The sequence below is a fragment of the Typha angustifolia genome, chromosome 6 (assembly GCF_048772165.1).
Source record: "Typha angustifolia cultivar Huaian chromosome 6, ASM4877216v1, whole genome shotgun sequence".
NCBI lineage: Eukaryota > Viridiplantae > Streptophyta > Magnoliopsida > Poales > Typhaceae > Typha > Typha angustifolia.
In genome coordinates this window covers 5790027-5860585 of record NC_133244.1, presented here as the reverse complement: position 1 = coordinate 5860585, position 70559 = coordinate 5790027, and the positions used below count along the sequence as shown (strand labels likewise).

Below are 70559 nucleotides of genomic sequence, written 5' to 3'. Positions count from 1 at the left end.
GTTGGGTCATTAAATAGACTATTAGGTTAGGTGGTCAATTTGGGCTAAGTGTATGAGCTGCCTACTTCTTTGATGTTTAACCCAGGATGGAACAATACCGACTAAAACTTGATGAAACCCAAGACCGAAACTCATTTATCAAAGCTAAAACTTGAAGATTCTTTGACAGTTGACCAATGAGTGGACCACTATCAGCTTACATAACTTTCCAAATTTTTTGTTTTCCATAGGGGCAGAATCATGGATTGAAGTTTCCGCCGACCTAAATCTACACCTAAAACCAGTAATTTTACTGATTTCGTGTTGGACCACTGGTATCAAACTGAATAGGGGTGGTTTTTGACCTGACCCGACGATGATGAGCAACCTCCCTCCTTTAGTTGGAGTTGTTTTCCCTTTATTCCTTCTCTTTCTCTCTCCCTCCCTTACTTTGCAACAACCTTATTGCCTCATCTTTGCTGCTAAAGTAGCAGAGAGAGGGAGAGAATAGAGCAGGATTGGTATTTTCTTCTTACCCTGCATTTTTTCTGAATTTTTAGGACTTTTTCTGCATTTTATAACCATTTTTATAATTTTAAAACAGTCCAATATTTACGATCAATACGTATTCATTATTTCGGGTAGCCGATTATGATCCCAAAAATCATACTTAGAACCTTGGTCAGAACTGAAATTAATAGAGGCTGAAGCTTCAAACCACACAAGTAAAGCTATTAGTGGGTTGCTTAAAGCCTTTTGGCTTTCCCAAGGAACACTTTGGCTACTTCTAACCCTTGTCCTTCCCATAAAATCATTGGACTTCCAAAGAAGCTCTTAACTCTCCTAAACCCTTGGTCTACTCCCTTTATAAGTTGTTATGCAACTCCTAGAGAAGTAATCTTTGAAGCTGTCAAGTATCCTCCCCTACATAAATCTCTTTTTACTCTCCTTAATCTCTCCCTCCTTCCCTATATAAATCTCTTTTTATTCTCCTCCTACATCTCTCCATTCCTCTCTTCTGTTTACTATTTTCTCCCACAGATCTGGTGGGCTTCCATCCATTATCTTCTCCTAACATATCTGTTGTAACCCTTGTAGTTTCTTATCCCTCTATTCAATCTCTCCCATCCATTTTCAAACATTTGTCATTGACCTGAGGAATTCCTGCAATGACGAGAACTTTTGGTGCCAGAGTTAAGGAGGAATGCAACAAATAAGGCTAAGAACAATCTCCACATCGGGTGAGACATGTTTCATATATCCCCACTACCCACTATTTTCTTTTCCATTTGAGATTTTTCCTCTCCCATCAGAAGTTTCTGCAACCATCTATACATTCTTGAAGCCTAGACCTATCTTTGACTTGACTTCTTTATATTCCCAAATTCAACTTGACTTCTTTATATTAAAAGAGACTGAAACTGAAGCTGCCGAAACCAGAGCTGAAACAGCCAAGACCAACTGAAAACTCCCTAACATTCATTTCTGGGGGGAGCGAAACTGAAACCGGAACTTTGAACTTAGCAGATTCTAAGTGAAAGAAAGACTTTTACACACTAAAGAAATTATAACCAGTACATTATTGCATCAAAAGCAATTTTCCCTTATGGGACCATATCCAGATTATTCCAACAAATGATTCCAGGAAACATTCACTTTCCAGACCATAATATAAGCAATATATCTGTCCTAAGGTAATTCAAGAGGCCCAGAATAGATGCTTACAAATTACCAACATAGAAGAACAAAAGCATCATGATACAATGTAAAATTGCAGTTATATTTATAATACTAGTTGCAGAAACAAATTAAGAGTCACATTCATTCAAAAGATTGTAGCAGGTAAAACCTTGCAAAAGGAGAGGCGGGAACAAATTTTAACAGCAATTGCAGCAGCAAGAGGATTCAGAATTCATTTAATTAATACCATAAGCACTACCATAAAAATTATGAACAAGCAAGAAATGTGACAAAGATGACCGTAACGCAACCAACGATGGCCGTGCCAACTGCCGGCCGGCACGGCACGTGCCGCAGGACTTGCCGGCCATGCCGTAAGAAAAGAAGAAAAAAATGTACCACCTTGGCCGTCGCCGTCGCCGCTCGCCCGAGCTTGCGTTGACAACGAGCTCGACGATGAGGTCGATGGCGAAGCTATTAGGAGGGGTGCCGTGCGGCACCCCTCGTGCCACGTGCCGGTACGCCGCCGGCATGGCAAGTGCCGACCGGCATGTCCCGTGCCGGTACGCCGCCGGCACGGCCATCCATGAATGCAACAAATAACAAAACCACAAAAGAACAGTTCTGCAGAATGAATGCACTTCAGCTAAAAAAAAAACCATGTATACACTACAGGACATGTAACAAAATACACATAATTGTCAACCATACCTACAGAAAAGCAAAAAAAGATAACCAGAAGAAGCTATGGATGCTTCAAATTTAAATAAGAGCAACAAAAACAACAACCAAAAAATCATTGAAGACAAATAAAGAACTTACTCAAATATTGATGGAACTGGTTCTACTCTACCAAAGGGACACCAGTGAACACCAAGTGGCTACATTAACAGATCAAATATATCAGACAATTGAATACAGGATGCTGTCAAAGAGAAGAAAAAGTGTACATAAGTATTTAATTACAATAATATATCACAAGAAACAGAATGCAGCAAACTTTAGTTCAAGACATGTCATAAATAGTTGTCCAACAAAAGCATGGTTAGCTACACTTGTCTGATGGAACTCAATCAATAAAAATGATTACAAGTAACAGCATAATGAGGAATCAAGCAAACTTTTCCTTCAATTTCACATAACCTTCAATATCACATAATACTGATCTTAGGGATTGAAAAATAATAACATGAGATCATGAGATCAAGACTCACACTTAGCAGAAGATGCATATAGAGTTGAAGATATGTGATCTATATACGGTATAGAAACCGGAGGGTCAGGTATCTTTTCATGATTGAGCTAAACCATTAGTAAGCCACTAAAGGTCATGGGACGATTTTCTTCCTGTTTTCTATTCTTTTGGCTTTAAGTAACAAGCAATGTAGATGTCCCCAATGATTATATACTTACCTTCAAATAGTGTCCCCCTTTAATGCGTTATGCCTCCATCAATAGCATAGAAGTTCTTCAGGACTATCCTTTCTGGCACAACTCTGAAGTGGTTTAACAACTTTAACTTACATCCTGAGAGAAGCCTGTTATGTTTATTCTATCTAGATACGTCTTAGTACTTATTTCCTCACCTTGTGATTTTTCTCCTTGTTTCTTTCAGCTGAAAGGCATAGAGAGCCCTATATTACTTAGATCAATTTGTCCTAGTCTACTTAGATGGCATCGTAGTCAAGTAAATAGTAAAACCCTTTAAGAACATCTTGGTCATATAAGGAAAGTATTTTTATTACACCTCAAACCCTTCCCTGGCCCAGTTGCCCCCAATGGACATCTGCAACTAGATTAATTTTTTCTGCCTGGATGACTGACCATCAAAGTTGGCCAGCCAAATCTTCTATAATAGCATATCAAGTCATTACTGGCCCAGTTGCCCAGTGGACTTTCTTTCTATGAATCTATTAAACAACATGAAGGATCTGTTTCTTCGCCAAGTTTTAAACTATGTTTTCAGAAAACAGCCTCTAGTTTTAATTGTTGTAAAACAAGATTAGAACTTTGTTTCTATGAAGAAATCTTTTTTAGTTAGTCGTTCATAGCATATCTAATCATTGTTTTCCTTCAAGGAACTTTGACACAAACAAGTATTATCTGTTTTTCTAGCTTCAAGGAAACCAATTCAGTGTGTTTCAGTTTTCTTATCCAAGGAGGTACTTTAATAAAGCTAGTCTAAATCCATTTAATGAAAAATTGAAAACATGATATCATAAATTTGAAAACCAAAGAGCACAAATACCTTCCTTTTCTGCAGTATTCTTTCGGGACAACAAAACTGAAATACAACTTATTTTTGCTCTTTGAATTCAATAAAAATTTTGTATGCAAAATGATCCCCAGGTATGTATTATTCCACATCTTACTGATTTCTTGATTTCTAGAAACAGCAAGCCAATAATCAACAATAACTTCTGAGAATTTAGTCCACAAAAAAGGTGCAATTATGTTTTCCAAATTTGATATTGCATGATAGCTATAATTTCTTAGTGTACCCTACATGGTTTGGTTATTTAAATCCTAGACAAGGCAAATCAGTGAGACCTAGCATTCCCACTTTTGACCCACTCGCATGCACACAAACCAAGACCTCACCCAAGTGGACAGATATCTATCCTTATTCTCTCAAGAAGAAAATGCTTGGAGTACCACACCAGCTACCAAAATAATGCCTAGACAGGACTAGCCAACAAACATCGTTAACAACTAGGTAACAGTCAAAAGTATACATTTGGTTCATCCACAGAAAGAATAAAGCAGGAAGTGACACAAATAAATTAGCAGCAAATAGAATGTAAGGTATTAGATTTTCTCAATCAACAAAGTTTATGAATGCAATAATTATTTATAACTTAAAAGATAATACAGATTAAATTAATCATCATACCAACTCTGGGTAGATATGGTCATATAGGTCTTCATCATGTACCCATTCATCCATGTTGAGCTCTGGCTGAGAACGAGAACCATTTGCATATAGCCAATTACCTTTCTCAATTTTTCGACAATTAGGGCATTGCATCACTCCTTTTGCATTAAATGCCGAACCAATGCAATCTGAGGAAATGGATGATAGCAACAATAATGAATAACCAATAAAGGACAGAGATGGGGAAACCGTTCTGAAAAATTAAGAGTTTGTGATATCAAATTTGCTTATAAGTAGTGGAGGAATGGCAGCAAGGGAATAAGCATAACAATGACCTACCAAAATAGAGGATCTAACCAAGATATAGAACCACAAGACTTAAATATGACTGTATGGTAAGAAGATAGAAGGTTCAAATCAGCTGAAATAATGCCAAAAGATTATAGCAGTCCATTTTGCAACCAAAACAAATCAATGAAAATAGATGAGGAACATGCTTCATATGGGCACTATAAAGTTACCTAACAAAGACGAAAAATTCACTGTCAAACATTTTTTCTGAAGTGAAAGCTAACCATGCAATGGAAGAGAAGAGGACTAGCACATTCGCCGAAAGCTTATATTGACTTTCTTTTTCTTTTTAAGCAAACTTAAAGCCCATCTCCTTTTTCTTTCTAAGCAAACTTAGAGTCCATCTCTTCATTTTTCCCACCATACCAAAATGATTCAATGAACAAAAAGAAAATTATTTGCTGAACCAAACATAATCTAGCAAGCCCACTGAATGGTAAAATCCAGCACATGAGTTGAAATTGGGTGACCAGTGATTATGGACATTATAATGACCATGGTTCACCGTATCAGCCGATCTAGATTGGGATCGGTCAAACCCGATCCTGATCTAAGTCCGATTCGAACTTTTTTTCTCTTTTTTCACTCACTCTCTCTCTTACTTTTTTTTCTTTATTTTACTCTTTATTTCTTTTTTTTCTCCTTAAATATGATCATTGTTTCTCTTACGGAGAGATCTAGCTCCGACGAACTCCGGCAAACTCCAGGATATAATTTTTAATTAATTTTTTTATTTCTCTCATTTTTTTATTTCTTCCACTCTCCCTTTTTCTTCTCTTTTCTTCTTCTCCTTCTTCTTCACTGCATCATGTTTTTTTTATTATTTCTTCCACTCACGCTCTTTCTAATCTCTTCTTCTTTTCAATTTTTAATGCACCATAATTTTTTTTCTTTTCTTATTCTTTCTAAATTTTTACTGCATTTTTAATTAATATTTAGAATTTTATGTAATTAAAAAGTCCGATCCGATCCAGACAATCTATACGACCGATCCGGCCGATACGTATCGTTTTTTCGGAAGGCCAATCCTGATCCTGATTTTTCAAACCTTGATACTGACGTTCTTTTCACTTGAGTTGTTTAAGATATTAATAATTGATAAGATTATCATACATTCTTCTAGCCCTATAAGCACCGAAATTTTCCCATGTAGATATTTCAATAGTTACTAAAAAATATTTAATGCTCCAATAAGCTGGTTTAATCTATATTGACTCAAATTGAATAATAATCTAGGGAACTAGCTCTATTCCAGATATCAATTCAAGATTCACCTTAACTCATATAGAGATTATCATTAAAAAAGATATGCAATGTAAAGCAAGGTCGCAAAACTAGGTAGTGGGAGAGTGGAAGAACTGAAAGAAAAAGAGAAAAAAAACAACATTTTTCTGTTTCCATGATATAAGACATGTTTGGTTTGTGTTATGCACTTATAGTTTTATCGACAAAAAAATTAGATTACCTATAGTAGTACGATATTTTCAACTTCAAGTATGTTAGCAATTTCCTTCATTGCATCCATCATTCCCATTTTCTGACCTTAGGTGTCCACACAAAGCTAGTACAGAATTTTTATATCTAAAAAATGGAATAAAATTATCAGTATTATAAAACCATCACAAATGCATTTCACTGAGCTTTGTCCACTTTATCCTAAAGCTCCAAAAAGCACCATATTGTTTCTTTCTGTTCAATGTCATGGAAGTGTTCCACATATCAATATAATCCATAATTTATGTTACACATTCTATTATAGACTAGCTAAAGCAAACTATTATCTAAATCCTTAAAAGAAGCTCCAAAAAAATATCCAAAATAAGTATAACTGACAAAAGATCGCAAACTCAATATCAAACGGTCATGGAGATTACTACTCTGTACTAGGGCTATCAAAAAAGCACATGGGCTCTACTTGAGCTGAGCTGATTTTTTTAGCTCTAAATATATATATATATATATATATATATATATATATATATATATATATATATGTATATATGTTTTTTTCTCTAATCCATATTTTAAAAAATAGTATAAAAAATGCATAGTGGTTCATTGAATGCAACACTTTTTTTTTTGGATAGCCTGTGACCCACCATCACATGAAGACAAAAAGTTCATGTCAGCTTCCTAAAAACCGATGCTCTTAGCTAGGTGAGGTTTCCTCTATCGTTATTCCTCACTCTACTGCCATGAGCAAAGAGAAGAATACTTCCTCTCCTCTTTCACGCCTAATGGAGATTGCGTCGCCGCTTTGTCTCCAGATGGAATCAATAAGGTGTGGGATACTCACTCTAGCTCAATAGTAACAGATTGGAGACCCTTATGTGGAGTCCATGATTTCTTGCATTTTATGTTATTATTTAGGAAAAAAGAACTGATGCTCTTCCATTATAACTTCTCTCCCAATGTTTCTCATTTGCCTCTTTTGTGCTCTGTTGCTATATTCTTTTACTCCATGTTCATGGAGAATGGCTATGAATCAGCAGCTGTATGGAGAAACCGATGGCTCTTCTAACGACCGGTGAACACTCCTAGTTCTTGTTAAGTTTCTACTGCTTGGAAAATTTTAGTAATCGAGTTGACCCAAGTTGTGCCTTGCTCACTCAAGTTCGGTTCTTTTACACCCTACTATGTACTACATTTGAACGTAGAGAAAAGAAAGTGCTTATACTATTAATTTGATGACTTAGAAAAAAGAAAACTCAATGTAAGAAGCTCCTGCAGACATGAGAGTTTGGATAGGCAAGATGGGAATTGTCTTATCCAGTTCTCTTGAAATATTTTGACATTTTCTGTTCAAGTTGTTACCGTACCATTTGTTAAACAACAATTACAATAGAAGAATCTTGGTGCAAGTAGGAACAACATTCAAGAGGTAATAAATGCTTTATCTATCCTGTAGTACATCTAAAGTTCCAAAATTACTGCAGGAGCTCTCTAGCCCTCAATCCAGATTGACAACGGTTCTCAATATGTCAGAACTTCAAGTTAAAACTGTAAAACAATATAAGAAACTTTATGAGCTCTTCTCAGCAAGAAGGCAGCTCCATTTTCAATTTTATATTTTGCCCCGCAGATTAGAAGAAGAAAGAATTTGGTCACGGACTAAGCAAGAAAAGGACAATAAAACCGACTCCATATATTTTCCAGCTCAACTGTAAGCTACCGAGTAACCTAGAATCCAATCTGCGAGATACCCAACAACCCTGCCAACTTAAGATTCTGAACATGCTCTCATCCCCCATTTTGTCGTAGCATTTCATAACTCTGGATAAATCGTAGCTATTAAACACCATCACCATCTATAAGATCTTCAAGACTTCTCCAAATTTCACTAAATTAATTCTTAACAAAAGAATCAAAACAGTAAATTATCAACAATAATCAGATCACAATTAAAATGCTACCTTCTACGTTCCGACAACATCTACAGCTATTTTACTTCTAAATTGCAGTAAACAACATTCTACAACACAAGAAAGAACAAAGTTTCAAGCTTTATTCTAAGAACGTTCCGGATCAAAAACTAAATCAACGCTTAGAAACCAAGCAATCCAAAAAAATTTAAACGGAAATGCTTTGAATCCCTCAATCTAAACTGACCTAAATGAAATTCATGCCCACATTGCAGCTTCGCGGTGGATCGATCCCCTCCAAACGCAATGGTTTCTAGGCAGATCGAGCAAGACTCTGACTTCTCCGCAGCTTCTCCATCTCCAGACCCCTTCTCCGCTTCTTCCTCAAAGCCCATGCTTTCATGCCCTAGCCCCACGGAAATCCCCAAAATCCGACGGACAAGGATCAAATTCCTCCACCCGATTTGCTCCAAATCGATCGATTTCACCGCCCTAGATCCTCGAACCCAAATATTCTCCCCCTCTATCTCCTCTCTCGATCTCCTCCAATCGCGAAGGAGAAATCGCTGTCTCTTCCTCTCCTCAAAACTGCGGCCTTTATTATTTTATTGCGTGGTCCGGAAACGATAGGAGAGAAGCAAGTTAATATAATCCGAGGAGTCCGCATAGTTAGTTTCGTGCTCACGCAATATTAGCCGTCGATCTGGCCAAGATGGCACAGATACGGGTTCGCATAGGATTATGGCGCATGGGGATGTAGGATGCGGTGGATAGACGTGCGATCGTGGGGGCGATCGGACGGTGGAGGACGTCGGTGGTGGTAAGCGGTTTCGTTGCCTTGGATAGCGTTGGTATAGAATAGAGCCCACCTACTTTGACTTGCAGTCAGTACCAAGGGGTATTATATAGCTGGCATAATACGAATAAACTCTTTAGTTGGTTACCTATAAAATAAAAGGTCCTTGGCGTTGATGATTGGGTATATATTATAAGTATATATGACTATAAAATTAGAGTATATTTTGGTTTATTTATCTGTAGCCCATTTGATATATAGTATATATACTATATACTATATATATATAGTATATGATTGGTTTATTTATCTGTAACATATATCCCATTTGATATATGTTATTTATATATTTAATATATATTTAAAAATTATAATCTTAATCCAACAGCTATAATAGTCGGTTTTTATACCCAGTACCTGTTTCCAGTACCGGTTCTAAAATCATATTACCTAAGAAAAAAAGTATATTAATTAAGAAGATTTAATTATACCTTTGAAGATCTTAACCATTAGATTTTCATCAAACCGATTGATAAACAAATAACTTTACGGTACGAAAGAAGCTTTTTTTTTTGCTTCCATTGAGATTTTTCTCTTAAATATAATTATGCTTTAATTATAGGAGATATCATTTAATATTAAATAATTTAAATTTAATTATTTTGAGATAAACTTCAATTTAAATATAATTCTCTATCTCTATCTATTAAAATTTAATTTAAGTCAATCTTAAACTAATGGGAGATATATGTAAATAATAAAAATAATCAAAAAGATAAAATGTAATTAAATTTTCATCAAGTTAATTATAAAAGACATCAATATCCTTATTTTGATATATATACATTACTCTCAATTAATGATATATATGTCTTTTACTTAATAAAATATTAAGATAATATAATTGTTAAAAAATAATGTGCAAGATTATATATCTAAAAAAAGTTACCTGCTGAACCGGTAATATCTTTCATTCCTATTATATCATTAAAGATCTTAACCGTTAGATCTTCATCAAATTGATTGATAAAGAATTAATTCTATTGCACGGAAGAAACCATCAATCATTAGATCTTCATCAAAGTGATTGATAAACAATTAACTTTACGGTACGGAAGAAGCGCTCTACAAGTTTTTTTTCTTCCGTTAAGATTTCTCTCTTAAATATAATTATACCTTAATTATAGGAGATATCATTTAATATTAAATAATTTAAATTTGATTATTTGGAGATAAACTTTAATTTAAATATAATTCTTTATCTCTATCTATTAAAATTTAATTTAAATCAATCTTAAACCATTGGGAGATATATGCAAATAATAAAAAATAATTAAAAAGATAAAATGTAATTAAATTTTCATCAAGTTAATTATAAAAGATATTAATACCCTTATTTTGATATATATACATTACTCTCAGTTAATGATATATATGTCTTTTACTTAATAAAATATTAAGATAATATAATTGTTAAAAAATAATGTGCAAGATTATATATCTAAAAAAATTACTACTGAACCAATAATATCTTTTATTCCTATTATACACTTAAAGATCTTAACTGTTAGATCTTCATCAAATTGATTGATAAAGAATTAATTCTATTGCACGGAAGAAACCCTAAAAAAAGTATATTAGTTAAGAAGATTTAATTATACCCTTGAAGATCTTAACCATTAGATTTTCATCAAACTGATTGATAAACAATTAACTCTACGGTATGAAAGAAGTTCTTTACACGTTTTTTTGCTTCCGTTGAGATTTTTCTCTTAAATATAATTATATCTTAATTATAGGAGATATCATTTAATATTAAATAATTTAAATTTGATTATTTAGAGATAAACTTCAATTTAATTATAATTCTCTATCTCTATCTATTAAAATTTAACTTAAATCAATCTTAAACTAATGGGAGATAAATATAAATAATCAAAAATAATCAAAAAAATAAAATCTAATTAAATTGTCATCAAGTTAATTATAAAAGACATCAATACCCTTATTTTAATATATATATATATACACATTACTCTCAGTTAATAATATATATGTCTTTTACTTGATAAAATATTAAGATAATATAATTGTTAAAAAATAATGTATAAAATTATATATCTAAAAAAAAATTATCTACTGAACCGGTAATATCTTTCATTCCTATTATATCCTTAAAGATCTCAACTGTTAGATTTTCATCAAACTGATTGATAAAAAATTAACTCTATGTCACGAATGAAATGCTCTTCATTTAATAATAAATTTGAGCTACGGTCTATTTTGATAAAAAAAAAATATAAAATAGTTGTAGTTTGGTCAAAAACTCTTCTCTTTACTGCTGCAATTCTTTAGGTACTTATGTCAATTCAAACTTGGCTATGATTAGTTAGCAACCTCCAAAATTAGGTTGTACTAGGTGCTGGCAAATTGCAAATGAAACAGCATTCATGGGTATCTACACTTACCAAAGCATATCGGTTTTAAGGCCACTGATAATAACTTACACTTTGAGAGTTTTTTTGGAGTATTTAACAAAGATCCATGTAATTGAAGAGCATAAATGGGGCTCTACAAACAGGTATGAAACAGAGAGAACCTAAAATCTCAAAGGATAGGCCCCTCTGCCTCACTGAGGCTAATCAGATACAACCCAAAATCAAATATACACCAGTTCGGGAGCAGTGTTGTTTTTTCTGCACAGGAAGTGAGAAATCGCCTTTGAATGATTAAAAACATAGAAGCGTAAAAGAAGAGAAAAGAAAAAAGAAAAAAAGAATCACGGAAAGGCTTCACTGCAAATGAATAAGTGCTTCTTGCCCTTCCAATATACGTGCAGAACGGCGAACAAAATGTCGGGGAGACAACTAGAATAGTTCTTCAGAATTGAACTTGTTCCAAGCTTCCTGTTCATATCAAAGAAATATCTAAGAAAACATAAATTTGATGACAAATATTATGATGCTATAAAGACCTACAGAAAAGATTTTATACAACTATTTTTATTATGTTTAGTTCGTTCATGGCAGTTAATAACAGTCAAAAAGATTGGTTGATGTAATACTGGTAGCGCTGCAAGTAATTATTCCCAGTTGTAGACTTACAGAAATATGTAGGTGCTGCTGCTGCTGCCACTATCCAGGAACAGTTTTGTAAGTGTCAATATAGGAGCATATTGAGTCTGAATGTTTTATGTTCTTTTGTAAGTAGACTTTAGATTCTCTAGAACCTTTTTGCTTTGATGAAGACTAAAACCCCGAAAAGATTGGAAGTAAGAATATATAAAGCCCACACATACTGATGAAAGAGGGAAATTGACCAATGTTGAGTAAATCTGACTGCCTGATACAACTGACAAAATGCTTTTATATATATATATAAAACATAATCTTAATCAGCCTAGACTTGGATCAGAAACTTCAGAGAAATAAGTTGCTGATAAGGTGGCTCATCTAGGTCATTTATGCAAGGTTCTCTTTTGTTTTAGCTTCAACCAGAGTTCTTGATTTCTGAATGATATTACACCACTTTGCTTTACCAAGGTAATATGTATTTGCAGCACAAGTAACATCTTAATAGCTACCATTACACAGCTGGAAGGCCAAAACTAAACTCCAGATCTATGTATAGCCTTGGGCAAGCATCTTTAAGGCTTTAACAAGCACATTGCTACCTCCCACATCACTTACCAGCAATGCACCAAACCGTTTGCCTATAGTTTCCACTTCTACTTGGCAGCCCAAATAAAGTACCCGTTTAATGCACAGGTATGCTCATGCTACTATGCTAGTACAAAAGCAAGTAAAGAACCTGATCTTCAATCATAATTGAAACCATAACAAAAAAAATAAAAGCAGAATAGTAGGCTCAAATCATAGTTTAAATAATTCACTCAAGAGAACCAAAAAAATTAATCGTGTTGTGCCTTGACTCAGGCATGAAAGTTTTGATGCATAATGGGAAGTATCATAATTTTGTGACTAGAGGCAATAAAGTTTGTATTAATGATTGAGAATTACTTTATTAAGTGGAAGAATTTAGAAATAACCAATGACTTACATCTTTCACAGCTCTCAGCCTCTCACAATAATACAATGCTGATCACAACTCTACTGTTGAAACCTAATTTCTACATTCAGCCTTTCAACGACTGCACACTTGCAATATCTTCTAGTGAAATCATGTACATTATTTGCTCTTGCCTCGGAAAGAAAGGAGAATTTGTGCATTGATAAATGAAGACCCACAGAGCATTTAGCGCAGGCCTACTTGGGTAAAAGCATATGCAGATTGAAACAATAAATTGGAGGTCTCATACAAATACTATGGATTAACAGCACAGGAGGCACACTATGAAGACATTTACTGACTTACTGTAACACTATGTTTTGTCGCTATAAGAGAACACAGCTATGGTGTCTCATACTTGGAGAAAGGTGTCATCTGTCACGTGACTAACAATCATTTTCAGGGCAGAAAAGGCAATCCTTGAGATAAAACAAGAAAAGCAAAGCTACACTTTCATCCCTAATCCAACCAGGTTCTGGTACTTGACATTCCAGCCTGAAACCAGTCAGTTTCAGATATAATTTGAGATTTAAACCCTGAGTTTTGGCTTGCAATATGGGCTTGATAAAAACAAATTAATTTGGTTGCTGTCGGCATAAGGTGTTTTCTGATTGTCCATAAGCATGACTTAACCAAACTGATCTTGGGCTTAGTCTAATACTAGATATTGCATATCAATTGTTGTCAGAGAAAATAATCTGTCTGAAACACTAAGTCTCGTATTATTCGACGGTAGCCAACTGCACCATCTACGTTACGAGACAAAGGTTGGAGTTCAATTTGTGACTTCTTATCCTAAATGAATATTCTTACAAAAGATATCACATTCTATATTGGTATCTATGCCCTGTTCTTGCTGAACCAGAACCTAGATCTGCAAAGGTTGGACCTAAATGATATCTTGAACTTGTCAATCAGTAGATAAAAATGATTTGTTGTCATAGACCCTCAAGTACTCAATTGTTTCTAATAGGAAGATATAACCAAAGAACGTCTTGCCTTAGATGTCTTAACATGACCTAGATAACACAGCTAAATAGATAAAGTGTAAATTTTTTGGCACTCAAAAGGTGAAAACTGATTAAAGAAGGGGAAAGAAATCCATGAGATAAACATACCTTAAGAAGATCAAACACTTTCTCAGCAATATATTTCTGTTGTAAATTTGCACCCTTTTGCTGCACCTTATCTGGATGGATGCACAATGTTGCTTTCCTATAGACTTTTTTCACCGCAGCAGCTGTAATCAAATCAGTCAATGACACAGGCTGCCAGCCACATTCAGGCCAAAGTATCTGTCGCAATAAACAGACTAGATGAGTTAGCAGAAGATGAAAAGAAGCTATCTCTAAGCAGACAAGAAAACTGAACTCTATTATCCAGAATTTGTATAAGCACTCAGACACAGCAGGAATCAGTAATCACTACAAACAATAGAAGTATGAACTCAAATTCATAAATTATTCATATTTTCAGTGACAGAAAAAGTAATTCTCAAAGTGGACTGCTCATCTATTTGTAAGTTGGAAATATACTTTTTCAATGAGAAATTTATGCATGTATGGGACTTAGCTTTATTTGACTTTGGCTAACGTTTTAGAGAGAAAATAAATACTTAAGTTATCATCTTTCTCTCCTGTTTTGGTAAATCCATCTCCTGGTAACTATTTTCAGTTCATCACCAAAACTACAACCCAAAAAGTAGATTATTCTATACAACAACTGGCCTTGTAACTTTCATCAAAAGTAGCTCTTTTGTATAATTTTACTACTATGGCCAGCGAGGAATTGACAGCATTCTTCAAAGGGTTGATGCCAAGTTGCAAAGTTGACATCTGGTGGCATATATTTGTGTTCTCTCCTTTCTGAAGCTTTCTCATCTCTGAGTTGAGCAATATCCAAGCCATATTTTCGGAGAAACATTGAATAACGAGGATATATATAGACACTTCACAAATATAGTAGAATTTGGGCGTCTAGATTTATGCACAAGCTGAGACATGTTTCATTTATTTATTTCAAAGTTTTCTCTATGACACATATTCATTCTCCCATATACGAAGATAGATCTCCCAATTTTCTGCATGCCTGGATGTATAAACATCAGATTTCCACATGCACATTTCACAATAAAGTAATTGTACTGAAAATGCAAAGTTTATATAGCCGTGTCCATTAGAATCACAATTAAGAATCCAAAAGACGTGTTATATTCTGGAATTCACAAATTCAACAAAATTATTAGTAGTTATGCTTGAGCTGTTGAGCATATAGCTGGGAGCTGTCACAGTTCTATTTAACTACAAACTTGTTGTCTAAGAGTTAACAGGCGAAAAAGGAATAAGAAATGCCTGAAGAGTATTCAACCATTCAAGATTTCAATGTATCTAACATCTTCCTCTAACATCTCAAATATTTAAAATAAAATAAAAACAACTTTGGCCCATCTCCTCCACTATTCCCAAACCATTTACTTACCTTGACATATTAAAATTGCCCTTTGATAAATCATATGAGCATTAATCCTTGTTTGCTTCAATGATTAAAGAAGCCAAGATCTACACAAAAGTAAATTTAGGAGTAATATTTCCATAACACTCAGATGTCTCCCTCTTTTACAAATGTCTGAACTTCAATATTTGGAAGCTATGGTTTAATGACCACACCATGACAAGGGAGGAGACAGCAAGAAATGGAAAAGTATAGGGAGAAGAAGGTGAAGTAGGGCAAGAGAAGGTCCTTCAGGGTCTCTTCAGTCCCCCACTTCTCCTTCAAAGTCCGCAAACTCGTGGTTTCCTCCTCAACATAGATTTCATCCAGTTCTGGATTTTTTTACTGCTGATTGAAAAATTCCAGGAATATAAAATGGATAAAAAGATGAGGGGAGATCAAAAGAACCCAGTATAAAACTTAAGATCTTTTAGGCATGAGACATTCAATTTTCTTAATAGGCTGTATACAAACATAGAAGCCTCCGGATCTCAAACCATTTCAGATGACTTCCAGGTACCCAGAGGTAACAACCTGTCTTGGTATGTATACATTATACTTACAAGAATATCCAGGGAAAAATGAAAAAATTCGCACTATAATAGCAATAGGTACTTACTGAAGCCCAGGACTTCACCAAAAAAAATACCAATAAACAGTTTGCTTCCTACTAATTAGTGCAGTTAGAATGGAAAATCAAGATTGGCGTTGTTATACACAAGACAGAAGAGAGCATTAAAAAAAATTAGGAAAGCATCAGACATGCATACCACAAAAGAGAGATACTAGAGCAAAAGGTAACACGAGAAGTATGGAGCATCAAATATATAAAAGAGTTACTGACTGACATATTGCAATGTTGATAGCAGTGCACGCAGGTTGCCTTCCTTCCCAGCAGCCCATCGTTTTACCTCAAAGTCCAGTGTTTCACCAATCCTCTGAAATCAGCAGATGAGCAGAGAGTATCATTAGGGGAAATTACAACTGATCTAAAAGAGAAAGAGTCCTTAGAGAAAGGAATAATCTCTGGTGTACTTTAAAAATTTAGGTGAGATCCTGGTGAATATGCTAGTTTCATGCATTAACACTGTAAAAAACAGAAGGCTTACATGTCTTTCTGCTTGCTCTTTCTGAGTTTGCATATCACGCTCATTTTTCTCTGCCAGAGCTTTTGCCTGGACATCGGAAATAAATATACTGATGGAATAAGGATACTTACAGCTAAAATAACATTTCTAGAATCAGATAGATTCAAAATCAATGAGTTCATGCCTCAAAATTGCTTAGTAGTAATAATATAGAGAGAGAACATCATACCGCACGTTCAAGTGTCCTCTGGTGACGTTCAAGCCTAGCTCTTCTTCTTTCTTCACTCTCTCCCTCCATTTCTTGAAATTGTCCAGATGATGGAGCGGCTATATAAAGTAAAATCATTCAGCTGAATGGTCATTGTCATGTAAAAAATGAACCTGCAGAATTGCAAAGTTAACAAGTAAGTTGTGCAATATTACCTCCAAATATGGAAGACAGGTCATCCACAATATTTGTTGTAGATGTCTTTCTAACTGTAGCTGCTGAACTTGAAGCCGTCCTCCTACCATCAGAACCTCCCCTACCTTGAGCTTGAGCATCAAAACCAGTTTCCTGAAAATTTTAATTATTAAATGATAACACGTTGAAATCACAACTAGTATTGCTGTCAATATTTGGGCAAAAAATACTCACCGAAGGTGCAGCCCTTTGCTTTGGTGCACTGTTCGCTCGAGAACCCATACCAAAGAATGACTCAAGATCATTATCAGCTTTCTGCTGTTTTTCTCTTGCAGCGGCTGCGTGCCTTTCTCGAGCTTCAGCAGCAGCTCTTTCCACAGCTGCTCTTTCAGCTCTCTGCCGTGCTTCTGCTGCAGCTCTCTGAACAGCAGCCCTCTCAGCTTTAGCCCTAGCTTCTGCAGCAGCTTTTTCCCTTGTTTCAGCTGCTGCTCTTTCCCTAGCTTCTGCGGCAGCTCTGTCCCTTGCGTCTGCAGCAGCTCTCTCCTTGGCTTCAGAAGCAGCCCTCTCCCTCACTTCGGCAGCTGCTCTTTCCCTAGCTTCAGCAACAGCCTTTGCAGCTCTTTCTCTTGCCTCTGCTGCTGCTCTGTCACGTGCTTCAGCCGCTGCCCTTTGTACTGCAGCTCGCTCAGAACGCTGGCGTGCTTCCCTCTCGGCTAATAGGCGTGCTTCAGCAGCTGCTCTTTCACGCGCTTCCCTCACAGCCCTCTCCACAGCTTGCCTGGCCTTCTCCCTTTCCTTCTCAATTTCAAGTTCTCTCTCCTTTTCAAGTCTCTTTTGCTCCTCTTTCTGTTCTTGTTCTAATCTTTCATCTCTCTCTTTATCTTCTACATTCTGAACATATGATTTTACTTTCTCATCTCCTTCTCGCTGTGCTGGATCTCTACTTCTACCAAGCTTTGTATCGCGTTTCCTCTCTCTTACCTCCTTAGCATGTTTAAACTTCGCCTCAGCTCTATCCATGGCCTCCTTCATTGCAGCTGCAGATGCTGCAGCAGCTGAATTTTTGTCAAGCTCTTCTTCAACAGTAAAAGTTTCTGCATGATTATTAGTAAATGCTGGCTTTCCCATGGCAAAATCCTCTAGTTCATCTATTGGAGATACTCCAGATTTCTCCGTTGAATCTTTTGAGTAACCATAGGCATCACTAGGTTGTGGAAAATATTCAGCATCCCTTCTTTTGGCATTGGCTCCAAACTGTGCTTGTTTGCTGACAAGTGGAGGAGGTGGCCGTGAAGGCGGTGGGGCAGTTGTAGGCTGGGTTAACAAGGGAATTTCAGTAACTGTAAGCCATGCATCATCAGCTCTTTCTACATATACATCAGCCTTTGGTGATTGACCATCTGTAGAATTTCTAGAATATGTCTCTGAATTATGGAAGCCAGTGTTATCTACTGATTTATCAAACTCAGAAGATTTAGCAGGCTGCACCTGAGGCATAATATCTTCAAATCCATCAAAAGAAGATTGTTGACCTGCTTCCTTTCGAGTGAAGTGATGTAAATTATTTGTGTCTCCGATGTCATTTAGAGAGCTAGTGTCGCTCTGCTTCCCATTGGCCTCAGCTGTAAACAGGGGAACTGATTTTGAGAGTCTATCAAAAGGATCAGAATCCTCAAACACCCTGCCAGTAGCAGAAGAGCTATCGACCTTTGTGCTTTCAGAATTCATAGGTCGACTAAGATTCTCAAAAGGGTCCAAGAACAAACTGGGGGATGAATATGCTGAGGTAGAAGATGTTTCTAAAACAACAAAGGGATCCGACAAGCTGGCGGCTGGCTTAGCTGATGGAATGGCTGGTTTCTGTGGGTTAGTTGTAGGAGCCTCCCTGCAGAGAATATAAAACAAAAAGAAATCACATGAAAGGTTTCTCTATGCCAGAAAGGCAAAGATGAAGGACTAATTTGCATAAAGACCCCATGAAATTATCAGCAATTGTGACGGAACAGTAAGTTAAATAGAATAGTCTTCCCCGCTTTTTCCCCTTCTTTTTGTTCCCCTTGCCTATGTGTTTTTCCTTTCAGAGGAGAAGGGGAAAGAGAGCAGAGGGGATGAAGGGACAAAATGGCACACAGAGAATTGATACTGTAGCCAAACATTAATGAGTTGATGCAGATATAGCAGGAAAATTGTTGCATACTTGCATATGAAAAAAGTATGTTATACATGCTGCTAGAGTGCTAAGCTCCTACCTAGACCCTTTATAAAGAACAAATACATCAGCCTACTTCAATTGCACAACAAAGTATCAAAAGCGGTCAGAGAATATGGAAACTATATTGCACTGTATTTTTGTATATGCACCAGTCTAAAAGGATAACAGTCAGAAAGTTCATAATGGTCCCTGACCAATACCATATCGACATGGATCTCTAAGTATGATAGCTACAAACAAGGAAAATTAACTAGGTCTGCAGTTTAAAGAGATAGTAAAAGTTTGAGATTCACATAGAAAAGTGATTCTAGATGGAGGGTCATGTGGTCGACAATCACCATCCAGTTTATCCACCAAGCATTTTCAGATGAAATTACATCAGCTATGGAGAAGAACCATATGCCAAGAGGTGTCCAACAGAAGACCAAGATCTCACAAGAAAAGGTCAAAGACTAATCTAAAAATTTATACAATTTCAGTGCCAAGTTTATATTAGAGAACATATCAACATACCATGGAAGGCTGGTTGATAGGTACAATACCTCACCATGGGGGTTGTAGCTTAAGTGCTAGAGAAGGGAAGCAACTCCTAGAAGTTCCACTAGAGTTGGAAACTCTAGACAGAGAAAACATATAATAATCTTCAATAGTAGGAGATGATTTTAATTTTTAACTAAGAAAATCATTTACAAGCACAAGAGAATTTCAAAGAAGATAGGGAATATGCCTAAGGATAGAAAGTATCAAGCACTGATAATCTTTGGAAAAACTCTTCTAATCATATTCAGATAATATAGTATCTTCCAAATAACAGCCATTGTACAGGATGAAATGCTGAGAGAAGAAAAGCATATGAACGCCACAAAGAAAAGCCAGAAGTTTTAAGAAGATAAAAAGAATATATCCCCAACATCTCATTTAGATAGCTTGTAACCATTTTAATATCAGCAACCTTAAAAAAATAGCAGCTTAATATGAGCAACTACTACACTACGGATGCATATTTAGTTATTTAAAAAAATATTGAAGGCAAAGTATGTAATGCAAGCTTCTGTTACATGTTCTGGCTAGATATATAAAACAGAGACACCAAGCCTCCAACTACTGAACCACCAAAATTCATTGCATCTGAAAAGGCATCCATTTTTTATTTTCCAGCAGCATCATATTGACATTTCTGTTGCTTCTGGAAATAACATTCAGGATATATATATATATATATATATATAAAGGCATTAAGTGATATCTGCAAAATCATTTCATTCTAAATGATTTTTGTAAGTTACTTTATTTACATCTCTTTTAAATAAGAAATCAATATTGGTGACAGGAAGAAGATAAAAGATGACTAAACAGCTTCAAGTTAAATTAAATATTGCTGTCAAAGAGAACCAATGTAAGAAAACAATTACAATTTTCATATATCTATAGAATATGTGATATTGGATTCTCATGCTAACATTGTTTTAAAAATTTTGGTCTGAATGCCTCGGTCCTACCTGAGATAAAATATAACTAGGCTTCACTTAGGTTCTACCTTGGTGACCATCTTAGTATTCTGTATCATATTTTAGTACGTAGATTGACTCTGAAATTCAAAATTATTGTACATGTTGATAAATTATTGGATCCTAATAGCTTACTAAGTTAATATAGTTCTTAAGAAGAATGCATTAGTATATTCTTTAGATTGTAGGTACTCATTTTAACTTCTTCTCGACTTTTATTTATTTATTTATTTTCTAACCATCTTGTATTCTAGGCACTCGCCTATCACCTAGGTGTTATATGATCTCTTGTCCGCCCATCTACCGTCTAAAGTATTTTAAAACCTTACATGCTAGTGAAAATCACCTTGTTGAAGTTGCATAATCTATCCTGCATTTTGTACGTGAAAAGCACAACCTTTTCTGTATTGAAGCCAATAATTTTCTTGAAATTGTCCATTTAATAGTAAGATGTCACTGGTTAAATGAAAAAGGTAAAAAGATAAACGGTAAACAACAGACGGGTCAAAACAAAGTCCAGGAACAGTAGAATGTTGAAAGATATATAGTTGAATATATATCATTATAATAATGTGGTCAAGTTTCTAATTCGAGTCATGTTTAAAAAAATAGATTACATAGCTTGAATTCCTCGGTACAAAGCTAAATATTCTGACGAAATCGGTTTGAATTTCTACTGTTTGATAAAATTCACCATCTCCACAAGCAGACTTTCACTATCAAAAGGTAAGTTTGAACGAGTACCCAGAAAGCATCAAAGATCTAACATTAACATATAGAAAAGATAAGATCACTAATAGATAGCAACATTTAGGCAAAGTTCTAGACAAAATTGCACCTTTTCTGCTTAGGAGGGCTACTCCCACCGAATCCAGGTATCAACTCATCAAATCCCGACAAGTCCTCCTTCCTCTCCTCGGATCTTTTCGACTCCGGCATTGCCTTCCCAAGATTCTCGAGAAGGTCATCGTACGGTGGCGACGCCGCGTGATTAGATCCTGATCCCGATCCAGCCGACATGGAGGCGAAGACGTCATCGAACCTAATCGACGAGCTCCTCGTGCCTGGGACCCCATCGAAGATATCATCATCGTACACCGGCTTGTCGTGCACGGGCAAAGTACTCGTCGACTTCGACTTCGGCGCGGAATCGTTGATCCCGTCAAAGATCGAATCGAACGCGCCCCCGTAGGAAGGAGGGTCGCGGGACTCTGCGGGGGGAGGTGGGTCAAAGCCGGATCTTGACTTGTTCCACGAGGAGTTAGATGAGGATCTGGAGGCGGCCATGGGGGCGGACTTGCCCTGGGAGCGGATGCCGAGGTCGCGGGCGAGCAGGCTGAACTCGTCCATGGATTGGGCACCCAAGAAAAGTTGCGCCGCCGTATACGAGGTAGGTCTCCGACGGGTATCTTTCCGGCGGAGCTTACCGGAGATTGGTCGGAAGAGAAGGAGAGGAGCGAGAGAGGAGAGGAAGGGGAGGGAGCCCGAGAGATCGGAGCATGTGAGGGAGACACGGGAAGGAATTAGACTTTGGGGAGGGCCGGGACTGTGGTACGTGGCGACAGCTGATTGCGTAACTAAAAGTCTGGATGTTCGAAGGCGAACTGTGGATCCTGTGATTGTTCTGGGGATTATAATTAATTTAAACAACTTGGAAGGAGCTTAGCTTTGGTACGACTAAATCTACGTGGATCTCAACCAAGCTGCTACTTTTCTTTTCTTTATTTATTTATTTTCCATTTTTCCGAAGTAGAGATTGGTCACTGAGATCTTTCTGAGGTGAAAGTTAGCATGTAAGTGTGTATATATATATATATATATATATATATATATATATATAAGGGATTTTTTATAATGTAACCCTTACAAAATCTCTTATTTTCTTATAGACCCCTCTAAAGTTATATTTGCATATGTAATTCTTAAAACATTTTTTTTTTCACATATACCCCTTCTATTACTTTTCAAATAATATAAGGTTAAATATGAATAACTTAGTATATAAAATAAAATTAATATTAATTAAGATAAATATATATATATATATAAACTAAATTATTAAATTTTAATACTTAGTTAACTTTAAAGAGTTAAGGATATACATGTAAAAAACCATAAGCATACAAAAATCACGTGTTGTGAGAGATGTACGAATAAATATTCACGTGCAAAAATTATACGTAATAGGTTTTTTTACGTAGTTGCCACTTAAAATTCTTAAATTAGTATAATTATAATTATATTTTTTTTAAATATTATAATTGCGACTGCAATGTTTTTAATGGAACTTTAGTACAATATTCCTAGCAGTTATTGCTAAAGTTAAGAAACCATTTAAATAATTTAAATATCCTTCTTTCTTAAATTTGATCATAAAATTTATGTTTTGTGATATTAGTTGAACAATTTTAAATAATTTATAAAGGGCAAAAAGGTTCAGATGCCATTTTTTTTTAAATTGCACGACCATTTCAGTCTCAGATATTTTAAATTATTTTCTATATATATATATATAGTGAGTATATTTAGAAAATTAATTTAGATTAATTTGAACTAATACTATAAGAATATTCAGTTAAGCAGGGATATTTACTTTTAAATTAACTATAATACTCTTATTTTTAAAATAACTAAAATATTTTTATTATAATTTAGTTGAAGATATTTTCGTAATTTTCTTAGTGTAGTTTAGATCTAATATGAGGATGTTTTCTGCATATATTTATTAAATTATAAAACTTGATTTAATAATAGTGATGATATAAGATAAAAACTATAATTATGTTAAAAGAGACGGAGTTATATGCAAAATTTTCTAAAATAAATGGAAGATATGTTATGCATTTAGAAACACTAAGTACGAGAACGTGTTTATGTCTGCGATAGCGTGATGGCACTTTGAAATAAAACTACGTGCTATGATTATTAACATTATTACGGTTAATTACATTTAAGACCTCCTAAATAATTTTGTTATATTTGACCCCCTAGATTGTCTAAAATTTTCAAAATGCCCCTTATTTTAATTCTCCTTTTAGTGTTTTTATTACAAACATTATTGCGTGACTGTCATGTCGTTGAATTTACGTACTACAACTCTACAAGGCCCGTTTTACGTTTAATTTTGAGAGATTAATAAAAAAATATAGATTGAGGACGAGATAATTATTTAATAAATTTTCACAATGTATCGAGAGATTTAATTGAGGAGATATAAATAAAAGTTAGCTCTCATTTATGGAGATTTTTTAATCAACTTAGCTCTATTTTATAATTTATTTTCTAAAATAGACAGCGCCTAAATTTTAATATAAGGGGGTCTATTTTATTATATTCTTAACTAAATGTTTAACTGTTAAATATTTTTTAAATAATAATCTTGGTAAATTAAAGGAATGTGAAGTATTATACGAGATGTTTTAATAAAAACATTGATAAGATTAGCACTTTACTTAAAATAATATTAATTTTATCAACATTTTACTTAACGCTACATAAAATAAATTTATTTTAATATTTATAAATTTTGTATATAATACTCTTTATGACGTAATTATGATTTACACCCGATATTTTCACTATTTATAAATCAAGTTCTTTGATTTAACGAATACGTGCAAAAAAATACCCTAGGTTAAATTTGTACTAACGCCATATAAATATTTCATTAAGTATAGATATTTTATTTTAAAAAAATTAAAATACTCTTATTATTAAATGACTAAAATGCTCATAGTAGGACTTAATTAAGGGTATTTTTATATTTTTCTTAGTTTAATTAACTGATCTAACGACAAAGTATTTTCAGGATATATTCGCTAAATCACAAAGCTCAATTTGCAAATAGACTCCGGGAGATATAGCTCAGTCAATAGAGCTCCGCTTTTGTAATTAGGGTTCTATACCCAATTCATAACTTTTCTAGTCCTTCTCTAACTTACTTGGGATAAAATTCATGAAATTATAAATGGTAAGATAGAAATAAAGCTTGATCTTATTAGAAATGCCCATCAAATATCATATTCATGAAGCATAAACATAAATGCACTCCTGGCATTTTATTAAAAGACGAGGTATTATATATATATATATTCCTAATTTTTCTAATAAATTAATTAAAATAGACATATTTCAATCAACAACTCTTTCTTAATGGTCTAATTTACTGGAACTCAAGCATGTCATGTTGTGCTACGCCATTAAACCATCCATGGCGAGGAATATAATGTCCCCACGGCACTATTAGTCATCAGTAAATAGCGAATAAATACCAAAAAAATCTTAATTTCTCCATTGTTTTTTTTAATGAAGCAATTTAAGAACATTTTTAATCCAAGGAAACTTCCAAGCAAACGTAAAAGGAAATGGACTTTTTATTCTCTACATCAAACAATCTACTAAGCATTTTTTTTATTTTTTTTAATGAGAAAAATAAATGAAAATACTTCATAAGCAAACAGTAAAGGGCAGAAGTTTAGAAAAGCAAGATTTATACCTGGAATGAGAGTTTTCTCAGTGAATCATCCCAGTTTTTAGTCTCCGATTTTAATGCAATATTTTATAATTGAGGTAGTTAATCTATAAAATTTCACCCTTTTTTTTTTAAAGAAGAGATGAAAAAAAGGTATTGATAAATTAATATTGAGATAAAGTATTATAATAAATTCTGCTTGTATTTGGCATAAAAGTTGTAAACCTTTTCGTTGAATAATTCTTTTTGAGAAAATATAGAATTTACAAAGTTTAAGCTAATTAAGCAGTTGTTTGATTAGCAAATTGGAGTAGAATAATAAGTTTTATAAACCATACCCTATATTTTAATTATTTTATGATTCACATAATCACATCCCGTTTTGTTCCTGTAATTCTTATTTAACACTCCAAAGTTATATTTCGACTAACTAATATATACTAAATTACTAAAATATCCTATTATTCTCTCTTATTTTCTATATCCCTCCATCATCTTCCCCACCTACTTCCACTGTCGATCGTTGCTACCACCTTTCCTCATCTTCCTCTCTCCCCTCCTATTCATTTTTTTTGTTTTTTTAGGAAGAGAAACGGAGGATGAAGAGGATAGGTAATTTATGTATTTATAAATTAATTTATATATTATAATAAAATATATTTTTTCTAATAATGTTTAAATTAATCCAGGATGTTAAATGAGAATTATAGAGGAAAAAGTAGGGGTTGGATTATAAAATCCACGGGACGAAATGTGAATCATAAAATAAGTAAAATATAGGATATAATTTATAAAAATTCTTTAAAAAAAATACAAAATTTGCAGCCCTAAGAGAATTATTCCACCCACTGCCCATACTTTTATAAAGTGAACATTTTCCATTTTGGAACGTGATACCCACCTCTTTATGCCTCCAATTTATATCTCTTCTTATTCTCTCACACAAAATACTAATCACACTCCTCAAAGCCAATCAAGTTTCTTTATCTAAAGCTACTCCTAATTCTGATCCATTATTTGGTCGGACTATAGTTTTATTCAAATTTGAACTTAGGAAACATTTTACATTTTATACCCTATATTTTTTCATATCCTGCTTTTTCAGACTATATTCTCAAAAAACACCCTCCATCTAATGAAAAGGACTGAAAAATTGAATTCGATTTTCTAGGGTGTTTTTTGAGAACAAAATATAAATCACTTGAATCAAAATATAAATAATATAATAGTAGAGCGTAAAATGTAAATTTCCATGAACTTATCCGACTTCGATTATCAGCCCGAAATCAATTCAAATCCTTCCAAATTTGATTCCGCTGCAACGAAGGAGCACCGCAGCTTAACTCGAACCACAGCTATTACGACCTATTAACCGTTGGATCTATCATCCAGATCCAAATAATTCTGCCCTTAAGAACCTCCGCGGGTAATCACAAGCTCATCGAAACCATCTCCGACCGTTCGTTAGGTACATCCCGGTATATTCCACCCATCGACGGATTAAAAGGGAGATCTCGTCCAAGTCGATCGATCCTAAAGCATGAAGCCGCGGAGAATCGCACCGCGGAAAACGCGAAACCGCCGCCTATAAGTTGTTCCTGTCCGCTTCTCCTTCTCCCCCTCTTGCCTCCTCGAATCCTTTCTCCGCTTCAAGCTCGCTAGGGTTAGGGTTTGTGATCGCTTCCGGTGTTCCTTTAGAAGAGGAAACATGATTGTCTACCAGGATCTTCTCACCGGTATGGTGTTGATCTTTTGATGTTTCTTTTCCTCTTCCGCTTCTTCGACTTCAGATTTCGCGTTTGAAATTATTGGAGCTGTCGACTCGCAACAGCATTTTTCTTAGATCTGAGAAGATTTTGGATCTTGAACAGCTTGCTGATGGAATCGGCTATTTTCTTGTTGTTAATTCTCTAAGTCTGCGATTTTAATTTATTGGATTGAGATTTTGGCCAGGATCTATGTTGTTTTTCTGGGGATAGGTTCTTTGATGCGCTTGAGATGTATAGTTTCTTGTTGATTGAGTATTTAAGTTGTCTATTTTTCGAGGTTCGGATTTCACGCAGTTAGGAGTTGTAGTGCACTGTTTTAGAAGCACGTTATCTGTTAAGTAAATTTCAGTTGTTAGTCTTTGAACAAAGTGAGTATTAAGTGGTATGTTCGGATTGATCCTTGTTTACTGTCAACTTATTTATGTAGGTCAAGTTAGTCTTGCTTTAAAAAAGATAACCTGAATTTTGTGTAAGATCATACTAGTAACGTTGATTTTTAACAGATCAAAGAGTTTGAAATAAGAAATTATTGAGGAAAAAATTGTGGCAGGACTCGGGAGGAAAAGAAATACTGAGCTTCTGGACTAAAACTAACAGCAATGGTTGCTTGAAGAAGACTAAGTCAGATTCAAAAGTCTTGATGTTACAACTGAAAAGAAAATATTACGGCAACACAAAGCAAGTAATAGCTTCAAATGTTATAATAATAAAAAAATCTAACGCTAGAGTAGAGCTATTTTCTGGATGCAACCTGGAGATGGGAATCACTCCTCTCGCTCAAAAGTTTTGCATTTGTCTTCTACCTTAACTTTTTTTCTCTTTAATTGCCTGTCTGATTGGACGTTGTCTATGCCTTCTATTTTGATTACGAGATGTTCCATCCCTGTTTGAATAATTAATAATGCAGTAATCTGCTATGTATGATATGCTAAGGGTTACTTTGATCAATTGATAGGTGATGAGCTTCTGTCAGACTCATTTCCATACAAGGAGATTGAAAATGGGATGTTGTGGGAAGTTGAGGGGAAGGTTGGTATTTGCACCATCACCTTATGTTTACTCTTGCGGTCTTGCCATCATCCTAGTTATATGTAACAACAACAGCAAGCCTTTACTTCCAATAATCATCCTCATTATGTGTACCGTTAATTAATTTATGTCTGTATATATGTGGAGTATCAGCGAGTCTGTGTGTGAGATGACATCCAAAGGATATAGACAGATTTATGCATCATATTCTTCAATGCAGTCTTCTATTAATTTCTCTAATCAGAATCCAGCATTATTTTTATGTGTCATATTTATGCATTCTTTACTTTATCAATTTTTTAATATTGTTTGCTAATAATTTTGACACTATCTCATGAACATAATTTAACATCGTAGGGCATTCATGATTTGTTAATGAAAATCAGTAACTTTGAAAGACAATTATAAAGACCTCATATGTCTTATTGATTGACAGTGGGTGGTTCAAGGAGCTGTTGATGTAGACATTGGTGCAAATCCTTCTGCGGAAGGTGGTGAAGAAGATGAAGGGGTTGATGATCAGGCTCAGAAAGTGGTTGATATTGTTGACACCTTCCGTCTTCAGGTTAATTCTCTTCTTAATGAGAATTTTCTTGCCAAAGCGTAACTATGTGAAAAAAAAAATGCACTGCACTTCTCTAAAACTTGTTTCTGATATCCCTTACAGGAACAACCTTCCTTTGACAAGAAGCAGTTTGTGACATTTGTGAAGCGTTATATTAAGAATTTGACACCCAAACTGGATGCGGAGCAGCAGGAGGTGTTTAAAAAGAACATTGAGGGGGCTACCAAGTTCTTGCTGTCAAAACTCAAAGACCTACAATTGTAAGTTCTATTTTTATTTACTTCAAAACTTATTTTCCCAGCTTTGTGTGGTTCCTTGAATCTTTTCAAACTTGCCACAAGGGCAGGGTTAATATTTGTTATCCATCTACCTCTACCGAAATAAATATCTGATCAGCTTTTAAGCTACTTGTATTACTAAGTTATAATGATGCTTGCCACTTGCATTCTTGTTAGCTGTTTTTTTTGTTGCTGTTATTAGTCATTCACAGTTACAATGTGTGCCAGTATTTTTCTCTTGGATGCATGTTATCTGGTGCTTTACTGTGGGCATATTAGTTAGCCACAACTGCAAGACACGTAAGAGTGCCATCTAGAGTAATTGGTTATGCTGTAGGTTTTGTCATAGTATTAATAATGCTACAACTATTACTATCATTACCATTGTTCGCTCTTCTTTTAGCAATCAGTCAAACCTTTGGACGATAATACTCACGATACAATTGTGATGAGAAAACCCATAGAAATGTCTCTTGACTTCTTTCACGCCTGTCAAACTTTTTTGTAGCTTTGTGGGTGAGAGCATGCACGATGACGGCAGCCTGGTATTTGCATACTATAAGGATGGTGCTACTGACCCAACATTTTTGTACTTCGCCTATGGATTGAAGGAGGTCAAGTGCTAAGGCCGGTACTCCAATTTCTGAAGTGGATGTTGTAGTTTTACATATACAGTACCTTGACTCTTATCCTTCTGCAGGTTTTAAATGTTATGCTTGTTTTATCCTTTCCTCTTGTCCAACTAGTTAAATAATACTGTTTTTAATTTGCTTGAGTGTTTGGAAACTTAAAGTCCTGGTTTGATAAATATTTGCTTGTCATTGGATGGATTTCTTAATCTTATTTTGTTATTTCTTTTCTATTTTGGCCTTACTGTTCCTAGGATGTAAGGTGATGTTTGGTGAATTTCCCTGAATTTGGTTAGAGATTACTTTAAGTATATTCTGTAAGCAAACGGTAGTTTATTTTAAGAGAAAGAAATATAATAATAATATTTTGATACTAATTTTTTTTTAAAATTTAAAATCGATTTTTTTTTTAAGCACACCAGGTGTAATAATATCTTTATTTTGAATATTCTCTTACATATTTCTAATTTTCATTGAAATGAGTAATGTTTTTACTCTCTCATATCACATCATATATAAGGTCGTAACTGATGAGCTAAGGTAAGCTCGTAAACCCTTAACCTTCTATTATTTCTTGCGGACTTGTAAGCCTGCAGCCATATTGATGTATAAGCCCATATTTTACCATGAAAGGGCTTTTATGTGTCGAAAATATTTAGTTCATATAATATTATTTAACAATATTATTTTAGTCTATTTCTAATTTTATATTGGCATGTTCTCAATTTTCTTTCAAATTCAACATTTTTTTTTTCGTTTTCTCACACTCCTAATCTAGTTCACAATCAAGTACTTAATTTCTCTAGACTAGTTTAAACTACCTAAAATTGGTCTAAGAAACGAATTTCACTAGTCAGTATTATACTCGTTTTAAAACGAAGCTTAAATGTAATAATTTGGAAACCGTTAGTATTTACCAATGTTACCAGTGGACTTTCTTCAAATGCAAGCCACTGCACTCGGAAATATTATCCAATCCCTAGGCCCTTAGCACGTCTCTTTTACCCTCTCGTTTTAGTATGTGGTAGAGCCTGCAAAATATTACCATAAGAAGCGATTCCTACCAGACATCTAACTACTTATTGGTACCTGGTCCTCTTTCTTTTATTTATTTGTATGTGTATATATATATTGCTTGGTTACCTTTTTATTTCCTTGTTAAGTTTACCCCAAAATTTATCCAAAGAGAAAAAAATGGATATTAAACTCCAAATAACCAGAAAAAGGAGGACAGCAAGAGAGACCCTAAAAGATTAATGCAGAAATACAGCGTATTTAGTTTCGCCAGAGACTGTACGATTACAGTACATATACATTGCTGAAATTGAGAGCAGCATACAAGATCTCTTGATACTGCTCCACTTATTCTACAAGAAGACTAATGTGCAGACCCTGTATTCTTGATTCAATTCCACTTGTTCAGCTGGACTGCTCAATGCTTGTGCTTTGGCTTCTTCACAATCATGACAGTGCAATGTGCATGATGAGTACAGTAATCGCTGACGCTTCCCAGAACCGCCCTGCCAATAATGTACAATTCAAGCAATTCGTAAGCTGGATTACTTATCTCATCTCGAATCAAGCTTAATCAAATCTTTATTTTTGGAGTTGAAGTTTAGTCACAAGTCAAGACACATCAATTTGGTGTACAACAAGTGAAACATCCAAATCTCTAGTCAAAAAACAAATCCAATTAGATAAATTCTAGAATCTAAGAGTAATGAAATTAGAAAAGCCTGGCTCTTAACATAGCAGTGTTCTTATGTCTATTTCTTGTCTCACATTTCATTCATTAAAAGCATTGAAATACTTGTACAATTGATGAACGAATATTGCTTGGCATTTACAATTTCTTTTCTTGAGGACATCACATAGATAGAAGTTAACAGATAACCTAACCAGAACACAAGAGAAAGCCTACAAAATTCAAATAAGAGCAAGTTATCGCAGATGAGTCCCATCCAGGGGCTACTCAAAATTCTACTGTAAAGAACAAGCCCAGGAAAAGGGTAAAAGGACCCAGACCTTTTTATCGCTCCATATCCATGACTTCCCACAGCAAGAACATCTGCATGATATTTTTCCACCGCTTCACAAAGAACATTTCTTGCATCTCCTTCTACTACTTCATATACAGTGTCATTCACCTGTAGAATTTAAAGCTATTGATATAATAGAGAAGTAGACACCACGTAATGCAAAAGAAAAGCAAAGAAGGAACAAACTAAAAAACAGAGCTCATGAATCCCATATGTATGAATATGGATGGAGGAAACAAAGAAGGAATTGGGATCATTATTATTATTATTTATTCAATTATTGCACTCCATTTCTTTTTTCCTGTTCCTGAGCATATTATTCCTCTCTATCCTCGACAAATACATGTAGAAACTCTTACTTCCAAAACGAGATTGTTACTTCTGAAAGAAGTTTGTTTCTTTCTCACCGCACGAGGCTGCTAGTTGAAAGAATAATATGCATTAAGAAGAAAAATGCAATGGACCTCCAGAAACGCACTATACTTCTTGACAATTTCATCCAAGTATCTAACTCATCATGACTGGTGGGCACAGACTAGTAGACAGTGGACAAATCAGTGAATTTCAGCAATAGAATTTCCTTCAACTTGTAGACACTTGTCGTCTTGGTGAAATTCAGCAATAGAATGCCCTTCAACTAGTAGACAGTGGAAAAATCAGAATTTGACCAACTAAATATTTTTCTTGATCTGTATTTCTGTTTCATTGACTTCACTAGATCTTTTTGTCCCTATTGTACACCAAACTCATTAGGAAGTCTAATCCAGAATATGTTCTGCCAGGAAGACAAAGGTCATTATCTTAAATTACTTAGACTACTGTGTTGAAGTACATATGGATCTGATTAAGGACATGATGATAAATCCTTAACTGGTGTAAGGGCAGTATGGTGCAGACTATAAATCTAGGCTTTATAATCACAAGTAAAAGTAAGACCAGGATGAATGGACTCCCTCCATATGGAATCACTCCAGAATTTGATTCACTTAAAAGGACTGCAACGACAAAAAATCAATCCCACGAATTGATTAGTACATGGCCATAAATAGAAGAAGCAAATAACATATTGCAAATGGAAATTAGCTAAAGACTCAGGTTAAAAACAAATTAGCAGAAGACTAGGACACTTGTTCACCTAATTCCTTCCACAATATCCTAACTGGAAAATCTGCCACCAAGAATATGGCTACTAATTGCATCACAGTAGAAAGAACAACATTTGAATTCCCATTTAATACATAGTTGCACTAAAGTGAGCCATAAGATGGTTCTTCCATGGCCAGTGGAGACCAGAATTGCAAGTAAAGATGGGAGACTAATTCAAGTGTGGAATTGTTACCATGAGACATGTGATCAGAGAACGAATTGGTTAGAATAGAATAAGTTATACAGTATTAAGACACTATGACAGTAGCTGAACAACAAATATTGCCCAAAAGACATTTCAATGAGTAGAAAAAGGCTCAACTTGCTTCCTGAAAGTTATTGGTCTACAATACATGCATCACAGCTATCGATTAACTTATAAGATCGACTTCAACTTTGACTAGTATAATTAAGGAATCGATTTTATTCCTCTTCAAATACTAATTCTACTCACTAACCGGATGATTACTATAAGTTAACAAAAATCCGGTTAAAATTTCTGGCATGCAAACGGATCATCCGAAAGGAGCTACACAATCAAATCGAACTTATCCGCTAAATTCTTGATATATATTCGAAATCGATACCAATTTACAAAGCTCCTTGGCCTTCTCGATCACTCTCGCGGCGCTCCTCTTCAGATCTGATTCCACAAACGGCAGCACATCCGCAGCTCCTGCATCAAATCAAGAAATCACGTTCCAAGTCTCCAACTGGAATCGAGCTAAGAAACAGAAACCCTAGATGAGGGGGGCTCCTACCTGGTCCGGCGAGGCCCACGGCGGAGGTGGCGGTGGGCTTGGCGTGGACGACGACGAGCCGGAACGCGCCGCCGGCGCCTGCGCCGGAGAAGAAGTGGCCAAGGATCCATTGGAGGGCGTAGAAGCTGTGATCGCTTTCGTCGATCCCCACCACCATCGTCGCCTTCGCCTCCGCTGTCGCCTCCGCTGTCGCCTCCGCCGTCGCTGCCGCCATTATTTTGCTCTTCTTGGAAATAAAAGAGAGTACCACTCTGTTGGCAAGAATATAAAACGGATTGCCCGAGGGGTATAAAGGTCAATATGTACGCAAGTTGGTCCGTTACTCTCTTCAATATAACCAACCGATAGCCCGATGCTTTTGCTATATTTAATTGTAGGGAAATCGTTGGTAAACTCCGTCTTTATTATTATTATTATTATTATTATTATTATTATTATTATTATTATTATTATTATTATTCAAACTTAACATAACAAAAAATATTATCTTAATTTCAAAATTAAAAAAGATTAAATACCTAAGTTACCCTCGGAATAAATAGTTATAGTCGTGCCCTATATTTTTTTGGTGATATATTAGTAAGGGTCTTTTGGTCGTTAGAAAATCTAACTGTGCTCCCATTTTTGTAGGGGCTTGGTGTGGGTGGTATACTTACGGTGGCGAGTCAAAGAGGCGCTATTTTTCTTAAGAAATAAAGACCATTAAAATATCATCATCGAGTCTGACTCTCTCTTTTTGATCAACTTGTTGAAGAGTGTTATTAAGACTGCTTAGTCAGTGTAGGCTATAGTTAACGACAAGCTATAATTGACAACATCAATTTTTACTTGTAATTATCAAAATTGTATACCATATTTTAAGAGAGGCTAATCATTCGGTTGATCGGCTTATTAATTATAGTATAACCATTAGTTATAGTTATACCTGAGGGGCTTTCGTTTTGATCTTCTATAGCTAACGGAGATTTTTTGTAACAGCGGGAGTTAATTTATAAAATATTTACTTTTTATTAAAAAAATAACTGTAGTTTGATAATTTTATATATACGACTAGATTAAATAATTATCTTTTATTAGAAAAATAATGTTGAAGTATTTTTAATAATTAAATAAAAAATATAGTGGGGGGGGGGGAGGGGGGGAATTTAAAGCGGAATATATATTTAATCAAAAAATTTTATTATATATATTTCATTTCCATGATTTATATATTAGTAGAGTTCATTATTGCCGATTAGAAAACTAAATATAATTAAAATGCTGAACTAAAGCTTTTTTGCCTAGAGGAAAAAAATACTAGTAAGTTCAACGTTTTTGTTATGGCCAAGTGAATTAGACCGCATTTGATAAATAAATTTGAGGTTGTCTATTTCGGTAAAAAAAATTTAGAACAGGGCTAATTTGGTCAAAAACTCCTTTAGAGAGGGCCACCAATGATTGTGCTTGTGGTTGCGTACAATGGGCAAAACAGCAGCCAGGGTTTCACCCCAATTTAATGCCACGTGTAGTAGTCTCCTAATAGGACACAAACTGTTAATGAGCTCAGTGGCAAAGATAATTTTTTCTTTAAAATATTTACACCCTGGCATATAGATCTACCTCATCTATTATTATAATATATGCAAATGTTGCTACTAGTGAAGTATTCTCCGGCCATAATAAAAGATTTGTGATTGCATTGGCTCATATATGATCGATCATCTGGTGAGCTAGGCTTATCTAGCTAACCACCACCTATGAACCTACGGACTTCGCCTCCTCTAGCTTGTAGGTTGTCTCCCTTTTCTTCGATGGCGATGGGTCCTTCCACCTTTATGCCTCCTCTGGAAATTTTCACCTTATTGCCTCCGCCACATCCTCGTTAGAGCTAGTGATGTTGAAGAGCTAATAGCAAAGAAGGTCAGAGGTGGATAGGCAAGGTGAGATTAGGTTTTGGGTCTATTGCTACGGGAGAGGTAACCATCACTTTTCTTTTCTTTTTAGCTCGAGTTGGAAAGAAGGGAGGGTTTCTTTGAGCTATGACCTATGTGAGACAGAGAGAGATCTGGACAGATTTCACATTGGCTGTTAATGGATTGGGTTAGACTCATGGACCGGGTTATAATCAGGAGGATCGGGCTAGGCTTTCGAGCCAGGCTTATGGGGTAGGTTTTCAGGACATGTCGAACTGGCAAAAACCTAGCCTATGCCACCCTTTGCTAGTTCGGGCTCTGGCTGGTTCAGGCTAGGCATGAGCTGGTTGGGCTAATTGATCACCTCTATGCTCATGGATAAGGGAATAACACCGAATGCATTTTAAACTTACCATTAGGACCATAATATGCTTAAGAGATGATCTAAAAGGGGCAATTATTTAAATTAGGTTATAATCTGAATTAATTATGTTGGATTAGAATCTAAGAGGCTTTAGTGTGGTCCCAAGTTACATTCTTTCTACAAAAGAATCTTTGGTTGGAGTAGAACAGATCCCAATGGAATCATATGACTCATTAAAACACTGATTAGAGAGAGAGAGAGAGAGAGAGAGTTGGCTTTGGATAAAATATTTCTAGGTTTTTTTTTTGGTTTTCTTTCATGTGAACCCCTCTAAAATCTCTCATTTATGTATATACCCTTCTAAAGTTGATATTTTTATATATTCCTCTAGAAAACACTGGGGTTTTAACTAACAATTAAATTTTGACTCATTTAATAGTAAAAGGATAAAATTACCTTTATTTATTTTAAATACATTGTTCTCGAATAATGATACGTTTGTTATTCCATATATTAAAAGTTTCATACTTCACCATATAGTTATTTGAAAGAAACTAAAAGATATTCATACAAAAACAATAGGTTTCGAGAAGAAGAAGAATAAGACCCAACTATTAATTGATATTGAGATTTGAGATGACTGTGTATCTAAATCACTAAAAACATCTTTCTTCTACAAATTTAAAAACGTATAATATTTATCTTTAATTTTTCTTACAAAATAAATAATACTTTTTATTGTACTATTATATGGAAATATTATATGGCTTTAGAACTATTTTAAGCAATTTATATAATAGCAAATGATATTTTGTTAAGCTAAGATTAGTTTTAACAAGTGATCGACTTGATTTAATTGATTGGATGAGATTTTCGAAATGGTTTGATACTTTGATTTCGATGGTAATAATGATATTTAGAAACATGTTTTATGTAAACAGTTCTATTATTTAATGCATGATTAGATTCTCAAATAGACAAATATCAATAGCATTAATGCTATAGTTTTTGACTATCCTAAGTTTACATACTAAATATTATACCCACCTAAGTGAATTATATATATATATATAATGAAAATCGTTGTCTCCGATAACAACTTAATTTAATAAAATTTGCCGTCGTGAGGAGTTTTGATACACGTAATAGTTTATAGGGTTTGCTATAAAGAAATTATTGAACTACTAAGCTATTTATGCACTATTAATATTTTCCTATCTACCCATACTCAAAATTGTCCATGGAGAAAACTACTTATATACTTCTACTAAATAATTATGTAACTCACATATATATTAATTAAAATCGCTAACTGTGATAATGATATTTATTTATATACTAAATGAGTTTGTACCTCACCTATTGTAGATTTAGAGTATTTAAAAACTCTTCTCATTTAGTTGTGGAATAAGTTTAAGTATAATGAGTTCTATACTAGTATAGCAATTAAACAACAGCTTATCTTAATACCAGTTTATTAGGTTCCTCCATCTAATATTTTATATTTATCAACAAAATCTAATTACTATTTTGCTTTTAAAAAGATTTTACTTTAATCAACTACTATTTCGATCATTTTCTCTAGGGATGGCCATAAGCTGGGTCGAGCTAGGATTCTAGACAAAATATTGGGTAGACTTTGAGGCCAACCCTAGTTCACACTGAACTTAGAGGTAATCATTGGATGGGTCAGGCTAGACTTAAATATTTGTTCACGGCCATTAATCACTCGGGTCGAGCCAGGCTAGAATATTCTAACCCGTTACCGCCCACTAGCCCATTAGATATCAGACTTGGGTCGGACGTAATGGGTCTAACATAACGATTTGAATTTAAAAAATATTATATTTTACGGGTCAAATATAGAGGGACTCTATGAAGATATTTTAATTATCTTTCATGAGAACATACTTATATATTGATATATAGTTTACTAAATATCCGAAGTAGGACTAAAAAAATATAGAAAATATACATATATTATGGGTTGGGCCATGGATAGGTTTAGCGGGTCGGGCTTTCGGGTTGGGCCGGGTGGGCAAAGGCTTAGCCCATGCTGCCCACTACCATCTGAGGCTCAGATCAGACGGGGCTTAGCTCGATTAAAATCAGGCGAGTTCGGCCTGGCTTAGCCTAGTTAAAATCGAGTGAGTTCAAGACTGGCTTGAGCGGTCGTGCCTAATGATCACCTTTAATCGAACCCAATAGCCCTACAATCCGAGCCAAGCTGAATTCAGGCCCAAGTTTATTTTGACAGCATAGACTCAATCATCAGGCAAAGCGAGTATGCGGGCCACATCGAATTTGGTACAAGGACAAAGTGAGCTTTAATCAATACTTGTTACTTACTACAATATAATGGATGCTTGCTGGTTAGAGGAGGATAAATCTACCCATTGGAGATAATTTATAGTTAATGTAATGTTATTTATTTTGCAGTCTACTTGATATATATAGACATTTAGCTACTTTTACCTATGAGTTATCTATATATTGGCCATCGGCCACTCTCGGCATATATTATTAAATAAGGGACTTTTACAAATCATATATATATTTTATTTATTTTGTGCTTCACACCCGTCTTTGATGAATTTATAATCTGAACTCTTCTTTTTTCCTTATAATTTTGATTTAACACATTGGGTTAACTAGACAGTATTAAATTTGGACCGATTTTATGGCTAATGGACCATATGAGCAGCCCTAGTTCTCTCTCTCCTCATAGATCCGATATAAATGATATTTTAGTTATTTATTTTAAATTTATTATTTTTTATATTGTAGTGTAATACACCACTATACTAGTTTACAATCAAACATCATAATATTCTAAACCCACATTAGCTTTCTTATGCAACTATATGAAATGACCATACCTAAACTACTTTGAAAGTTATTCCACACTCAAACTCTCTCTAATTTTCTTCCTCTATTTTGTAACCAAATATTATCTTAAATTCTTAATACTATATTTTCTTGTTATAATAATCAAATAATGCCGTGCCTATAAACAATTTATAAACATTTACACGTGGCGTTATCTTGTCAATTAAGTAATGATTATAAAATAGAAAAGAGAACCTATCAATGAATAGGATGATGCCACGTTATCTCAGTAGAATGTTTGTAAGGCAATATTATAATCCCCTGTTCCTTGTTGAGTAAAAATTAGAAAAGGAAAAGAAAAGGAGAGCTTTTTTTTTCCTCCTCTCCGTCCTCCCCCCCCCCCCCCACTTCTCACAAAAGAGAGCGTTCTCTATTCTATTTTATCCACCGACCACCGTTTCCCTCCCATTACGGCTCCCGTCCCGAACCCCATTGTCTCGATTCGATCAAATTCGCCCAAGATCGGGCGCTTATTCCTTCCAGATCTCGATTCCTCGATCTCTGCGCTCTCGGAATCACCGCATTTACCCCCCATTATCGTAGCGAGTTCGCGCTCGGAGATCCAATTTTTTTTCGATCGGATCTCTATCTAGTATTTTGGATGTGCTGATAGATCCGGGAGTCTTAGATTGGATAGCAGGTTTTCTCTTCGCATATCCGATTTGATCGTTTGGTGATTGCTCAGATCGGCAAAGTTGGCGCCCCAACGGCGATCGCAGCGCCACATGGGCGGGCACGTGCAGCAGGGCAATTCCGCTGCGGCGGCGGTGGCGTCCGGTGCTGACACCGGAGACGCCGTCATGGCGCGGTGGCTGCAATCCGCCGGATTGCAGCATTTGGCCTCACCGGTCTCTTCGTCTGCCGCCGACAACCGCGTCCTCCCCAATCTCCTCATGCAGGTAATTCCCAGGATTTAACGGTTTTAGATTACCCCAGTGCGTCTTTGAGATTTAAAAAATCTCGTGGTAGAGGGAAAACGGTTGCCGCTTTTCTCTTGTCTTCGGTTTTGTGATAGTTGCAAGTGCAAATTTCGAGTTCGGATTAGATTTGCTAAAAATAGGGCACTTCGTGCAAGGGAAATCTGATATATAATAAGCAAATCATACTTTATCGGAGGAACCATTTTACGTTTAAGTTAAATACCAGTTGAACGTCTCATTGTAAGGTATATTTGCCAGTTAAGAGAATTTGCTTTATGGTGTCTTTTGCTATGCGAAGTATTACTGCCCTTGTCAAGATGATGAAAAGAAAATGATTATATATTTTTTATTGAAACTTGAGACATATGTTGAGCTTGTAAAGCATATGAATGCCATTTGCTATTGGTGACTATTGGTGAATGGTGATGCTTGTTTACTCCTATAATTGGAATACTACAAGTTTTTATGTTATTCAGTGTTTACATATTTGTTCTTTGATGAATAACTGTTACATGAACACTTATACGATTGCATTGGTTTTTCCCATTGGTCTTCTGAAATCAATAAGATTTAACTTTGGCTTCTGGGTTGATATTTTGTTAGGGATATGGGCCACAGACGGTTGAGGAGAAGCAGAAGCTCTATACGCTCTTGAGGAGCCTAAATTTTAATGGGGAATCTAATGCTGAACCTTACACCCCAACAGCTCAGAGCTTTGGAGCAGCTGGCACACTAGATGGCTTTTATTCACCTGAGATGAGAGGTGAATTTGGAGCTGGCCTTTTGGACCTTCATGCTATTGATGATACTGAGCTTATTTCTGAGGTAGAGTGTAGCAAAACATTCTTATGCATCTTTTTTTGTTGTTAGACTCTGCTTTATACTGGTTTTATTTTATAGTTTTGTATATTGAGTAATAGAACCAATTCCTAGATGTACAAGCTCCTCGTATTTGTGTGCCAACCTTTCTAACATTGAAATGTCTGTTATGTCACATCATCCTAGAAAGAAAAGAAAAGAAATGAAAAGAAAGAAGAATTAAAAAACATGCAATTTTCATTTCCTCTTTTTATAACGAACAGAAGTATGTTCATACTTTCCATTTCTTTTATTTTTCCTATTACTTCTATAGAGGTCCTAAAATGTTCGTAGTTGCTCTCAATCCTACTCTATATTACTCTGCAAACATTGACCAAGAAGTTATACGACTCTTCCTTTTATTCTGTCACACTTCTTTGTATGCTCTAGCGCAGGCACACTGCACTATCCACTAACTTGTGGAGCTCTAGATGCAATAATTATTATTCTTGGGAATAACCTTTCTTTAAAGCTTCTCTGTTAATTTCTCAATGTTAGTAATTTCTGAGAATCTTTTCTTTGTCACATTGCAGAACGTAGTCAGAAGATAGAATATTATGAAGGAAAGGAGATATCAATTTTATGTATTTTGTAATTGCCGTTTGATCTAGAGCTTATAGATGTGAATGATTTTTATAGAGTTCAGTAAAGTATGTTCTTGTTTTTTTTTTTTTGGCAGCATTTAATGTCAGAACCATTTGAGCCATCACCGTTCATGCCTAAGGAGATTGATGATGATGCAATATCCAGTGTGCAACAAGGGCCAGAAGATAGCAATATCAAGCGATCAACTAGTGACAAAGAGATTAGCATGAAAGAGAGCAACGTAGCCAAGATTAAAGTTGTGGTATGTTAAATTGACTTCATGCTATATCTCCTTCCGTGGGCTGGTAATGTACTATTTAGGAATTGGGAATGCCCTATATTTCTGTGAAGATATCTTGAGATTCAGAGTATTTCTTCCATTCACAATCATTTACTGATCTTACATCGCTGAACTTCATAAATAAAAAATTGTTGAAACTTGTATTCATGATCTGAACCCGGAGTTTTATTCCACTATGTTAACAATCTACTCATCACATAATGTGTTATGTATTTTTATGTGTGCTTCGTATGAATTATAAAGTTGAAAGGGTTCAGATGAAAACTGCATTCTGCAGGTGTAGTCTATTTGTGGTACTGCTACTCGCTACCAAGGTACATTAGTAGACAAATTTGGTGAAATCTCATGAATAGCATAACATTAGTAGTTCTTAGAACTGCTGTGGCCGTTTTGAAAACTTCTACAAAATCTAGCTTGTGTATGCCTTCAATTTGCTACTTGGTACCTGCAGCCTAGCCCAAATCCTCTTACATTGACTATTGTTGTAAGTAACTATTGGCAAAATCCACTTCCAAATGTTGGTGGAACTATATTGTACTCGTAAAAAGATGAGTTACAACTTATAGGTGAAGATATTGCTATCTTCAGAATATATTTTCTTACTGGATTATAAGTTTATAACACTGTTATTTTATGAAAGATGATCATGATCTTCTGATGGATTCACCATTACCTGAAAACATAGATCTTCTTTTTGGTTTGTTTTGTTTTTTGTTTTTGTTTTGTTGCAAAGCTGGAACAATTTGCGGCTATATGTGTGAAGAGAAACCATATTCTCCTCTTCGACAATTGTTCATTTCCAGGCAGTGATTTTCTTGTATATGTTACGCTGTATCCTTAGAATACTGGCTACCGGTTCTCACTTTCTCCATCATGGCATTCAGGTAAGAAAAAGACCTCTGAACAAGAAGGAGATTTCCCGAAAGGAGGATGATATTGTTAGTGTCCATGCCAATGCATATTTGACTGTCCACGAGCCAAGGTTAAAGGTTTGTCTTCTTCAATTGCAGGGAATGTAACATAACTATCGAACAGTTTTTGCTAACCATGAGTTCAATTTGTTGGTAATTAGTTATTAGCTGGATATTGAATAAGAATAGGTAACTTGAAACTTGGTTCAAGGCATAACTTGCTAGAGAAGAAATATACTGTTGATAAGTTCGCACTAAACAACTGTCTTGATTCACTACACGAATGTGTTTCCCTGATACATATTTTGTAGCTTTCTGTGTATTGGTGAATTTGCAATAAGAACCTCTGTTAAGTTATGAAAAGTAAACTTTGTTAATCTCGGCAAAAAGTTTGATGCATGCTATTTTTTTCTGGGCTCCAGTAATATTCATCTTCTTAATATGATTTGAACAACTTTTGCTTGTAGGTTATTTAACAGTTTATATACTTGATCATATGTGTAGGATGCTTGTTGAAATTTCTTGATTTCACATGTGAAGGAACTCTTTAGGAAGCATTTTGAGTTTTTGAAGACAGCAGAATGTGGTGTTTCTTGTGCATGCTAAGATTGAAAGTCTTTTTATATTCAAACTATTTCACTGCCTATTCTTTGTACATATGCATATAATTTATAGGATTGTGGAAAGAATAAGGATCGGTCATGTCCCTTGTGAAATTTGCTGGAAAACTCTGAGCTTCTTCTGGTCTTTTATTCTCTTTCATAATCAACAAAGATTCTTGTATTGGTCAATGAAAAACTGTTAGTCTGCTGTTAATAGGAAGAAATAATATTTTTCCCTATGTATTAATTCACGAGTCAGCAATTGAGGAGTACTTTGGTCATTTCAATACGTTCTTTTAGTAGGAAAAGTTGGCGTCAATGATTCAGGTGCGGTCAATGATTGATATCATTAAATATGGATGAAAAAATAACAATTGTACTTGGTCTAAACCACAGGGATTTAAGTGTTTAAGTTGAAAAATACAGGGAGGTTACTTACAATTATGCCAAATCATAGGGGGTTAAGTATAATTCCTTTAAAAATACAATTGATATTGCTTTTGAAGGTGCAAATTTCTTGAGCTTCCTATAATGTGTTAATATGCATCATGGGAATGATAAATTATAGTGGAAATTATATCAAGTCAGTTCATATGGTATATGGAAAAACTCGCTGAGGTTTCATATTTCTAAAAGAGATCCCTGTAGTTTGCATCTTTGTAAGATCTGTCTCTGTCATTCTATATTTATAAATTAGATTGCTATGTCTTAGTATGATTTGAAACAAGTTCCATGCGGTTTCCAACTTTTTCAGCTATAAGAAATTATCCTTAAGGTAAAGCAAAACTCATGGAGTAATAATAGGAAGGTTGGAAATCATAGGGATACCTTTTACAAATTTAAACCACAAGAGCTAATTAAATATGAAGTGCAAACTGCAGGAATCATTTGCATAAAAATCAAACCACAAGGGCATATTTTCAAAAGATGTAAACCACAGGGACTGATTTAGTATATTTCAGTAAATTATAGCAATTATCAAGTAGATATTAAAACTGAAAGGGTTAAATATGCCTTCTTTTGGTTGCTCTTCTTGCAAAGCTGATTTGAACCTTAATGTGAAAGGTGGACTTGACTGCATATGTGGAGAAGCATGAATTCTGTTTTGATGCTGTTCTGGATGAGCGTGTCACTAATGATGAGGTGATTCTGTTTCTCAGATAATTTATCTTATGGTCATCTTGACAGTTAATTTTGTCTGCTACCTTCATTTTCTTGCAAGTTGTTTGTCCAACAGTCTGTCATTCTGATTTTAGTATCTAAAGATCATAGATGGTATAAACAGGTATACCGCGAGACTGTAGAGCCAATCATACCAACCGTCTTTCAGCAAACAAAAGCCACGTGTTTTGCTTATGGTCAAACAGGTTTGTTGGAACATATTGACTATTGTCCTCGTAGGACTTAAAAGCTACAGTTCTGATCAATGACAGCAAAACCTGTTCTATTATTTTTAATAGATGCTTTGATTTACAGTAATTTACTCCACTTTATTTTCTAAAAATTAAGAACCTTTAAGAGTTTAATGCTTGTTCCCTTCATAGATTGCTATAGTTGTTGAAGAGTTTAATTTCCAACCTTGTCGTGAATATACGTTAAATCATAAAAATGAATTTTGGTTTCCATTAAGTACCTACTAGCAGTTGTGAGGGGGTATAATAACTGATCTCAGTTATCAACTTTTGAAGTTCATTCGAAAGTAAGATTTTCCTAGTCGTACACTTTGATCACCTCCACTTCTGATCAAACTATTCATTTTTTCCACATGTCCTTATAGATTCCCATTTCAATCACATATTACAAAGTATGGACCATTTGTGGGTTCTATAATAGATCTATCTCATTGGCCTTATTAGAAACAAAAGACACTTCCAAATACTTGGATAGAGAACCAGTTCTACTGTAGAATATTATTAGTTTTTCACTAATAAATTGCTTCTGTTCAGAGGGCAATTTTATAATAAGGCACTATTACTTCATTTAACGATTCAGCTATTCAAGTCTCTAATACATACAATACACATGCATATGCCATAAGTAGATATTATTTAGATGATGTGAGATTTGTATTGAAGTAAAGAAACTTATACTCTCTGTCCAGTCTTCTGATTTATAGAGTACCTTGTTTCTAGTTGTTGGCACACAAACTAAATTGAAGTATGATTGAGAAAAATCACCACTGAATGTCGTGCTAACAGTGCTGGTTGATATGGGTAGCAGCTGCAATATTAGAGCTCAAACATGGAGCATCATGTATTTGTGTCCTGAGAATTGCAGAACCAGTACCAACTATTGTTAATTCCCATGCCCATTACAGATTACTATTCATTGGTATAAATTTTAAGCATGATGACATGCCTACTATGCCAACGAGGCAATGAATAGTAAGCATAGTGTTGTCCTGCAATAAAGCAATCCTTGTTATTTATATATTTTATACTAACAGGATAGCAACAAGCACATGAATGCAACTAGCATCAAGATACTTTATAAATCATAAGAATGTACAAAAAAGTGAAAAACCTTCTAATTACGCTGACAGGACAGAAATAACTCAACATGCACCTGATTCATAATATATCGTTACTCCTGTTATTCTGTTTGGCAATGCTACAAGTATTCTTCTATGAATTTAAGCTTGATTTTGAAGAGGTTAGAAAGAAAGGCTCAGAAGGTACAGGTTAGCCTCAACTTTTGTAGTTAACTGCATGATAATGCTGTTCTCATATCATTGTTTATTGATAGAGGTTATTAGTATTGCTCTTATATCTTCTAACAGGTCATGAGATGTCAGAATACCAGTTACACCATATATTTATTTATTTGCAGGTAGTGGCAAGACATTTACAATGCAACCTTTACCTCTCAGAGCTGCAGAAGATATGGTTCGGATTTTGCATCAGCCTTTCTACCGGAACCAAAAGTTTAAATTGTGGCTTAGCTATTTTGAGATATATGGTGGAAAACTGTTTGATCTCCTCTCCGATAGGAGGTTAATTTTGACATAGTTTTGTTCTGAACTTGTTCATTTTCTTTATCATTTTTGCAAGATAATTAATTGGAAGATTTTGGTTTTTGTCCACTCTTTTTTATATTTATTTTGACTCGAGTTGTTTATATTTATAGGAAACTCTGCATGAGGGAAGATGGAAGGCAACAAGTCTGCATTGTTGGATTGCAGGAATTTGAGGTCTCTGATGTTCAGATTGTCAAGGAATATATTGAGAAAGGAAATGCAACAAGGAGTACAGGTTCTACTGGAGCAAATGAAGAATCATCAAGATCTCATGCTATTTTGCAACTTGCTGTAAAGAAGCACAAAGAAGTAATTGACACTAGAAGGCAGAAGGATGTCAATGAGTCAAAGAATGGAAAGGTTGTTGGAAAAATCTCATTTATCGATCTTGCTGGAAGTGAACGTGGTGCTGATACAACAGATAATGACCGTCAAACTCGGTTTGTATTTCAATTTCTGTTTTTTTTATTAATCTTCCATCAAGTATCTGAATGATGATTTATTTGGTTAGGAGTGCTTAGTCTCATGGCTGTTGATTGCATCTCTCGGTAAAGCTCTTAATATGGTAATAGATTTTGGTACTGATATATCTATTTTGTTTGTGCCAGTATTGAGGGAGCAGAGATAAACAAGAGCCTTTTGGCTTTAAAGGAATGCATTCGCGCACTAGACAATGATCAAATACATATCCCTTTTAGAGGGAGCAAGTTGACAGAGGTGCTTCGTGATTCCTTTGTTGGTAACTCCAAAACTGTTATGATTTCCTGCATTTCCCCAAATGAAGGTTCTTGTGAACATACACTTAATACCTTGCGATATGCCGATAGGTAAGATTCATTACTTTATATGTAAACATATAATTGAGAATTACTGGATTATTCAATGATTTGATATCAACAGGGTTAAAAGTCTTTCCAAGAGTGGCAACTCAAAAAAAGATCAGGCTGCTGGATCATTTGCACTGTCCAGTAAGGGACTAGCCTTACCATCATCATATCCTCTATCAGTTGAAACAGATGATACTCGTGAGCAAAATCAAGATTTTAAAGCAGTGGATACCACGAGGAGAAATCTTGAAAATCTTACATCCACTACTTCGGATCCAGGAAGCAACTCATCTAGCATGACTCCCAGTCACACATACGAAGGAAAGGAAGAAGTTGGGGCATCATTAAGTTCCACAGAGAGGGAGAAAGTTGAGTTGAAGAACAGTCAAGGTACTTATATTAATAAATTGCAGCCTATTCAGAACTCATTTGATACCAAAGATGAACAGAAAGTTCCGAAGGTCTCACCACCTCGGAGAAAAGGATATAGGGAAGAAAAATCTGAGAAACAGAACAACTTGCTGAGAAAAGAAAGACAGGAACTCATTCATACAGGTCATAAACCACTGCCGCCGCCGCAGCAGAAACAGCTAGCTGATCCTGGTTTGCGCGTTGCATCAAAGCAATATGAAAATGAAGGTCCATCTGATGATGGGGAAATAAATGCGATACTTGAGGTAGAGACTTAATAAGCCCATGAAATATATTAAGTATTATGCATCTTTCTTAGAAATCATAAGAAAGAAACTAGTTTGGAGCCTTGACGTATCAACTTCTTTTGATTTCTGCAGGAAGAAGAGGCTCTTATAGCAGCTCATAGAAAAGAAATTGAAAATACAATGGAGATAGTGAGAGATGTAAGTTGTTACTTGTCCATTTATTATTATGGTTGAAAGATTTGACTGTTAGTCCCTGCAAGAAAATGTTACACATATTAAAAAGCAAATAGTTTTCATGCTTGCTGGTTTTAATCAATTCCTTTGTGTGTTGCCCTTGGGATTCTAAACTATCATATGTGGTTCACTGTATATTAGATCTTGATCTGTCTCACCAGTCCACAATTAGGCACATCAGTTAAGTTACTATCTTTGTTTCACAGCGTGAAATTCTGACATTATGTCTAAACAAGGTTTGAAAATAAATTAGACTATATTACCGGACATTTGGAAAAGTTCTATAAGTTCAATAATTTTCCATATTGTACAACCAAAAATCAGCGCTTATTGATTCATTTTCTCTTTCGTTGATTATCTGAAAGTAGATGACTTGACACATGCAATATGCCATTATCTTTTCGATGCTTGACCTTTTTTTAGAGGATCTTTTTCCAATTTTGTGTGGTATACCACAACCTTGCGTTTTTTTATTTTGTATGAATAATGAAAAACTAAACTTACATGAATTGTTAGGTATGCTATGATATTAATTAAAAAATGCAATAAACGCCTTGGGAGATGAGATCGATCACACTTTGTCGATAATAATATGGGAAAATAAAACGTGAAAAAAATAATTGCAAACACAACATTTTACGTGAAAAAACTCCAAACCAGAAAATAAAAATCACGAATCCAAACTCGGATTGAAATCAATCACTAAAACTTTTAGCAGTTAACAGGAAGCTTACAGATAATTTGCCAATTCACACGACTTAATCTGTACCAACCTTATTCACTAGACCCTACAATATATTGCTTCCTGTGATAGGTTCTCAAACCTCAGTGACTCTCGAGGTTGATCCTTCCACCTTAGTGACCCTCGAGACGTAGTTCTTTCAGGTCTTATGTAGATGTATTGAGATGAGAATGATTCAGCACGTTTCGTCTAAAGTAGAGAAGTGATATCTAATGACCTCCAAAGATCACAATAGGATTGTAGATGGCTTTCTAAAAGATGATTTCCAAATTAATATTTGACGTACTTCTTAGAGTTAAAATAAATATTTTTTCAAAAATTCTATATGGATTCTTTTAGATATAAAGTCAAATCAGGTCTCACAAAATATAGAATTTGTAAGTTAAAATTACCACCTCTGTATGTGTTAACGTTTGTGAACGCGGTGACTTAAATGATTTAAATCTTAAAAAGTTTCAAACTAAATTTTATCAAAATTTATAGATATGCTCATATACATATATACAAACACTTAAAATATTTTATACACATTTGTCAACACTAAAATCCTAACAAATAATGTCCACACTTGATCTAAGTCTTCGTGCACCCAATTTCATCATTCATTTTATGTTGTTCACTTGTCTATTACTTTTTTTCATCTAATTCATGCAAATACTAGAATGGACATGCATCACATTTGTACCTCTTATCAGAATAAGTATGAAGCATCATTCTGTTGTCTTTATGTATCTGTATTAGGTGGTCAAGCAGCCATCCACAAACTTAATATTTTAAATTTTTAATAAGGTAATCTGCAGTTGTATTTCCAAGTGATTGGACTTTGTTGAATCATGCATAAATATATAGATTTGATATTTAGCGAAAGGGTTGAGTTTATTTATGTCTTGAAATTCTCCTCCATATATATGCATCTACATCGTGACTTTATTCTTCTTGGAGGAATAGATGAATCATGTTGCTAGGATTAATTATCGTAGCTCCTTTGCTAGACATTCAAGGACAATAGCTAGTGGTGTTATCACTAGATAGTAAAAATTTGTCTTCATTGGGAACAAAAGAGTACGTGCACTCTTTTTAGCCTGTATTATATGTTGCTAACGAAATTTTAGCTAATAAGAAGTTTGTGGGTATTGTAAGCTACTGAATTTTATTTTAATTAAGGTCACTGGATTGTTCCCAAATCAGGAACCAGAGTTATCTACAAATTATATTATCATATTATGGCAACTCATCGCATTCATATTGATGTCCGGTATTCAGCGTGCTCCTTTGCTTATTTGTCTGAATCTTCCTTTCTATCCAGATCAGAACCACCTGAATGATGTGTGAAGAGTGAAGACCACTGTGTCATTAGTAGCTTAGTACTCTAATTTATTTTGGTATATAATTGTTCTCCCAATGGATAGTATAGTGGTTAGGAGTTATATTACAAGGATGACTGACTGTTTGATACTTTGATGGTTTCCCATCAATAATCCTGTAACATCTTGAATAAATGAAGGGCGTCCTTTTGCACTTGTCCTGGAGAACAAATTTTATGCAGTTCGTCCTCTTATATACATATTTCAGAGAGCCTTTAATGTTTCATTCCGTGCTTATGAATAGATTGCTATACGCCATAAGCAATTGTTAACTCCAATAGGTCTTTTGCAGTGCTCTTTATTTTCTCTTCCATTTATTTTTCTTTTATGGCTTGGTTATTCTACAATACAAATCCGCTTAGCTCAGTACATTGTTTTCTTGCAGGAGATGAATTTGTTGGCTGAAATTGACCAACCTGGTAGTCATGTCGACGACTACGTGACACAGTTAAGCTTTGTGCTCTCACGCAAGGCAGCAGGCTTGGTCAGCCTTCAGGCACGTTTGGCCCGGTTCCAGAATCGCCTCAAAGAACAGGAGATTCTTAGCCGGAAGAAGTCATCGAGATAGTCCTGTTGTTTGATTTCTTGGATGCATTTCATTGCGGAAAACACTTGTACCCTCCGATCAGGTAGTCACCTCTCCTTTCCTCTACCGTCCTCTATCGATAATGGGTTCAAAAGTACGCATTGAGCTTGATATCTCTGAAAGATGACGCAGGCGACTACCTTGGATATCCCTGTTGGGCTTGTTTGCTGATGTTTTCAGTGTGGGTGTGATGGTTGGCATTGCTGCCAATTGTGTGCGGCAAGCTGTAACCGCTGTTTGTTAAGATCTTGGGATTGCTTAGTTAGAAAAGAAAAGAAAAAATAGAAAATAAATATTGGGTTTTCTCATGGCAAGAAGAGATTCTTTTTTTTATATCCCCAGATGTATGTAATCTTCATATAGTACATAGTCGTATTCTTTATTGGATGCTATTTGCATTTACAGAAAATGATTCTCGATAGAAATAATCATTCCACTATGATAGAGTGCACAACTGTAGAAGAATACCATGATATGCATCAAAGGTGTAGAACTTCCTTCTCCTGCGACCATGCAGTTTCCTCGGGGTAAGCGAAAGTCAGTTATTTTTCAAATAAAAATCTACACGGTTGTGGGCTTCTCTTTTGAACCTTTTTTTGTCTAGAACAAGAACAGGCATGCCATTAGTTTCATCTGTTTGGGGTCAGTTATATGATTCATTTTTCTCTATTCATTCAGGAATCATATTTCTAGTTTTCTTGACAGAAGTTTTATACTTACTGTCGACTTACCAAACGTTCCTTTATCCTGGCTAGTCAACTGTCGAAAGATATTACAGTAGACTCCTCATCTGGAAAACAGAAGAATATTTTGAGAGAGGAGTTCCTCAGGGATAGAGTTTTGAGGATACGCCCTCTTCGTGATGCTTCTTTCTTGCACTGCAGTGTCTGAATCTTGCAAATTAACTGCTCTGCAAATTCTCAAACCTGCTGAAGTCTATGCTTTTTGGATCTCTGTTTCTTGCGTTCATCAAGCTGTGATTGTATTTCGTAGGGCCTTCCTATAGCATAATAATTTCATATCACATCTTTCACAAATCTCAAGAATCTTTTTCTTCTCCTCTTTTTGCCCCCAAATTGTTGCCTGCTGTATGAGTTTATTAGCAAAAAACGAACATCACGAGTGGCAAAACCCAAAGTTCTAAGCATCCACTTTTGGCCAAAAGCTCTTTTAGGATAACGGCAATCCGATACACCAATGCTCGAGTTCACGGCAGATATGTTACGTGGCAGAGCTGATCCCTGTCTCCATCAAATAAGTAGCCATGACAATAAATAAATTGGTCATCTCTCGCAATCTCAATATATTGCTTGCATTTTCGTGTATACAAGAGAAGCTTATACTTTATATGAAGAATTACATCTAGCAATGAACATCATCATCATCATCATCCATCATCATCATCGTCATCAAGTATATCGTTCATAGTATAATCATCGTAACTTCTCACGAGACAGAAAAATAATATAAAAGAAAGAAAAAAAGAAATAGTGTACACACTACTCATCTCGAGAATAAGAAAACGATAACTCCAATAGAACGAGTACATATCTGCAAACCCAGAACACTTGTCCGTGATCTATAAAATATTCATCGACTGATCAGCCTCCCGGTGACGTTGATTAATCAGATGAACAACAAAAACTACACAGAAAAGCTTGCCTATCAAGCAGCAACGCTTAATGATGGTCAGCAATTACAAAAAGAAGAGGCAAAAACAATCGGAAAATTACCTGGCTCACAGATATCCTATCATATCAAGATTGGGCAACAATGCAGCCGCATTTTGCGATGGCTAACCAATCAAGCTCTCCAACAAAAATAATTATACAAACACATTCTATGTCCATGTAGCTACCCTTCGTCGTGAAATTTTGTGATCCCCTTTGAGACTCAATGGATCAAGCAAATCTGAGGCATCCATGGACCCTATGCAGGTATTTAATTAATGGATCATGCTTTTCACCTCCTGCCATTCACTTTCATCAGTCAAAACTTGATGACAATAGTAATTTCTCAAGGTTCTTAATTCATTCAGCTCTCAACTTCAGAATCTCCTTTGCGGTCCTGTTCCGGAAATATGGCATGTGTTCCTAATAAACAGAAGGCAGAGATATGAGTGCATTCTTTTCCTGAAAAACATGTAACCAATCACTAGCTCAAACACAGAAAAGTAGCAATCTCTTTCCATCAATCAAGCAAGCCCAGGTGCAGATGACACATGAGAGAGCTACTTCACCAAGTAGAGATAGGATCTCAAATGAAAGTAAACATAAAAAAAAAAAATTGATTCATCATAGGATTTGCATTATCAGAACAAAGATCCCCACCTGTCCAAAGGATAAGCTCAAACCTCTGCTATAGAAGTCTGTGTATTTGAGCATGAACATCCCACAATCATACCTGATGAAACAGTAACTTTGTCAATTCGTAGATCCATACATTGATATATAATAAAATAGAAATGCACTAGAATAACCATCACATTGAACACAGATTGGTAAAAGGACAAGATAGCAGCAGCATCTACTTGATCAAGGCCAATATGTGATCTCTAGGAAAAGCTAACAGCTTCTCTGATTGAAAAAACCCTAAATGCTCCTACATAAGAACATGCTCATATAGCCAGTTTCCCTTCTAAAATACCTTAGCAGCTTGCTAGGGCATACCCTAATGCTTCATGCTTATGTCTGAGCATGGAAGACAACATTGATGCACAAATCAGAAATGGTACTTTAAGTTACTGATCTTTTGGCTGCTTTGAATAAAACTTCCCCAAGATAGTAACATCCTTGCAGCATTAGAGAGAGGGCACTTACTGAGGTAATACTAGTGTAATCTACAAAGTCAACAGCTTCTCAGAATAAAAAAGAGCAGTTCACAAAGTAGCACAAACTAACTAGCTGACGCTCCCCTTAAGCAAAGGAATAAAACATAATGAGATAAAGAAATAATATTAATATATACTGAACTTCAGATGCTAGATAACAAGAAAATTCTGATATCAAAACTTTACTGAAGGTGCAGTACCCATTCTCCTGTAAAGGAAGGTTATCAACACCTTCTTGCTTCCACAACCGCGTATCAACCTGTTTTCCACTCTTGTCCTTTACTTCATCCATGAAATATCTGGCCTGAAATTAGTAAAACATAATTAGGTATCTAAACAATACCTTATTGTTGGTGTTTAATGATAATGCCAACTAATTTGAATGACAAAAAATATATTCACATAGCCAGAACCAAATGGGCAAAACTCAATTCTTAGATAATTAATCAACTGTCAGCTTTTCTATTGATTTTATGCTTCTAGTTAATCACCAGAGAAGCAAACATTTCTGTCAAAACTCAAAAGCAAGGAGCTTTGTAAATGTAAGCAAGTGAAATTGTGATCCTCCATAGACGAAAATCAGCATTGCAGATTCCTCATAAAAAAAATACTACTACATATTAATATGTAATTATAAAATTAATAAGATGCTTATGACAAGATGAACCGAGAAGTCCATAATACATTAAATAAACTTTAGGAGGTGTTAACAGATCCACTCTACTAAACATATTGGTAGCTCGCTTGGCCAAGCAGATAGGTTTTAAGAGAAAAAAGAGAAATTCATTAGAACAGGATTTACAAGTTAAATTTTTTTTTTTTTGGGGGGGGGAAAGTAGTGAACTGAGAATAATAGACTCAAATCCTCTATCTGCATGAACAATACTTCCAAATTTTGATCAGCTTCAAATGGTTGACAATGGTACAAACAGGATTACTTTTGGCTGGCTTCAGTTTACTCCTGTAGACCAGACTCATTATTCAAGATAACAGTCTTTGCTCATAAGTATTGAATTAAGCCCAATCTATTAGAAAATTATCGACCAAAGTACTGAACTTCCTTAAATGAAGAGTAGCATTGTGGAAACCAACATTTAATTATGAAAGCAACGTCAAGACAGTAACTTAGCAAGAACTTTCTGAGATCCAACCCGATCTTTGTCATAGATATCAATCACAAGGAAGTCTAATAGATCCAACCATATTGCTAGATTTTATTTTCTTCTTGCTAAACTGGTATTGTTAAACCACCAGCAAAAATTAAATAATAACAGAGGAGATCAATATAAGCACGAAGGATAATTAACTTTTTCAGCCACCAATAAGAGAATTTTTGTTACCATACTATACTAGACTGCTCTAATATGTCTGATTAGGTTGTTCAATAATCTTGCTACTAGAAAGTCACTTAAGAACATGTAAAATTTTATATTGTCTCTTGATAATTTAAATGCCAATTTGCCAAATTAACAATTTGAATCTTGCGCACCAGTACTCTCAGCACTACAGTGTCCACGCTACCAAGCGAATCAAGATATTGGAACTTCTGTTCCTTTACATTGATTACTGCTAAACACCAATGTATGTCCTTGTGTATGGGTACAAATACCTGCATATGAAAGTGTGAAGTTACAGTAAGGAAAACAGAGGCCACAATAGTCGTGCTATTAAGCACCTAAAATAATGATTAACCAAGAAAAGAGGAAGAAGAGATAATGGCAATGAATGGGAGAAGGTCAAAAAGAACCTTACTTTGTCACACTCAATAAGGCTGTACCCTATCTTCCTCTGTGTTGTCCATCTTTTTACAGCCTTGAAATCGTAACCATTGTTCCCACTGATCAGCTGAGCAGTGAATCAAGAAAGAGCTAGCTGATTTTAGTTAAACATTATATTCTAATACCTAATAAGGATATGAAGATGCAAACAACACTTCCAGCAATGACTAATTTAACAGAACTATAAATTGAAAAATGAAAACAAGATAGAAAATTTATATTTGCATGTAAGGATAACAGAAGGCAAACATTTTAGATAGCTTCACACAAATTGATCATACTAGTAAGAAGATATACAGAAGGCAAACATTTTAGATAGCTTCACACAAATTGATCATACTAGTAAGAAGATAGACAGAATGCAAACAACCCATAGTTGAGCTTTGCAGTTTGCGCATCCTCAAAGAAAATCTACAGCCTTCACTTGTTAATATACAAGGTTAGTCTCAGCTGGTGTCCAGCTTTTCACTCGTCTATTAATTGTTATCCTCTCACCACATATAGAGTACATATATAGGGTTCTGTAAATCTTCATGGTTATATTATCATTTACAGAAACATACAAGGGAGATCATCTAAATAATTTACTTGTGTTTTACATTGCTCACACTTAGTTTAAGCACCAGGAAAGAACATACTACAGAAAGAATAAGACATTTGGTAAAGAATCCTACATTACTAGTAGCATTTGCCTTATAGTATATGGCAAGCCACTGTCTTCATTAGTGTTCTTTTGCTACTAATATGGGACACAAATCTAGATGGTCCAGACAAGTAGAGAAGTTACAAAAGCTTGTCATTTCCTTTCTCTTTTCTTCCCCAATAGAAGGCTTTCAATTTCAGTTGTGAGATACTGTCCAACCAACTGCATCTAGTTGGGAATAGGTATCAAAGATAACAACTATGACAAAATAAGAACTAGTTTGCAAAGAAGCTTCCCTTGGACATTGTAACTAAAATTTTCCATTCAAATGTGCTCACCAATTACCATATATTAAGAAATTGACATGTGTGAAGTGCTGGAGCTTATATTTTACATTGCTATCACTAAATTTCAATATCTTAACTCACTCTCTATGGAAGGTACATTATATGACATCTTAACAAGATACTAAGATAGATATAGTTATAAGTGAAAACCCACAAGTGCATAAAAGTCAGCAGATCTGGCACATTCTCAACAGTATCAGCTGCTAAATAATTATTGATAATGGAAAAAATAACTAACTCGTTTCAGCTTTTAGCAGCAAATTTCAATCTGTTTCCTCATCCACCCACCACAAAAATATTCATAGAAGATGATACAGTCACAATGACAAACCATAAGTTCGACATCTAGAATACAAGTGTATCTGGTCAAGAGAAATCATATCTTGCAAATATATCAGACTGGGGTAAAGTAAATCCATGAAAAATTATAAGCATTAAGAATATTAGCAATAGCCAATAAAACATCTAAAAAGAAGATAAAAGGCTGGGAGATATGAAGACTTGCATTTAGACAAATGAAAAGTTTAAGTTAAATTGATCACATACCAACAATACCAATTAAAAAAAAACTAAGAAAAAAAATGAAATAATAGGGTGACTAGGAAAGAATGCAACATTGTATGAATTAAAATATATACCATTTTAAAAACTAATAAATAAAACCCGCACAAGTGAATATAATCTTAATTATGAAATAAACTTTCAGACATCTCCTTTACAAAGTAACAGAGAAAAATGATAATTGATAAGTCTAAAAAAGGCAAAGAAGTGAAGCTTACTAACCAACCTTTTTATAGAAGAAGGTATTGAAGAAGTGGCATTTCAAAAACTTTTTTGGTTCTCTTTTCTCTCTCTCCTTCAATAACTCAAGGTACAAATTTATGACCTATAGAAGGAGAAAGGAAGTAACATGGAAAAAAATATGAGACTCTCAGTGTAAATCTAATGAAGAATTTTGATGCTTAAAGCTTGAGCACATAGCTATATCACCTCATCATTTAACCAACTGCCAGGTCTTAAACACTGTAAGATCTCTCTGGTTATAACAATGTTTGAAGAATCATGTGTGACTAGCATATCTCGGCTGCAAAGAAGCATTTTGAAATTTAATAAACACAAGTACCTATAGAAGTATAAATAAAAAGTGTATACAATTTGATAAAAAAATTATAATAAGAATCAAAAGTACCTGATTTTGCCATGCAAAGCATGGTAAACAACAGCCTCTTCTTCATCGGTAAGAGGTATAAACGGTTCACGCAACTCCTGGATTATTATTAAAACTTAGAATTAACATAACAAAGAAAACACTAAACAAACAAAACAAGTTTGTGTCCCTTGTCATTATCTAACAGTATTGACCTAAATATTACAACTTAAGTATGTTAGAAAACTAAAGGAACTCATAGGTTCCTATTGTACTCAACCAAGTGAACAAAGATGACGCAATTCAGAAAAAATAATAAAAAGATCCAGTATGATCAAATGTTAAAGGCTAAGTATGTTTTTCGAGTAGACTGGGTAATGGAACTATGTAGTTACTGCAACATGTCTAACAATTAGCATAGCAGTACCAAAGTACACATATATATCAATCAAAAAAGGGTTTCCAGAAAACTATGCATCCTCTGTAAAGATCATCTCACTCGCCTTCCCATTGTGTTATTATGTACTATCCTCTTATATATGTGAACCATCAATTTGTTCTTTCCTAATTGCTATAAGATTGATTCCTATAAAAAAAACTAATTTCTGTTCCAAAGGCATAAAACAGTAATGCAATATCTTTTGAAGACCTTCTTGTAGAGCCTGTCAATAACCCCCAGTTCCATGCCTAAACATCCCAACAAATTCAATTGCCAAAATATCATATTGTTTAAAACCAAAAGCACAAGGTCACATAATAGTAAGCGACTCACATGCTTATGGTATACTAAACCAGTATGTATAAGCTTGCCACCAAATTACATGCAGGCAGCTTTTGTCAACACATATAAAGATGTTAAGCAGTTTTATGTCATTTCACTTAATTGCACTATAGATTTCTAAAATATCATCTCTATCATCATCCTCCGAGGTTTAAACTCATTATTTGCATTAAATAGCATAACTGAACCCAACGCAGCTGAAAAATTGTAACTCAACTGTTACGCACAGACAAGTCAAGAGAAGAAAAGAACCTGTTTGGGTTTAAACTCCTCAAGAACCTTCCTGAGTAAATGAAAGGAACTTTTATTCTTCTCCGCCAACTTCACTTCAAATTCCAGACTCCTCAACTTCGAATCGTGCCTCCTGACAGAATCCTCGTATAGTTCTTTGTACAAAGGAACCCTCCTGACCAACAGACTTGACTCGCTAACCGGAGACAAATCCAGAACTTTATTTTTCTCGTCCTCCACCTTCTGTTCCACAACATGTGAATCGGAGGCCTCCTCAGTTTTCTGCGTTCCCGCCGTCAACTCCGACACAGCTGATGGGGACTGCGAGAGATCAGCCTTCACCGGCGTCAAATCGGATGCCACCGAGTGCTTCTGTTCCAGGTTGTTCACCAATCTCCTGTACTGTTCTAATCCCAACCCCCCCTGCGTCTTCTCTGTCCTCTGCCCGAAAAAATAAGCAGATTTATACGCCTCCGCGGACCGTGACAATGGAGTACCCATCTTGGCATCTCTTTCTCTAATGATAAAGGAATCGGGGAAGCTCGATCTGCTCGAATTGGGCGATCCAAGGCCGAAGGCCCTGATGGTCCTTTGCGGTCCCTGGACGGGGCGACGTAGAGGCACGGGAGGAGGAAACCGGTGAAGAGCGGTGGCCGGCGAAGCCTCCACCGGCGGATGCGACGGCGCCAGCGCCTGCGGCGGAGGTGTGCAGTATTCGACGATAGGAGGCGTCGCCATCTTAGTCTTCTTCAACGGCGAAGGAGATTCAATGAGGGAACATCCGGCGGCGGAGAAGGGAAGCCGGTGATCGGCGAATCGGCGCTTACGGTTATCGGTGAGGGCGCCCATGGCGACGGGAAGGAACCCTAAGGGAAGGAGCTAGGGTTCATGCCAATGGTAGAAAACCCTAGAGCTTGGAAATTGAGGTCTTCGAGACGGGGAGGGAGGAGTGCGCGAAACCCTAGAAAATTTTCGAGAAAAGGGAGGGGACGAAGAGAAGGGGCCCGTAAGTTCATAGGAAACCAGAGGCAAAGGTCTTAAGAAATTAACATGAAATGAATAGAAGTATGTTTGCGTATAACACCCTTAAATAACTTTAATTTACTAATAACTCCTTACAAAAAATTCAGGGGGTATTTCAGATAAAAGCATTGTAGACTACGTACGTGTTGGCGGGTTCGGTTTGGCTTTATGATAAAAGTACACCTGGACCCCTAAATTATTATTTAATTTTGTGGAGCTCGAGATAAAAAATCTTCGTCTATTTAATTAAGTCCTCTTTTCATGGAGTTTTTAAACCAAACTAGCCCTCCAAGCTTAATCTATAGATTAAAACTTTAATAAGTTAAATTAACAAAATCTTATTCAATAATTTATTTATAACTTTTTAGATGAAATACTAATAGATTCAGCTATATTTGTCACTTAGTTTTTCTATATAAGAAGAAGATGCTCGGATAAGTTCAACATTTTACTGACAACTAATTTGAGAAGACGACTAATTTAATCAAAAGCTCGATAAGCTGGGAAAACGTCGGAATAAAATATAAAAATTACTATTCTCTAACAACTGAGATTTTTGGAGTAGCTGATGAGTTAACAACAAAACTATTATTCGTGATTCGATCGCTGGAAATCCGATTGCTGGTGGCTATAAAATCTCTCTCTCGAGAGGATTTTTCTCTAAAGCTGAATTGCAAAGAATGCACATAAAAGAAGTATCTAAGAAAATATGGAAGATGTGCAGAAAGAATTAGATTCTAGTCCTGAGGTTATGAATCATACAATATTCTGCTCATCAACATTGAAGTACAATTTAGGATATAATCTCTGTGTAAACCATTGCAGCAAAATTTAGTAAGAAGCAATTAAACTCAGCAAAGTATGAGCAAAAGCTAGGAGCTATTATTGCATTAAAGACAACATTTTGTGTGTGCCGCTTCATGTCATGCCTCTTTGGATCATTAACATATCATGATCTGCTTCTGTGACAGTGTATCCATTTCTGATAACCAATGCCACCAGCAACTCTGACGTGTTCATTAGTTCTGAAAGCAAAATTCACCATCAGCAAGTATCCTATACGTCAGAAGAGCGATTCGCGTACTCTTGCACCAGCGCCCCGAAAAGTGATGGACGATCTATCAGGTTCGATGGTTTGTCGAATTCTTTTGCTAGCCCTGGTAAGAGAATTTCAGCAATTACATTCTGATCATATGTTGGCTAAGTAAAAAAGAGGAGATGAACAAGCTCACCTGCATCTATAACCAGAACTCTGTCGCAGTCCATGACTGTCGGTATTCTGTGCGCAATGCTGATGATTGTACAAGTGGAGAAATCTTCGCGGATGATCCGCTGAATGACAGCATCAGTCTGTGAATCTACTGAGGCAGTTGCCTCATCCATGAACAATATCTGGCTGCGCTTTAGCATAACGCGGCCCAAACATAGAAGTTGTCTCTGTCCCACACTCCAATTCTCTCCATTGTCAACAACTGAAAAATTATCGCGAAAATGCATAAGCTATTGAAAGAACTAGTAATGACATTTATAGAGGGAAAAAGGAAAAATTAAAGAGCAGGTGAAGAAACTAAGTCCAGTGGGCCATTAGATTCTCTTATTATCTTCTTCTTCCAGTTAATATGCTTGATCTTAGTTCTACATCGCATTTTATCAGACAATGCTGATAGCAATGCATCCTTTTCCAGCCTTGTCATGTTCATCAATATTTTGTGCACAATGATATTACTAGTGTCTGATTGCTACTATACGGATTGCGATAATCTATTTCTTTCAAAGTAAAAGGTTATTATTTCGAGCCATTCTTTGTCTTACCGCAGTACTTATCAGCTACTGTAGGCCATGTTTCCTATTTCTAAATATTTAAGGTTTTGATAGGCAAGCAAAATCGTTAATATTAATGTAAAGAGATCTATAAGCAAGAAAGTAGAGCATTAACAAGAAGACAGTTGCCACAAGTTCTTACGGAATTATTACATCAAGAAACATTTAACTCTTTTACCATCAGAAAGCAGTAGATAACAAGAAATGAAGTGAAAACATTAAAGTTTCATCAATAATTGTTTAGGTAATCAAAGGAAAAATAGATATAGAGGAAATGAAATACCCAATGAATCAAGTTTCTCAGGTTTTGAAGCCACTGCTTCTTTGAGCTGGCAGCGTTCCAGGGCCTGCAAAGGGACAAATTATTCAGAAGACAATCATCAGCTAATTAAACAGACTAACAATGAGTATCGTGTCCCTCTCCGATCTATGCAAAAACATGTTAAGTTCCACACTGCTTATGCAAAACACATTATAGGCCACCTGTTTTCGCAGATCTACACAACTGACTAATATCTCAACGTATGTCGTAAGGAGAAACAAGACATATGTTTTTGGAAAGCCAGATTGTGGTTGCGAAAAAAAGGTCATCAAACTTTTTGACAGACATATTACATGGAAAGATGCTGGAGGGAGGTTAAAAGTTTTGCTGTTTATTCTGTATTCATTTATATGTGATACCAATGAATCACAAGAAAAGGAATAGTTCTAAGCATTTTAAATGTTCCAGATATCATGAACAATATGGATCTTCTTATGTTTTAAGACATCTGATTTCCTTGATGATATGCTACAATCAGCAGCAGAATCTATAGGATTGCTAAAAATATGTAAGTTGAGAAGATTGAAGCCTTTTGGCCGACCAAAAGGATTTTATTATGTACATGTTTTACAGTACTAACAACAGATTAAAAAGGGTAATGCATAACAAAGTCATGTCACTCATACCTGCCATATCTCATCATCTGAATATTGCTCAATTGGGTCAATGTTGCTTCGAACCGTTCCTTCAAAAAGAACAGGTTCCTGAGGAATTATACCAAATCGAGATCTCAGATCATGAAGGCCTAAGGTGCAAATGTCTACTCCATCAATGATTATGTTCCCTCCACAAGGTTCTACTATTCTGAACAAAGCTTGTATCAACGTTGACTTGCCGCTGCCCGTCCTGCCAACAACTCCAACTTTTTCTCCGGCACGAATGCTTATTGTAATTCCATTTAAAACAAGAGGGGTATTTGGCCGATATCTAACCTGTGTAAACAGAGAAAATGACATAGTTTAGCATCACCAGCCAAAATAATGCTGATGAAGAAACTAATATACATTGTAAAAGTGGAAAATTAAACTCGATTACGCATGTATCTAGAACACCATGAAAATTTAGGAGCCCCCAAAAATGATCTTCTTTATTGTAAATTTTAGACATGAATAGAGAACCTTTAGATCAATGACATCAATGTCTCCTTTAGTAGGCCAATTTGGTGAAGGAAGGCAATCTTTGATTCTCCATGCTGCTTCAGAAGGGATGTTGGTGAACTGCTTTATTCTCTCCACTGAGACCATCTTGTTCTCAATAAAGCAACTAACCCATATTGCCCAGAATAGCACAGAATTGAGAGAGAGACCATAAGAAAGAGATAGACCAACAAATTCTGCACCAATTGAAGAAGAGTTAATGCCTGAAGTGAACTACAAAAAAAATGCCTTTCAGAATGCAGTTCATGGATTCTTAGCCCTCGAACAACTTTTTTTCCTTAATAGACAAAATTCTAAATTCAATATACTACAACTATCATGCATCAGGAGATTTGCCGCATCTTTTATTATTGAAGTATTTACATCAATAACTGGTGATTCACAAACTGCACTTATCGCATCCTACAAAATATTCTGAGGACTAACGTTAATAGTAACTTAATTACCTGGTTCTATAAAATTGCTCGGCAACGTGACCATAAACAAAGCAGTGGCACAGAGAACAAAGCTTCCAATCAGTTCCAATCGGAAGCCCAGCCATTCATTAGCACCATTGTTGTGGAAATCCATGCGCAAGCTTGAGTTTACTCTATCTAAATTCTCTTGGAAAAAGCTTTCTTCCTTTCTGAAACATCTAATGGTTGTTACACCTTGAATAGTCTCTGAGAAGTGATGGATAACTGGTGCTTTTGTAATCGAGTCAAGACGAGTTAACTCCCGAGATGTTGCAAGATAATAGCCCTGCACCAAAGAAATTGTGGAAAGAAGTAGAATGTAAGAATGTCTTTCTCCTTTGAAATCCTTTTCTACACTCCTATTGTTATCAGGTTCAGGTATTCTGCTACTCGTGAAATTAAGTACTCAAATAAACTGTGATAAATTGGAACATAGGTGGTTAAGCATACCCTGTACCAGATGTTCAACACTATCAGTGGAATTATGGCTATAACTGAAGGCCAAGCAACCTGACATGTAACTATGATGACGCTTAACACCGTTATGTACATCGCAACCGTTATCCCCACAAAGAATGGAAGGAAAAGATCAATGTTTGTTTGGTCAGATGATGCCTGAAAAGAAGAACAGCACAGTCAAAAACTTGGAACAATTCAAAAAGACTGTCAAATTAGGAACTATTCAGAATGCTACAAGAACACTTTATCACAAATTAAAATTGCTTTTCATCCTAATCAATCGTGCGAAGATTACCCGACTGAGAATTCTTCCAGAAGGTGTAGTATCAAAAAACGACATGGGCGCATGCAGTATACTGTTCAAAATCTGCTTGAAAAATATCTGAGCTGTTTTAAGTCCTAAATATGCTACAAGAAAAGCCCTCACAGTAACAATGGCAACTGAAACCGCTGCTATGATGGCATAAACTTCAATAAACAAGGATGGCCTGAACGACGAGCTATTATCTGATGTTTCATATGCCAACCAGTAATCACTTGCCATTAGAGAGAGCTGCCACACCAAGGAAATGGCCACCACAATCACCACTCCCCACCAACCCCAAGCTTCAGTGACATATACCTTGTAGATTTGCCAGTTAACATGGCCAGTTTCCCTTTCTTCCTCCTTTATGAGCTTAGAACTAGCCTTCTCTACCTTTGGTGAGATTGCAGAAACACTCTCTCCATTCGATCTGGAATGATTTAGAGCAGGTTTGTTCACTTGTCCAGGTTGAGTATGGCTGTTTTCTATACTACCTGCATGCTCCACAAGCTCCATGGAACTGTCATGAGCAGCGACGAGAGCCGCAAAATCCGACCCTGATTCCAGTAACTCATTGTACTTCCCTGACTGGACAATCATCCCATCTCGCATCACCTGCATGAATAAATTTATTATAGTATGTGTAAGGGTCTAGAGTCTGCATATCAGACTGTAATTACTACCACATTTTCCATACAATATGAAGAACTCATGAATTGTACTCGTTTCAAACTGTTTCGAGAATCTAGAGAGTAGAAGATTGTACTTACAAATATGACGTCCGCATTGTGCAAGAAGTCCACTTGGTGTGTTACAAGCACAACAGTCTTCTCTTTGAATGCGCCCCTTATGCATTCCTGGACACAAAACGAGAGAAAGATGAGTATAATCCTGCCTGCCTGCCCTATGGGGAGGATGATATGATGCTCATTTTTTATACTGCATGCATGCTTGATCGGAGATTCACAACTTCCGGTGATCAAAGAAAGTATATCATCACCTTAAATATCTCGGAGCCGGTGTGAGCGTCGACGGCGCTGAAGACGTCGTCGAGGAGGTAGATATCGGAGTCCTGATAGACTGCTCGGGCGAGCTGAATCCTTTGCTTCTGCCCGCCGCTGAGGTTGATTCCTCTCTCTCCTATCTCAGTCTGATCGCCAAACTCCATCATCTCCAAGTCCTTCTCCAAGCAGCAGACCTGGATGACCTTCTTGTATTTGATCCGGTTCATTGGCTGCCCGAACAAGATGTTGTCTTGGATACTCCCGTTTTGGATCCATGCTGTCTGAGCCACGTAGGCCGTGCTCCCGGTAACTCTAACCTGTCGCAGTGTTGACAAAGATGAAATCATGGTTAATTACGAGGCCATTAATTTGCAAATCTTTCATCATTAATGATTTGCAAGATAATGATAAATCCGGTTTATAATCTTTTTTTATTGTATTAGTTGTTATTTTCATAAAAATAAAGTTTCTGTAGGTCATGTTCGAACGCAGAAGTGGCGTTCCAACGCCCTTGTGAATACCTGCATGAGTTCGCATTGACAGAGAGCGCAAAATGTGCATTCGAACGTTTGCATCAGTTCACATTTACAATTCGCATTTATAGATAATATTTTTTATGCATTCAAACACGATCGGCAATAGTTCACTATTATTAGGATTAATAATTGTTATTTTAATTTGTTGATTAGCCTCTTAAATGTGTGGATGACAATGAAATTGTATCCTCTCTCTAGTTTCTCTATTCTAATCCATCTCCTCCCTCTTTACCAACCAGCCACTTCTACCGTTGGCAAAGTTTCATCTATCTTCTAATCTCCCTCGGCTGTCGTGTACTTCCTCCTCTTTGGTATCTCGGCCATTTCTGTCCCTTCATCCTTATCCTTTAAACTACATCAACCATCCACCTTCATCTTCATTATCATCCATAACCCTATCATTATCTCCACCCATCACTACCATCACTCACATTCTTACGTATTTTCGCCTCAGTTGCAGTCTGAATATGCGAAGGGCGTAAATACAAAAAATATAGATCAGGAAGTTACGGACCGATCACCCTTGGTTTCGTAATTTTCTGACTACAGAAGAATATCTGATGAATATTTTTCCTCAATTATATGGACTGTTTCTCGTAATCTATCCAGACATTAAAGAGGATGTTCCGTAACTCATTAGATAACCGTTAAAAGTGGAATTAATTTACAAATATTCGTCGGTACAGCATCACTATAAGGCACGTTATTAATATTTGCCTGTTTCTGTTTTCCATAATGACGCGTATCTATTTGATATTTGACTAACTAAATGAGACAAACAAACAATATCGTAGCTAAGGTGGTAATTGTTGACCCGTCCGTCATGACTTTAAATGGGTTTGGATTAATTGAGTGCCATGTCATTAATTCGTCGAATATCAAAATGATCGTATTTATTATATATCACCCTATTGATCATCCTTATATAGTTGTTCATTTATGATCTGAATTATTTATTTAAACTCAAACAAACCATGTAAAGTTGTAACCATATAATATATTTAATCTAAGGTTGCTTGAAACCGGCTACCCGTATCAGTCTCGTATTTGATTAAACTAATTTTAAATTATATAAGATTTAAATATTATTTAAAATAAAATAAATATTATTTAAAATAAAATAAATATTATATATATATATAAAGGACGAAGAACTTGACAGCTAATAGAGAGAGAGAGAGAAAGAAAGGTGTAAGTAAGAGAAGATAAGGATTGGGTTGTTTTCATAGACATGGAAAGGTTAGCTGGTCTATCCGAGGCTCTGGGTGGGAAGACTGAAGACTCGTTGGAGGCAGAATCATAAGCGTAAAGGTTGCTCTCATTCTAAGTAGGGAAATATAATCTATCTGATTTCTTAGCGGTGGAATATGACTCTCAAAGACTAATCAACATTTTTAAATTCAAAAAATAACGGTGACATGTCTTTTTGAATATTTTTCAACTTGTATTTGATTTAAAACTCGAGATCTTCTCCCACCGTTGTTATCAGAGAGTCAACCTAGTAGCTAATAGGTTGGCTAATCAAGAAAGAATTTAGTCTTTTTCTACCTTGATTCGGATCGGGTATCAATTTTAGACCGCTAATATTTGGAAATGTGACTATTTGAACTAATCCACTTTAATTCATCTAACAAATAAGCAATCCTCGTACTTAAAATTCTAACGTGTTTCATAACTACAGAAAATTTCCACGTAACTCGACCCCACCAAGTACACGCATTATGGTCCATATGGCCGACAAAGGAGGGCAAATCATATCTATAATAAAACCTTTCAACAAAAGATAAGAACTCTCTGCTTGTCTTTTGTTCAGATCCTCGGAGCTTTCGTCTTAAACTAAATGGCAATCCCCTCGCCTAATTTCCTTCCACTGGTTGCGTTCAATTGGAATCATTACATTTGTCGTCTATAGCAGAACAAAATCTCTAATAAAAAATTAACCACACGACAAGAACGAGAGTGTTTTTGTAATCGATCCACTCGATCCAGGTTAGATGCTGGTCCATCTCTGCTGTCTGACTTCTAGAACGAGTCAGACATACATCTCATTATAACTCTCCAGACTCATTTATTGATTATTAAATGTGCACTTACTACGAGGTCATTAGAATCAGATAATAAAAAAGAGATTCAATTATGGAAGATAAAGATTGAGCTAAAGTATGGAGTTGACACTTAACGCTACTATGTCTTGTAAGTTTATTTTTAGCCCTTTTAAATCGAAATAAGGAAGTAATGCAGGGTGCGCAATGTAAAACTAATAATAGGCAGCAAAGAAAGACAGCGTACCTTACCGGAGATCTTGTGCATCTCGCCGAGGAAGCAAGAGAGCAGCGACGACTTACCGGATCCGACGGTTCCGACGACGGCGGCGAGGGCCCCGCGCCTGATCTCGACGTCGATTCCCTTCAACCCGGCCTTGCTCACGTCCTTCTCCTCGTCGTCCCAAGCGAAAACACCTTCCCTCACCTCCACCGCGATCCCGTCGTCACCACCGTCGCCGCGCGTCCTCTCCACTGCACCCTTCTCCAACTCCGCCGACGTCAGGTACGAGTCCAGCCTCTCCAGCGATATCATAGCCTGCGACACCTGGATCAGGGCCTGGGGGAAGTTCCTCATCGGCTCCTGGAGGATCTTAAAGATCGACGTGGCGGTGAACACCAGTCCGGCGTCGAGCGGCACCTTCGCCAGCACGCACGTGCCGAACACGAGCGCGGACACCACCACCGGCGCGCTCCAAAGCGCCACGATGTTGCCGGAGATGGAGTACAAGAACTTGGAGAGCCACGAGAACTCCGCCTCCCTAAATTTCTGGATCCGGCGGTTGAAGTGCTCCTCCCAAGCTTGCAACTTGATCACCCTCATGTAGTTGAGCATCTCGTTGGTGGCTTTCATCCGCTTGTCGCGCATCCCCATGAGCGCAAACTGGAACTTGTTGTTCCGGCGGTTGCCGAAGAGGACGAAGATCATGATACCGGCCACCCCGACGGTGGCGGAAGTGACGGAGGGGCCCAGGGAGTAGTAGAGGAGGGCGAGGGCGGCGCCGACTTGGAGGGGCATGAGCCAGAGGTAGTGAATCTGGAGCATCATGTCGGAGAGCTGCTGCGCGTCGACGGCCATGTAGTTGACGATCATGCCGACGCCGTGGGATTGCCGTGCGGAGCACGAGAGGCGGAGCCCCTTCCCGTAGAGCGCGGTGATGAGGGTCGACCGGATGAGCATCCCCAGCTTCTGGCAATGAAAGTTGTATTGATGCGAGCAGAGCACTTCGATGGTCTTCGCGACGAGAAGAATGGCGACGAGGCGGAAGCCTTCGGAGAGGGATCTGTTGGGATTCGTGGTGAAGTTTACGAAGCTCTGGATTAGGGAAGGGCCGACGTACATGACGAAGAGGCGGACGATGGCCAGGGAGGCGTTGAAGAGGAGTTGGGGGTAGAAGCAGAGGAGGAGGGTGGAGCGGACCGGGTGCTTCGATCGGACCGGGTTCGACGGCCATTTCGAGAGGAATTGCTCGTACATCCGCTCCGCGCGGTGGTCGGGGGCGAGGGAGGGGACGTCGTCCAGTTTTAGCGCCGACCTGTAGCCCTTCGAGATTAGAGGGTTCATCCAGTGCCACGTGGCGAGGGACGGTAAGGAGGCGGTTGTGTAGGCCGTCACGTTCGCCGGCTTCCGATCCGATTCGGGTGATGACGTCGGATCGGGTTCAGACGGTTCGGGCGCTTCGGTTAGCCCGGTGGATTTGGTGACGGCGAGGGCGAGGAGGGGGACGGTGAGGGCGAGGAGGACGAGGGTGAGGGAGTCGTCGGGCTGGATCGGTTCGCCGGCCGCGAGGCGGACGACGGAGGAGGCGGCGAGGAGGGAGGCGAGGAGGGAGGCGGCGAACCAGAAGAGGCGGAGGGTGAGCGGGTGGGCGGGGGAGCGGAACCGCCTCTCGTGCCCGACCACCGCCGCGGCGGCGAGGTGGGCGAGGAACTGGAGCACGAGGAAGGCCAACTCAGCGGTTTGCCACGTGGACCGGGCGGCGAGAGAGGCGACGAGGCACGCGGCGGATAAGGCGGCGAGGACGGCGGATAAGCCGAGGGCGAGGTAGAAGCGGAAGCCGGCCCGAACCGCCGGCTTGGGCAATAGCGGCTTATCGGCCCCGTTCTCGGCGGAGCCGATCCCGAGCCGCGAGCGGCGGGAGAGAAGCTTGCTGATAGAGAAGAAGAGAAGGACCAGGAGGAACAAAGCATCGACGGCAGCTAACAAGAGCCGCTGAGGGCACGGGGAAAGGAATAGAAAGGAAAGCCATTGGAAGGCGTGGACGCTCGCCGGTGGGGAGCACGTCAGCGAGTTAAGCCACGGAGGAAGAGCGGAAGAAGAAGAAGAAGAAGAATCCATGGCGATCGATATCCTCTTCTAGATATCGTAATAACAAGCAGACATGGATAAGTTTGGAATAAACTAAACCCAGATATCCTCCTGCTTCTCTTCTTCGATCGTCTTCCGGATAAGAGAAGGCGAGAGAGAAAGCGCGAGCGTTATTATACTATTATTATAATAATATTATTGCATGGAGTATAAGAGGAGGAGAGACCGAGAGAGATAGGAAGGTAGGTGGGAGAAAATAAAGAGGACTTGGTAGGGATAAAAAGGTTTCATACTAACATACGGACTGATATGGCACTGATATTGACAAGTTACATACAAACAGACCATAAACAATTTTAATGATAAGAGATTCAGACACGCAGGTGAATAGAAATTTTGCATCTACTCCCCTGGTTTTAAGGCGCGTCAGGGGACAGAGGGGTACACTAATCAATGTCGGAGAGAGACTACCAATAGATAAAACTGGATCTCCAGATAGGTAACAAATTTCAGGACCCCTGTTGCAATTCATTTTTATTACCCAGATCCGCAACTAATCAGTATTTTATCTCTAAATAAACATACTAATCACTTTAGCGTTAAGAAAAAAATTATCTAAAAACGCTAGGGCTACAATGAATTAGACCGCTGTTTGGTAATAAGTTCGAGAGATAATCTATTTCGGTGGTATATAAATTTTAGTATTGCATGGGATAGGGGGAGGAAGAGCATAGGAATGAATAGGAGTTTGTGATTAGAATCGCTGTTATAAAGAACAATAATATTTGCTAATACTATTTAAGCTATTTCCATAGCTGCTATGATTTTAGTTCATTAAATTACGGGTCTCAGGCGATGGTTAAATTTCTAGTATAGTGGTATCGCTGTATGAGATGGAAATATTTTGAGCTGGCAAATATTTATAATAGATTGATTAATTTTGATAATAGGGGAAATTTTATTTCGCCCCCTCTCCTTTGACCCCTTCTTTTTATGCCCGTCTAATTTGACCCCTGCTTTTTATAATAAGTCTTTTAAAAAGCTCTCGGGTTAGTTTTACCTCGACATAACATGGCGTAATGCTATTTTTTTTAATTGGTTTTTAAGACAAAACTTCTCAAA

At 36.3% G+C, this 70559-nt stretch overlaps 7 protein-coding genes across 7 annotated transcripts in view; 2 read left to right on the top strand and 5 right to left on the bottom strand.

The window, feature by feature from the left end:
- Nucleotides 1-8862, bottom strand: part of LOC140760911 (E3 ubiquitin-protein ligase IPI1-like) — an 11306-nt gene extending 2444 nt beyond the window's left edge. The window contains exons 1-3 of the mRNA XM_073097992.1: nt 8495-8862; nt 4553-4722; nt 2482-2540 (exon numbers count right to left, since the gene is read on the bottom strand). Coding sequence (XP_072954093.1) covers nt 2482-2540; nt 4553-4722; nt 8495-8642 — 377 coding nt within the window. The 5' untranslated portion in view covers nt 8643-8862. The remainder of the gene's footprint in view (nt 1-2481; nt 2541-4552; nt 4723-8494) is intronic.
- A 2674-nt stretch (nt 8863-11536) lies between these two features.
- On the bottom strand, nt 11537-22361 carry LOC140760968 (auxilin-related protein 2-like). Its single transcript, XM_073098094.1, has 8 exons — nt 21651-22361; nt 17327-18977; nt 17113-17245; nt 16919-17016; nt 16711-16776; nt 16450-16539; nt 14230-14406; nt 11537-11949 (listed from the first exon to the last, which is right to left on the bottom strand). Exons 1-8 carry the CDS (start codon nt 22160-22162, stop codon nt 11911-11913), a joined length of 2766 nt encoding a protein of 921 aa, XP_072954195.1. The 5' UTR covers nt 22163-22361; the 3' UTR covers nt 11537-11910.
- A 4500-nt stretch (nt 22362-26861) lies between these two features.
- LOC140761714 (translationally-controlled tumor protein homolog) lies at nt 26862-29762 on the top strand. The gene is made up of 5 exons (XM_073099153.1): nt 26862-27019; nt 28008-28081; nt 28518-28646; nt 28749-28906; nt 29433-29762. The coding sequence occupies exons 1-5, from the start codon at nt 26992-26994 to the stop codon at nt 29548-29550; spliced, it is 507 nt and encodes a 168-aa protein (XP_072955254.1). The 5' UTR covers nt 26862-26991; the 3' UTR covers nt 29551-29762.
- Nucleotides 29763-30782: 1020 nt separating this feature from the next.
- Nucleotides 30783-33736, bottom strand: LOC140761736 (universal stress protein PHOS34). Its single transcript, XM_073099191.1, has 4 exons — nt 33500-33736; nt 33326-33414; nt 31579-31700; nt 30783-31073 (listed from the first exon to the last, which is right to left on the bottom strand). The coding sequence occupies exons 1-4, from the start codon at nt 33711-33713 to the stop codon at nt 30986-30988; spliced, it is 513 nt and encodes a 170-aa protein (XP_072955292.1). The 5' UTR covers nt 33714-33736; the 3' UTR covers nt 30783-30985.
- A 5253-nt stretch (nt 33737-38989) lies between these two features.
- LOC140760797 (kinesin-like protein KIN-13A) lies at nt 38990-50636 on the top strand. The gene is made up of 12 exons (XM_073097812.1): nt 38990-39543; nt 40168-40389; nt 41102-41269; nt 42193-42297; nt 43887-43964; nt 44107-44188; nt 45651-45813; nt 45948-46277; nt 46446-46664; nt 46738-47341; nt 47456-47521; nt 50049-50636. Exons 1-12 carry the CDS (start codon nt 39370-39372, stop codon nt 50229-50231), a joined length of 2394 nt encoding a protein of 797 aa, XP_072953913.1. The 5' UTR covers nt 38990-39369; the 3' UTR covers nt 50232-50636.
- A 1128-nt stretch (nt 50637-51764) lies between these two features.
- On the bottom strand, nt 51765-59034 carry LOC140760798 (ubiquitin-like-specific protease ESD4). The gene is made up of 9 exons (XM_073097813.1): nt 58028-59034; nt 57037-57113; nt 56838-56931; nt 56635-56733; nt 54832-54924; nt 54569-54688; nt 53280-53383; nt 52580-52652; nt 51765-52342 (listed from the first exon to the last, which is right to left on the bottom strand). Exons 1-9 carry the CDS (start codon nt 58853-58855, stop codon nt 52280-52282), a joined length of 1551 nt encoding a protein of 516 aa, XP_072953914.1. The 5' UTR covers nt 58856-59034; the 3' UTR covers nt 51765-52279.
- A 714-nt stretch (nt 59035-59748) lies between these two features.
- Nucleotides 59749-69687, bottom strand: LOC140761014 (ABC transporter C family member 14-like). Its single transcript, XM_073098174.1, has 11 exons — nt 67377-69687; nt 64548-64868; nt 64318-64404; nt 63539-64162; nt 63235-63399; nt 62776-63070; nt 62291-62505; nt 61799-62104; nt 61134-61197; nt 60262-60501; nt 59749-60186 (listed from the first exon to the last, which is right to left on the bottom strand). Exons 1-11 carry the CDS (start codon nt 69465-69467, stop codon nt 60086-60088), a joined length of 4509 nt encoding a protein of 1502 aa, XP_072954275.1. The 5' UTR covers nt 69468-69687; the 3' UTR covers nt 59749-60085.
- Between the last annotated feature and the right edge of the window lie 872 nt (nt 69688-70559).

What these genes read in the sequence shown, in the direction of transcription:
- LOC140760968 (XM_073098094.1), bottom strand. Translation starts at nt 22,162, where the DNA reads ATGGACGAGTTCAGCCTGCTCGCCCGCGACCTCGGCATCCGCTCCCAG. An exon ending in AGCAAAGGGCTGCACCTTCG is followed by an intron (nt 17,246 to 17,326) that starts GTGAGTATTTTT and finishes TAAAATTTTCAG; the next exon opens with GAAACTGGTTTTGATGCTCA. An exon ending in TGCTATCAACATTGCAATAT is followed by an intron (nt 14,407 to 16,449) that starts GTCAGTCAGTAA and finishes TTATTGCGACAG; the next exon opens with ATACTTTGGCCTGAATGTGG.
- LOC140761714 (XM_073099153.1), top strand. Translation starts at nt 26,992, where the DNA reads ATGATTGTCTACCAGGATCTTCTCACCG. An exon ending in CTACCAGGATCTTCTCACCG is followed by an intron (nt 27,020 to 28,007) that starts GTATGGTGTTGA and finishes ATCAATTGATAG; the next exon opens with GTGATGAGCTTCTGTCAGAC. An exon ending in AAACTCAAAGACCTACAATT is followed by an intron (nt 28,907 to 29,432) that starts GTAAGTTCTATT and finishes ACTTTTTTGTAG; the next exon opens with CTTTGTGGGTGAGAGCATGC.
- LOC140761736 (XM_073099191.1), bottom strand. Translation starts at nt 33,713, where the DNA reads ATGGCGGCAGCGACGGCGGAGGCGACAGCGGAGGCGACAGCGGAGGCG. An exon ending in CGTGGGCCTCGCCGGACCAG is followed by an intron (nt 33,415 to 33,499) that starts GTAGGAGCCCCC and finishes GATTTGATGCAG; the next exon opens with GAGCTGCGGATGTGCTGCCG. An exon ending in CCAAGGAGCTTTGTAAATTG is followed by an intron (nt 31,701 to 33,325) that starts GTATCGATTTCG and finishes TAAATTCTACAG; the next exon opens with GTGAATGACACTGTATATGA.
- LOC140760797 (XM_073097812.1), top strand. Translation starts at nt 39,370, where the DNA reads ATGGGCGGGCACGTGCAGCAGGGCAATTCCGCTGCGGCGGCGGTGGCG. An exon ending in TAGCCAAGATTAAAGTTGTG is followed by an intron (nt 41,270 to 42,192) that starts GTATGTTAAATT and finishes CATGGCATTCAG; the next exon opens with GTAAGAAAAAGACCTCTGAA. An exon ending in TTTTGCTTATGGTCAAACAG is followed by an intron (nt 44,189 to 45,650) that starts GTTTGTTGGAAC and finishes ATTTATTTGCAG; the next exon opens with GTAGTGGCAAGACATTTACA.
- LOC140760798 (XM_073097813.1), bottom strand. Translation starts at nt 58,855, where the DNA reads ATGGGCGCCCTCACCGATAACCGTAAGCGCCGATTCGCCGATCACCGG. An exon ending in ATACCTTCTTCTATAAAAAG is followed by an intron (nt 54,925 to 56,634) that starts GTTGGTTAGTAA and finishes TTCACTGCTCAG; the next exon opens with CTGATCAGTGGGAACAATGG. An exon ending in GCCTTATTGAGTGTGACAAA is followed by an intron (nt 54,689 to 54,831) that starts GTAAGGTTCTTT and finishes TTTCATATGCAG; the next exon opens with GTATTTGTACCCATACACAA.
- LOC140761014 (XM_073098174.1), bottom strand. Translation starts at nt 69,467, where the DNA reads ATGGATTCTTCTTCTTCTTCTTCTTCCGCTCTTCCTCCGTGGCTTAAC. An exon ending in TGCACAAGATCTCCGGTAAG is followed by an intron (nt 64,869 to 67,376) that starts GTACGCTGTCTT and finishes ACACTGCGACAG; the next exon opens with GTTAGAGTTACCGGGAGCAC. An exon ending in GAGCAATTTTATAGAACCAG is followed by an intron (nt 62,506 to 62,775) that starts GTAATTAAGTTA and finishes CAATTGGTGCAG; the next exon opens with AATTTGTTGGTCTATCTCTT.